The sequence below is a fragment of the Chiloscyllium plagiosum genome, unplaced genomic scaffold (genome assembly GCF_037043375.1).
Source record: "Chiloscyllium plagiosum isolate Xiang-an unplaced genomic scaffold, Cpla_swu_hap1 HiC_scaffold_6, whole genome shotgun sequence".
Lineage (NCBI taxonomy): Eukaryota > Metazoa > Chordata > Chondrichthyes > Orectolobiformes > Hemiscylliidae > Chiloscyllium > Chiloscyllium plagiosum.
Window position 1 is genome coordinate 13,377,749 of NW_028270144.1, and position 54,406 is coordinate 13,432,154.

Sequence of the window (54,406 nt, forward strand, 5' to 3'; positions counted from 1 at the left end):
ATCCTAAGAACTCCTTTTGTGCCTAGTGTCACATTTTGCAGTATATGCTTCAGTGAATAACACTGGGACACTTTATCCATCTGCCATGTTGCAACTTTAACAAAGACACTATATAAAACATGACTTTTGTTTCTTCTTTTCCCAAAGAATTGTGAGCCACTGGAATATGTTACTGGCTGATGTAGTGGATAGAGTGGTGCTGGAAAAGCATAGCAGGTCAGGCAGCATCCGAGGAGCAAGAAAATTAACGTTTCGGGCAAAAGCCCTTCATCAGGAATAGAGGCAGGGTGCCTGCAGAGTGGAGAGATAAATGAGAGGGGGGTGGGGGTGGGGAGAAAGTAGCAGAGAGTATGATAGGTGAGTGGGGGTGAACTGGACCAGTTTGTGTCTGGGACATATTCTGTGAACTTATTTGATATCATAGAGTCATAGAGATGTACGGCATGGAAACAGACTCTTCGGTCCAACCCATCCATGCTGACCAGATATCCCAACACAGATGTTTTTCCAGATTTTTCTTCTTTCGTAATTAGATTAGATTAGATTACTTACAGTGTGGAAACAGGCTCTTTGGCCCAACAAGTCCACACTGACCCTCCGAAGAGCAACCTACCCAGGCCCATTTGCCCTTCATTTTACCCTTTCACCTAACACTACGGGCAATTTAGCATGGCCAATTCACCTAACCTGCACATCTTTGGTCTGTGGGAGGAAACCAGAGCTCCTGCAATAAACCCACGCAGACACGGGGAGAATGTGCAAACTCCACACAGACAACTGCCTGAGGCGGGAATTGAACCCGGGTCTCTGGCGCTGTGAGGCAGCAGTGCTAACCACTGTGTCACCATGCCACCCCATGCTCCTGTATTTTTCACATCTCCTGGGAGATTACATAGCTGTAAAAGGAAAGATTGGGGTGCAAAATTTCTCTTTCAAATCAGTGAAATCAGACGTTTGCCACAGCATTTAAATGACATAATAGGTGTCAGAAAAAATAACCTTGTTAAGTTGTTGAGTCAACAACTCACAAGCCAGGGACACAACCTTGTTGAGTATGGACATGATGCATTTTAATCCCTTGTATTCCTCACCTTCTCTGTAAGCTTTAACACATCCAATCATCCACCTGTTCCAAAGCCTCTCCAACTGTTGCCAGACCATCTCAAAAAGGTGATTTCTTCCATTGTGCACTGTTACCTCTGGAGTCTGTGATGGATTTACAGTTGGTCTCTTCCTCATCTCCATTGGTTGCATTCACTTTCCATACACACATTTGTAGACAATACTTAGCTCTCTCTTTCCAACACATTTCTCAATCTCACCACTGGAACAATGCTGTCAGACTTGTGACAGTGTCCAATTAAAATCTGGGAACACCTCATTTCGTACTATATCCCTGAAAATAATTTGAATTCAGTGCTATTGAAGTGGGCACAATGAAAAACATTTACATATCATGTGGTGGAAGAGCATTTTGGTGATAGTGACCACAACTGCCTCACATTCTACATAGCTATGGAGAAGGAGAGGATTAGACAAAATGGGAGGATATTTAATTGGGGAAGAGGAAACTATGACGCAATTAGACATGAGTTAGGAAGCATGGATTGGGAGCAATTGTTCCATGGTAAAGGCACTATAGACATGTGGAGACTGTTTAAGGAACAGTTGTTGCAAGTGATGAATAAATATGTCCCTCTGAGACAGGCAAGAAGTGGTAAGATAAAGGAACCTTGGATGATGAGAGCGGTGGAGCTTCTCGTCAAAAGGAAAAAGGTAGCTTACATAAGGTGGAGGAAGGTAGGGTCAAGCTCAGCTCCAGAGGATTACAGGCAGGCGAAGAAGGAGCTCAAAAATGGTCTGAGGAGAGCCAGGAGGGGGCACGAGAAAGGCTTGACAGAACGGATTAGGGAGAACACAAAGGCATTTTACACTTATGTGAGGAATAAGAGAATGGTCAAAGAAAGAGTAGGGCCGATCAGGGATAGCATAGGGAACTTGTGTATAGAGTCTGAGGAGGTAGGGGAAGCCCTAAATGAGTGTTTTGCTTCTATTTTTACAAAAAAAACAAACTTTGTAGTGAATGAAACCTTTGAAGAGCAGGTGTGCATGCTGGAATGGATAGAGATAGAGGAAGCTGATGTGCTGAAAATTTTGTCAAATATTAAGATTGACAAGTTGCCAGGCCCGGACCAGATTTGTCCTCGGCTGCTTTGGGAAATGAGAAATGCGATTGCTTCGCCACTTGCGAAGATCTTTGCATCCTCACTCTCCACTGGAGTCGTACCTGAGGACTAGAGAGAGGAAAATGTAATTCCTCTCTTCAAGAAAGGAAATAGGGAAATCCCCGGCAATTACAGACCAGTAAGTCTCACGTCTGTCGTCTGCAAGGTGTTAGAAAGGATTCTGAGGGATAGGATTTATGACCATCTGGAAGAGCATGGCTTGACTAAATGCAGTGAACACGGCTTTGTGAGGGGCAGGTCATGCCTCACAAACCTTATCGAGTTCTTTGAGGATGTGACTAGAAAAGTTGATGAGGGTCGAGTTGTAGATGTAGTGTATATGGACTTCAGCAAGGCATTTGATAAGGTTCCCCATGGTGGGCTCATTCAGAAGGTCAGGAGGAATGGGATACAGGGGAACTTAGCTGTCTGGATACAGAATTGGCTGGCCAACAGAAGACAATGAGTGGTAGTAGAAGGAAAATGTTCTGCCTGGAAGTCTGTGGTGAGTGGTGTTCCACACGGCTCTGTCCTTGGGCCTCTACTGTTTATAGTTTTTATTAATGACTTGGATGAGGGGATTGAAGGATGGGTCAGCAGTTTGCAGATGACACAAAGGTTGGAGGTGTCGTTGACAGTATAGAGAGCTGTTGTAGGCTGCAGCGGGACATTGACAGGATGCAGAGATGGGCTGAGTTGACAGATGGAGTTCAACTTGGATAAATGCAAGGTGATGCATTTTGGAAGGTCGAATTTGAAAGTTGAGTACAGGATTAAGGATAGGATTCTTGGCAGTGTGGAGGAACAGAGGGATCTTGGTGTGCAGGTACATAGATCCCTTAAAATGGCCACCCAAGTGGACAGGGTTGTTAAGAAAGCATATGGTGTTTTGGCTTTCATTAACAGGGGGATTGAGTTTAAGAGTCATGAGATCTTGTTGCAGCTCTATAAAACTTTGGTTAGACCGCACTTGGAATACTGCGTCCAGTTCTAGTCGTCCTATTATAGGAAAGATGTGGATGCTTTGGAGAGGGTTCAGAGGAGGTTTACCAGGATGCTGCCTGGACTGGAGGGCTTATCTTATGAAGAGAGGTTGACTGAGCTCGGACTTTTTTCATTGGAGAAAAGGAGGAGGAGAGGGGACTTAATTGAGGTATACAAGATAATGAGGCATAGATAGAGTCGATAGCCAGAGACTATTTCCCAGGGCAGAAATGACTAACACGAGGGGTCATAGTTTTAAGCTGGTTGGAGGAAGGTATAGAGGGGATGTCAGAGTTGAGAGAGCTTGGAATGCGTTGCCAGCAGCAGTTGTGGAAGCAAGGTCATTGGGACATTTAAGAGTCTACTGGACATGCATATGGTCACAGAAATTTGAGGGTGCATACATGAGGATCAGTGGTCGGCATAACATCGTGGGCTGAAGGGCCTGTTCTGTGCTGTACTGTTCTATGTTCTAATCAAATGTAAACTTCATTTATGACAAAATTCAAAAATTAACAACAATAGAACACTTTAGAAAGGAAGAATTATCTTGCTACCTATCGTTTTGAGAACATTATCTAGTACTGTACACAGTGACTGACAGAGGTTATGTTCAGAAATTCCTCCATGTGAGGTCTAACAATGGATGGCTATGGCACCGTCTCGGTGGAAACTCACTCTTTTATACCTTTCCTCAGCACTGGGCTCCTTTGTTGGGGATTGAGGATTTCTCACCAGTGAAATCACTTCCTGCTCCTGTTCTTTCATTCATAGCAAGTGTCAAATTTGGCAGGTCCCTTCTCGCAGCCTATTACCTCAAGTCCTTGTTCTTTTTATTTTGACATGTTATTGCTTAAACTTTTGTGGAATAGGCCAATCATCTATCATGGGGAACTTTGCAGCTCTGAAACCTCCCAACTGCGTACCACATTTAACACCAGCGTTGTGTTTTTTTTCTCTCCCTTTTCACCTAGATGTTCTCACACTGCTCTGTAAAGGCATGTTTGCATTCTGGTTTTTATCTCTTCTCTTAGGGCAGAAAGTTAGTTTCAAATTTTTGCATATCCCACACATTGAAAATGACTCTTTGTTGCAGACTTCTTTGATTTGAAAGTTACACAATAACAGTGAAAGGCAGATTCTGCGAAATAGCACTCCCTCACTCCTTTAGTTAATTGCTAATTGTTAGAAATAAATTTAATAAAATTTAGATGAGACCACCAAAACTGGAAACAAGACAATTTATTCTACGATCTTGCAAGAAAGGGCATCAAATGCAGAAGCAAATGAGCAAATTAGAACTCAGGTTAGTGTACAGTTATACGCTTTGAGCTGAGTGAGGTCATCTCTCCAGACTCCTAATTACCCAATCTCTCTTACTGTACCATACCACTGCCCAGCTGCGCTCCACCCTTATTACTGCCCCCTTCCCCAGGTTAGCAACCTTCCTCTCTGTAAGTGCTGACACACACATTATTTTCATCAAGATCTGGTTTAACATTTTGTATCAATTCTGCTGGTACATTCCATCCTCGGATATTTCATTAACTTGTATCATTTGTATAGCCCAAGCATTTCAGCTTTTTGCTGAAAACATAATTTTTTAAAGAACTTACTTGCTATAATAATTACACACCAAAGTTAGTATTTAATTAACCACAATTATACACTGAAAAGTAGAGATACTCTTCCCTTAATACCTGCAGAATTAATAGTTCTCTTGCTGTACCCCTTTTCTGTATGCTTTTTCTATATCTGCAAAAACAACACTTTTACCCCATTTCTAACTCTAATGAACTTCTTCATAAACCAACTCTGATTCAGCTGATGAATCACTGCTGATGCTGCAGACCAAAATACTTCTTAAACTCATCAGGTTTTATTTTATTTAAATTCCTCCTGGTTTAATTCCCTTGCCTGGTAAACTTTGCCAACTCTGCCAGCTTAACTTCAACATCAGGAGACCAATTTATTAACCTCATTATCCTTGATTCATCAGTGTTCTGTCACTTTCAATGGATGGTTTAATTAGTTTCCTTAGTAACCTCTTCCAAAAGGCCTCCATTTACTTCCTTCAGTCACAGTGCCTGTAAAAAAAGATAATTAGAGGCAGAAGAAACAATAATTGTCACTCCAACCATGTTAACTTTAAATAAATTCTTTATATATCTAAGTACACGCCTTTGAATATATCACTTCTGCTCCACTTTACTCTAGCATGTTACTGTTCTTTCCATCTTCTTTAACCATCTGAGAATTCCAAATTTTCATTATTTTAAAAGATCAGCATTATGTCAGTCCTCTGTTCGCTTTTCTGAAAGTAGGCTTGACCCTTTCTTTGTTATTTAATCTCCCCCTAATAGTGATTGAAACTGTACACCATATCGGTCTCACCATGGATCTGTAGTGTTAGCCTAATTTGTTCTGACTTACAACCTAATACCTTACATATGTACCCCACAACTCCACTGGATTATTACCAATTGTGTCAAGCTGACCAGGTGTTTTGAGTATGGTTAATCATTGCTTCCAAAATTTGGTCTCCTATTCATTCTCTGCCAACAAATGTCCTTTCATGTTCTACATATTTTTACTCTTACTCATTCCTATGCACATTAGCTTAGCTTTATTCATATCAAAATCCATCTGCTGTGTTGCATCCCATCTAAATCGGCACAACATCGTGGGCTGAAGGGCCTGTTCTGTGCTGTATTGTTCTATGTTCTATGTTAAATCATTGAATGATATCGACAGGAAGCCATTTTTGATTAGCGGTGCTTGTGCCAACTCTTTGATGGTTATCCAATGAATCCCAATTCCTTGTACTTTCCATTTATTTGGTTGTGTTTCCCCTTCAAATATTTAATCAATTTTTTTTATGTTACTATTAAATATACTTTCCTGAAATGTAATGAAAATTACAGATATACTTACAGATCAATTACAAAACTGCTACCTTTAGTCCTCACCTCAAATACTTATTTACTTTGATAACTTAGTTGTTAGTTCAGTCTCACCTCTGAATCACAAGGTTTCTTGCTGAAGTTCCAGTCCAGGCCTGAGATATAAAAATCAAAGCTGAAACTTGACTGCAGTATTGAGGAAGCACTGCAATGCAAGGGGTGTCACCTTTCAATGAAATGTTAAAACCACAGGGCATCCGCCTGCAGAGATGACTATAAAAGTTCTATGGCACACTAGCTGCCTGAGGAAGGAGCAGGGGCTCTGAAAGCTTGCAATTTCAAATAACTAGAATATGGTGTTGTGTGATTTTTGACCATTTTGAAGAACAACAGAGTAATTCTAGCAGAAAGACCTGCCATAAGCTTACAATCTTGCTCAGGGATTGCTGCCAGGGGACTATTGAGAGGCAAATATGACACCTTAGTTCAGAACAGAGAGATTTGAATTAATTACAGAGAGTCAGTACCGATTACTAGAAGCCAGGTTGTGTTCGGCTTATTTAATGGAGATTTTTGATAAAGTCACAGAACATTCAAGAAAAGAATGTAGTGGTTGTTGTTCATATGCTCTTAAGGAAGCATTAGACAAAGTAAAACAGAATAATGTTGGTTTACGAATTCAGATTCGTGGAAGAAAATGGATAATGTCAGGATGGTTAGACAATTAACTTAACGATGAATCATGGAGTCCAATGGGATGTTGTCAGAGCTTAAGGGTGAGGTGACCTTTGTGTATTGGGGAAAAGCCTTTATCTTTATTTTCTATCAAAACAAAAACTGAAATTTCTGGAGAAACTCCGCAGGTCTGGCAACATCTGTGGAAAGAAAAACGGTGTTAACATTTCGAGTCCAATGATCCTTCATCAGAACTGAAAGCAGCTAGAAAACGGTGATTTTGCATTGATAACAGGACTGGGGTGGAGGATTGAGACAGATAGGTGGAGATGATGCCCAATGAAAGGGGAAAAAAGGCCTATTTCTCTCTCTCTCTCTCTCTCTCTCTGGGCACCATGTCCTTCTATCATCTCACTCGTTCCCTCTCCCCCGCCACCAAACCCTGTCATTAACTTTCAGTTCTGAAGAGTCACTGGACCCAAAATGTCAACATTACTTTTCTCTCCACAGATGCTGCCAGATCTGCTGAGTTTCTCCAATGATTGTTTTAGTTAGTTTCAGATCCACAGCATCTGCAATTGTTTGTTTTATTTTTATTTTATTTGTGAAGCCAAGATAATTGTAGCAATGTGTTTTTAAATTTCTCTGAAGAGCTCATGTAATCTAGATAGCCATGAAGCTCAATCAAATAGTCAATAGTGAGCTAATAAGATGGAATTGCAGCTGGTATCAGAACCTGCATTTCAGAGTATGGAATTCACATGAGGGGAAGCAAACATGACTATCAAAAAATAGATGTCTCTTTGTAAGTAAAAGGAAACAACTTCAGAGTATTTTGGTGAAACAACCTGAGAGCAATGTAAGTATTTGGATCAAGTGTGAAGTGATCACCCCTTCCCGACCACCACACTTAATTTTATTCATTCAGGAATGCAGGCTTCACCGACTTGGCCAGTATTTATTGTCCATCCTTATTTATCATTGAGAAAGGAAAGATCTGCCTTTCTGAAGTGCTACAGGTCATTTGTTGCAGGTACATGTAAAACGCTGTTAGGGAGATATTCCAGGACTTTGACTCCAAGACAATTAAGAATGGGGATATATTTTCAGGTTAGGAGGCTTGGAGGAGAATGAGCAAGTGGTAGGTGTTCCCATGTCGCTGCTGCCCTTGTCCTTCTAGATGGTATTGGTCTTGGGTTTTGAAATAGAGAGACACTGAGTTGTGTTTGTATCTGTGAAGAATGGACAGTTTTGGAACTCAAACATAGCGAATAAATAGACATTTGGTTGCTAAGAGACCCCACATACGAAGAGGCCGGGAAACTGAGACTTAAAAGCAGGAAGTGAGGCTAGTAATCTAATAACAAGCTCTCACATTCCTGAGAGAACAAACTGTCAGACAATGATTTAGAGCATGAAACAACTATAGTTGTGGTTCTGTTCGCCGAGCTGGAAATTTTTGTTGCAAACGTTTCGTCCCCTGTCTAGGTGACATCCTCAGTGCTTGGGAGCCTCCTGTGAAGCGCTTCTGTGGTGTTTCCTCCGGCATTTATAGTGGCCTGTCCTTGCCGCTTCCGGTTGTCAGTTTCAGCTGTCCGCTGTAGTGGCCGGTATATTGGGTCCAGGTCGATGTGTTTGTTGATGAAGTTTGTGGATGAGTGCCATGCTTCTAGGAATTCCCTGGCTGTTCTTTGTTTGTCTTGCCCTATAATGGTAGTGTTGTCCCAGTCGAATTCATGTTGCTTGTCGTCTGTGTGTGTGGCTACTAAGGATTGTAGTTGGCTCCTAGAAGTGAACTAACAAAGTCAACCTGGGGATAAACAAGATATATCAATGCTAACCAATTAATAGTAATGTAATCATGAAATACTGCAGATGCTGGAAATCTGAAATAAAATATTCACAATAATATTATTGACCTGAAACATTAATTCTGTCTTTCCATGAATGTTTCCTGACCGGTTATTTCTAGCAGGCTTATTTACATGTTTACCCACAAGAGTTTCTAACCATGCTGTCGAGGTGACTGAAATGCCCATTTGACTCAAGGTTCCCCATGGGAGACTGATTAGCAAGGTTAGATCTCATGGAATACAGGGAGAACTAGCCATTTGGATACAGAACTGGCTCAAAGGTAGAAGACAGAGGGTGGTGTGGAGAGTTGTTTTTCAGACTGAGGCCTGTGACCAGTGGAGTGCCACAAGGATCGGTGCCGGGCCCTCTACGTTTTGTCATTTACATAAATGATTTGGATGCGAGCATAACAGGTACAGTTAGTAAGTTTGCAGATGACACCAAAATTGGAGGGGTAGTGGACAGCGAAGAGGGTACCTCAGATTACAACAGGATCTGGACCAGATGGGCCAATGGACTGAGAAGTGAGAGTTGGAGTTTAATTTAGATAAATGTGAGGTGCTGCATTTTGGGAAAGCAAATCTTAGCAGGACTTATACACTTAATGGTAAGGTCCTAAGGAGTGTTGATGAACAAAGAGACCTTGAAGTGCAGGTTCATAGCTCCTTGAAAGTGGAGTTGCAGTTAGATAGGATAGTGAAGAAGGTGTTTGGTATGCTTTCCTTTATTGGTCAGAGTCTTGAGTACAGGAGTTTGGAGGTAATGTTGCAGCTGTACAGGACATTGGTTAGGCCACTGTTGGAATATTGCATGTAATTCTGGTCTCCTTCCTATTGGAAAGATGTTGTGAAACTTGAAAAGCTTCAGAAAAGATTTACAAGGATGTTGCCAGGATTGGAGGATTTGAGCTACAGAGAGAGGCTGAACAGGCTGGGGCTGTTTTCCCTGGAGCGTCGGAGGCTGAGGTTTATAGAGGTTTACAATATTATGAGGGGCATGGATAGGATAAATAGACAAAGTCTTTTCCCTAGGGTCAGGGAGTCCAGAACTAGAAGGCATAGGTTTAGGGTGAGAGGGAAAATATCCAAAAGAGACCTAAGGGGCAACATTTTCACGCAGAGGGTGGTACGTGTATGGAATGAGCTGCCAGAGGATGTGGAGGAGGCTGGTACAATTGCAACATTTAAGAGGCATTTGGATAGGTAAATGAATAAGAAGGGTTTGGAGGGATATGGGCTGGGTGCTGGCAGGTGGGACTAGATTGGGTTGGGATATCTGGTCGGCATGGACCGAAGGGTCTGTTTCCGTGCTGTACATCTCTATGACTCTATGTACAGAGATACAGCGAAAAGCTCTGTCTTGTGAGCAGTACTGGCAGATCACATAGTTAAGTAGCATAGATAGTACATAATAGGTAAACAGCAGCAAAAACAAAAACACAGGTAGGGGCGAATGTTAACAGTTTGAGATTCCATTCAGTATTCTAACAACAGGACGGTAGAAACTGTTGCAAAACCGACTGGTGCATGTGTTCAGGCTTCTGTACCTTCTCCCCAATGGTAGAGGTTGTAGAAAAGCATTGCCAGGGTGGAATGGATCTTTACAAATGCTGGCGGCCTTTCCTTGACAGCGGGACTGGTAGATTGAGTCTACAGATGGGAGGTTGGCCTTTGTGATTATCCGGGCTGAGTTCACCACTCTCTGTTACCGTCTCTGATCTTGAATGGTACATTTGCCATACCAGGTAGTGATACATCCAGACAGAATGCTCTCGATGGCGCACCTATAAAGGTTGGCAAGGGTAGTCGCCATCATGCCAAATTTCCTCAGCTGCCTTTGTAACCTGTGTGTCCACATGAAAAATCCAAGAAAGCTTGTTGTGGATGACCACTCCCAGGAGCTTGACACTCTCCACTTGTCCCACCTCGATGCTGTTAATGCGTAGGGGACATGAGTAACATCCCGCCAATAGTCAATAATGTGTTCCTTGGTTTTGCTGGCATTGAGGGCACCATTTTTCCAGGTCTTGCACCTCCCATCTATAGTCTGTTTTGTCACCATCCGAGATTCGACCGACTATGGTGGTGTCATCAGCGAACTTGTAAATGGCATTAATCAGGTATTTGGCGATGTAGTCACTGTTGCCTGCTACAGCCACTGTCATTTGGTTTCTTATAGCAGCACTAATTTATCTGAATAACTGCAAATATTAAGTGGCAATAATATTACTCTTCCTCTGATCCAACCATCAACCTTTAGTTCACCAGGAGTTCCTTGTGAATACTTTCCATCCTTCAGCATTTTCAATCTTTTTTAAAACTGTTGTTCCACTATAAATCTGTTGATGGAGCGCACCAACCATCCCCCTCACCCTACCGCCGTGGCTTTTCCCTGTTCCATCAGCTCATCTAACTCTGACAGGAGCGATTTATTTTGCCTAGTTGTACTGTCCTGCCTTTCTGATTAGCATAGCTGTTCCATTAGTGGATCTTGAGGGGTTTGACCTCTCTATGTAGAATTCTAGCCTCTCATCTAACATTTTTCCATCCCATTAGTGCAGTTCTGCCTGCTAACCCAGTGCCTATTGTCCTGAGTTCTGCTTCAGATTCTTTGGATTTTGTCCACCTCTGTTGTGGTTCTGTTCGCCGAGCTGGGAATTTGTGTTGCAGACATTTCGTCCCCTGTCTAGGTGACATCCTCAGTGCTTGGGAGCCTCCTGTGAAGCGCTTCTGTGACCTTTCCTCCGGCATTTGTAGTGGTTGGAATCTGTCGCTTCCGGTTGTCAGTTCCAGCTGTCCACTGCAGTGGTCGGTATATCGGGTGCAGGTCGATGTGCTTATTGATTGAATCTGTGGATGAGTGACATGCCTCTAGGAATTCCCTGGCTGTTCTCTGTTTGGCTTGTCCTATAATAGTAGTGTTGTCCCAGTCGAATTCATGTTGCTTGTCATCTGCGTGTGTGGCTAATAAGGATAGCTGGTCGTGTCATTTCGTGGCTAGTTGGTGTTCATGGATGCGGATCGTTATCTGTCTTCCTGTTTGTCCTATGTAGTGTTGATCGGGGCGGCACGGTGGCACAGTGGTTAGCACTGCTGCCTCACAGCGTCAGAGACCCAGGTTCAATTCCCACCTCAGGCGACTCTGTGTGGAGTTTGCACATTCTCCCTGTGTCTGCGTGGGTTTCCTCCGGGTGCTCCGGTTTCCTCCCACAGTCCAAAAATGTGCAGGTTAGGTGAATTGGCCATGCTAAATTGCCCGTAGTGTTAGGTGAAGGGGTAAATGTAGGAGAATGGGTCTGGGTGGGTTACGCTTCGGCGGGTCGGTGTGGATTTGTTGGGCCGAAGGGCCTGTTTCCACACTGTAAGTAATCTAAATTGATAGAACCCTCCAAGATCGTTTGTACCATGAATGCATGGCGATCGAGCTTTGACCCAGATTAAAGCTTCTCTCCAACTATCTATTCTCCTGGAATGCTCTATTATTTGTCAAGTATCCCTACAACAACCTGGAATTTTATCATGATTCCTTCAGTCACTGGGACATCATCTTGGAATTCCCTCCATAACAACACTGCACTCATACCTGCATCACATAGAGCCATAGAGAAGTTCAGTACAGAAGCAGACCCTTTCGTCCAACTTGTCCATGCTGCCCAGATATCCCAACCTAATCTAGTCCCATTTGCCAGCACTTGGCCTATATCCCTTTAAACCCTTCCTATCCATATACCCATCCAAATGCCTTTTAAATGCTGCAGTTGTACCAGCCTCCACCTCCTCTGGCAGCTCATTCCACACAGCACCAACCTCTGCGTGAAAAGGTTGGCCTTTAGGTCCCTTTTATATCTTTCCTGTCTCACCCTAAACCTATGCCCTCTAGTTTTGCACTCCACCACCCCAGGGAAAAGACTTTGTCTATTTAACCTATCCATGGCCCTCATGATGCATGGGACAAGGGCATCAATGGCTGGACTAGCATTTATTACCCATCCCTAATTATCCAGAGGGCAGTTAATAGTCAACCACATTGCTGTGGGTCTGGAGTCACATGTAGGTCAGACTAGGTAAGGATGGCAGTTTCCTTCCCTAAAGGACATTAGTGAACCAGGTGGGTTTTTCCAAAATCAACAATGGTTTCATGGTCATCATTAGATTCTGAATTCTAGAGTTTTTTTTTCAATTAAATTCAAATTCGACCATTTCCCGTTGTGCAATTTCAACCTAAGTTCCCAGAACATTACCTGAGTCTTTTGATTAACAGTCAAAAAGTGTGGCACTGGGAAAGCACAGCCTGCCATGCAGCATCCAAGGAGCAGACAGTCAACATTTTGAGCATGGCGGGGGGGGAGCTCTGCTGACAGATAAGACAGATAAGGGGCTGGAGTAAAGCTAGGAATGTGATAGGCAGATGAAGGGGAGGGGGTGATAGTGATAGGTCAGAGCGCAGAGTAGAGCATATAAGTGGAAGGAAGGAAGGTGGATGGGTAGAACAGTTCAAGAGGTCAGTGCCAAGTTGGAGTGTTGGATCTGGGAGGGGAGGGGAGGGGAGGGGAGGGGGGAGGAGGAGGAGGAGACATGAGGAAACTGGTGAAATTGTCATTGATTCCATGTGGTTGCAGGGTCCCAAGCTGGAAGGTGAGGTGTTCTTCCTCCAGTCATCGGGTGGCTAGGATTTGGCGATGGAGGAGGCCCAGAACTTGCATGTCCTTGGTGGAGTGGGATGAAGAGTTGAGGTGATCGGCACAAAGCGGTAGGGACACACACTAACAACTGCACCTGCTCCTCAGATGGTGCCTGACTAGCTGTGCTTTTCCAGGCACTTTTTGAATCTAATCTCCAATTTCTACAGTCCGCACCTTCTCTTCTTTGGATTAACCGTTCAGTGTGAATATTACTGGGCCATCACCTTCCCATTTCAGCTGTTCAAAAGACAGCTCACTACTAAAACTTTCTCAAAGGCAAAGTTAAAAATCACACAACACCAGGTTATAGTCCAACAGGTTTAATTGGAAGCAAACTAGCTTTTGGAGCAACGATGGTAATAAATACTAGCCTAGCCAGTTACACACACATCCAGTGAATGAATTAATTCAAGTTCCCCAGTAAGCAAGCCCACTGTTATTACATTCTCTCAATTTGACTTAAGTCAGCCTGTTTCAGCCAACTTTGACTGAAAATATTCAGGTTCAGATCAGCTCTCACCAGCTGAGATATCAGTTCAAAGTTGGCACCTTACCACAAAAACAGAATTTAAACCAGACATTATGATGCAAGGCAGACAGTCTATTAAAAGTGGCATTAACCAAAGAAGCTTTAGCAAAATTTATGCAGTACAAGGAATGTGTGGCTATGGTTTCAAGTGAATAGTATATTATTTGTCAAAATCAGATATCAGTGTATCTATCCTACAGTCATTCAGTGAGTTATTGCAATTCTTTCACTTATAATACATATATTTTATATATACAGTTGTCAGTAAGTTAGCATTAATTGTTAACAGAATCAAAACATAAAATGCTGGAGAAACTCATCAGTTGCGACAACATGAGGTTAATGTTCGAGTCCGACATGACTCTGCTTCAGAACTTTGAGAGTTTCTCCACCATGTTCTCTTTTTACCTCCGATGCAGCGTTGGCAGTGCAGACGTAATTTTCGAAATTGAAACGTTCAATCTGTTCCCCTCTTTGACGCGATTTATTTATCATTAAGTGGACCCAAGTACAGTGAAAACCTTTTGTGTGCGAGCACTGCGGACTGATCATAGTAAGCAGACAGACATGCAGACCACCAGCCCGGCCTCCCGCTAAATGAAGGATGGGCTGAACTCACAGACCAAGTCCGACAAGTGACCACGACAGCCCTCCCTCTCTCTCCCTGTGCCTGTGCTCATGCGTCTCTCTGGGGGGCTGCTCCACCTTCCCCCATGATGGCCCCAGCGCCTTGAGCCCGTCTCCATGGAGACCGCCGCCTGCGCCAAGTGGGCCTGCCGGTCACGTGCCGCTAGGGTCAAAGGTCGATCGCCTGTTGCTGCTGTAAAAACCCAAGCCGTGGTTTTGTACAAAGTAAAAGTAAACTGAGGTACGTTCTGTCTCATTAATCCTCCAGAGACAGAAACAGACTTAATATTTCCAGTCCAGTGACAAGAAACATTAACTTTATTTCTCTCTTGGCTGAGTCTTTCCAACACTTTCTGTCTGAGTTTCTGATTTCCAGCATGCGCAGTTCTTTCTTTATTTTTGTTTATTTTGATTGCACTGCCCCGCCCCTCACTTTAATATTCGGAATAGCCCCCGCCCCCTCATTCATATTCGCTAGATTTCCCCGCCCATTCATTAACATACAAGGGAACGCCACCGTTATGAATATTCACAATACCCCGCCCTCCCGGTGACGTTTCCCCGCCACGTGGCCTCTCCCGCTTGACCATACACAACTGGCCCCTCCCCGATAATGAAAACCAACGTCCCCGCCCCCTGTGTACGAAACCCGATGGGCCGCCTCCTGCGTGACGCGTGTTTACGTCCTCATGTGGATGAAAATCGGAGGCCCCGCCCTCGTGAGTCCGATTCACAAGTGGCTCCACTTTCTTCATGACGATGCCCAGAGGTCACGCCCTCTCGATTATGACCAGCCGTTCCGTGGCGATACGCAAGTGGCCCCGCCCACTAGCTCATGAATATTCAGTGCCTCCCCCTCGCTTCACTCGGTGTCATGGCGGCAGCTACCCCGTGGCGGTTGCTCACTGTGGGAAGAGGCGCCTTATGGCGGCCCATAGCCTGGTCTCCTGTTGTGGGTGAGTTGATGACGGTTCCTGTGGTCGGGCTCCCGGAGCTAATCCGGCTGTGGGAGGGAACAGGATTGGTTTGAGGCCTGAGCATGTGGTAGTTGGGGGGGGGGGGGGAAGAGAAAGGTGTGTCCATCCAGTGAGTGTGGTTCCTGGGGAGGGAAGGGCCCCTCGGTTCGCGTTGGGAATGGGGAGCATCTGCTGACCTGAGCCCACCCGCTTTCCTCACGCTGTACAGCCTGGTTGTCGTTGGGCAAATCACTGTAAACAGAAGGTAGACCCAACCCCCCTTCCCCTTATTAGGGAAAGTTCTGTGCTCAGGGTGGAAGTGAGGACTGTAGATCAGAGTCGAGAGTGTGGTGCTGGAAAAGCACAGCAGGTCAGGCAGCATCCGAGGAGCAGGAGAACCGACCTTTTTTAGGTAAAAGCCCTTCACCAGGACTGAGGCTGGGAGTCAAAGGGGTAGACAGATGAATGATAGGGGGTGGGGAAGTTAGCTGAGAGCGTGATGGGTAGATGGAGATGGGAGTAATGGTGAAAGGTCAGAGAGGAGGGTGGAGTGGATAGGTGGGAAGGAAGATGGACAGGTGGGGCAGGTTCATGAGGACTGTGCTGAGCTGGAAGGTTGGAACTGTGATGAGATTGGGGGAGGGGAAGAGGGGAAATGAGGAAACTGGTGAAGTCCACATTGCAAACACATTGGATCAGAGTCCCAAGGCAGCAGATGAGGTGTTCTTCCTCCAGGTGGTTAGGATGTGGTGATGGAGGTGGCCCAGGACATGCATGTTCTTGGTGGAGTTGGAAGGGGAGTTGAAGTGTTTAGCATGGGGTGGTGGGGTTGGTTAGTGCTGAGCACAGTCAGGCCCATATTAGTCACTGGAGTGCCATGAGGGGCTGACATCCTGTCTGTATCTTTCCATATTTTAGCCAAGTGTCAATATCAATGTTTCATGAAAAGATGCACTCTGTGAGCCCTGCTGCCTTTTTCACAAAGTCTTGTGTAGCTCCCCTTGTTCATTATGCAACTAGACTCTATGCTAACTTCTGGTTGAATCTGGTGCTTATTGTGATGGTAGTGCCACCTCTGTCAGCACCTTCTACTGCTCACACTGTGCACCATTTTAACACTGGATGCCAGGATCTAGCTTTGGAAGTCTGTTGTGACATGATTTTTTTCGAAGTAAATGGCCAAGCATCGGATGTTGGCACCTTGCTTTGTGGACATCTGGTAGAGAAGGATGACTGTCCTCTTTCCTCAGGTGTTGTACCATATAAGCATAGTGGGAACAGCAGTCTGGGTCAGAATGGCCTAGAGCAATGCTGCAAGGTTGGTAGTCACTCTGCTCTGCAAGAGAAAGTGACAAAAAAAACTGCAGATGCTGGAATCCAAGGTAGATAAGCAGGAGACTGGAAGAACACAGCAAGCCAGGCAGCATCAGGAGGTGAGGAGGTCAATGTTTCAGGTGTAACCCTTTTTCAGGACCTGAAATGTTGACTTCTCCACTTCCTGATGCTGCCTAGCTTGCTGTGTTCTTCCAGCCTCTTGCTTATCTGAAATAGTAAGTGACGCCATCTTCTCTCTGCTACCTTAGATTTATTTTAAGTCAGCTACTGCACACCTCCCACAAAGGCTAATGGTCTATTTGTCACTATTATAGGCAGCATCTTACTTCAGTGGCTCCTGACCACATCACCCTCCTAAACTATGAAGACTTCCTGACCTATTTGCTCATTTGAAATACTGTACCACCTTTTCTGCAACTGCAACCATCAGTAACAGCTCTTTTTTTGTGTATCCTGTCCTGGATATCTCATTTAAGACCTAATTCCTTATAATAGGGTCAGGTGGTTGAGTGACTGACATTCATCTCCTTACCCCGCATAAGCAGAATAGAATTGAGTCAGTGGAAGAGAGTCAAGACTGCCAGCATACCTGGCACAGATCTCTAATATGTGGTAATATTGATTGCAGGTGAAATGGACCTTAATCGCATGAACCCTTTTCTACCCATGAATTTACCTGGGTCATAAAATGTTAAAAGTTTCAGTTTAAAGGGCCTTCACAGGGAAAAGAGATGAAATGATGAGATTTTGCACAAACTGGATTGGTGATATCCTTGATTAGTTTTTGTGAGATGAGGTCTGGGAGATGCCATGCAGATTCTCAATTAAAGCTTGGAATGAGCCAGTCACACAAATGTTAAACATCAATCATTGGGATCGGATTGTGTGCCCTACTACAGGTTCTGCTTCAAATGATATCTGTTCTCCTCTGGGATCTTAGGACATCGAATGTGTTGATACACTGTGCTTATGTCATTTGGAGGAAATAACAGCTTAGCTGTACGTTCTTGGCCTTTTGAACCACCTCTACATCCTAAGGAGTACTTCTGTTGCTTTTTCACGCATCCACTGGGAGGTATTAAGGTTGCACTCCTGAGTGAGTTTCAAGCTCCGGCAAAAAGTTAAGACTTTTTTTTTTGCTTTTAAGTCTTGTTAAAGCTGTGCAGTGGGGCACACTGAGATGGGAATAATGATTTGTATGATTTTGATTAATGGCATCAATAACTGAACTGACAGAGCAGATAAGCAGGTTAACACCACCAGAGCTATCATGGTGGCTGGGGAACCAACAGAATCAAAGTCTGGAGGGTTAGAGAAAGCATTATGAAGAACTAACAGTAGTGCTTTTTCTTTTTGTGTGGTGAGGGCGATCCGAATAAAATCAGGGAGAGGATTGATATTAAATAAGGAGATAAGGAAGAATTCAGATGGTGCTTTGTCAGTGATTAAAGATCCATAGGACCCCTGGAAGATAACCTTGGCAAGTTTTGGTTATGCTCGGAGAGTGAAGGATGGGATTAAGAAGAACAGGAGAGTGGTGAACTGAGGACAGCTGCCTTGTAGAATTGAGGTGTACGTTTTAATCAGTTGAAGAGTGGATGAAGAACATTTTGGGAAAGAAGTTGGCATTGGAAAACAAACTGATTTTGAATAATACATGATGGAAGAAAAAGGATAAGCTGCAAAAGTGGGGTGAGGGGACAGGTGGTGAGGTATAGTGATAACATAAAGTAGTGAAGGTTTTTTAACAAAACCAGATTTGTGGGCATCAATTTTTAACCTTGGATGTGGCTCAGCTTTCTTATCAAGGTTGACGGGGTTGTTATGTCACATAGCCAAGGTCACTGCTTTTACCTCACTTTCCAAATGTTTCCATGAACAAAAATATCAATGAAAGATGTTAGTCTAGCCAGGTCCAAAGACATCAGCCATGGAAATTTCATTTAACTTAGATGAACCTCCCAAAAATGGGGTTTCTTGTAAGTTAGCCAATTCCCCATGGTTAATGGTGAAAGACTTGTGTGGAATCTACAAAATTCCAAACCTGGGCAGTACAAAAATATTCGCAGCTTCAGCTAGTATTTGTATTCATCTGGATTGTGGCTTGGTACAGTAGTGAAGAATGATACTCTTAACAGTTTTCTCCCTCCCTCAAAGGATCTGTTTCTGTGCTGTATGATTCTGTGGCTCCCTTATCTGTCCAAGTAATGTAGGCAACTTCATATATTATGTTCTTCTTGGACATTTGGGGAGTGGAGGATGGTGCGCGGTGCACATCAGCAGTGTTGAGGGTGTTTTGGAGATGTGTGGGGAATATCAATGATGATTCATTTGAGGTGAGTGGAATTTTTGATTCTCCCTCAAGATGTTTCTAGTGCTGTAAAATTGACCATAATTTACATACTTGAGTAAACTGTGAAATATGAATGGATTCTGGATCAGTGGTGCTGGAAGAGCACAGCAATTCAGGCAGCATTCGACGAGCAGCAAAATCTACGTTTCGGCAAGGGCTGTCATTTCTAATATGACTTATTCATTAAAACACTTATCCAACAGAATTTTAATTCATGTAGATGATAGATTGCCATTCTCTCAACATTTTAATGTATTCTTCTGCTTTATCTGAATTTCCACTGAAAATGGTGATGTAATTGCACATGTTTATTATTGTTTATACTTCATAAGCCTTGTTGCTTTGCTTCAAGCATTTCTGTGCTGTAATGAGCAAGATCGGCTGATGGAAAGTTTTGTTAACCAGCCAATTTTCATTAACTGCCAACCAGGTAATTGTGCAAATACTCAAGGTTGCCCTGTTACTTATAACATGTAGTTGTCAAGTCCAGAGTTCTAAGGCTATGAAGGATATTTTTTTTCCCTGACTTCTTCCCTTGGAATCTGCAGCTTTGATTCATGTCTGTTTTAAAAAATTCTCAAGGTCAGGTTCGTAGGAGAGTAGTCTGACACAGAACAAACGACCAAGAGACGAGTCTGCTAGAATATGAGCATTTTATTCCCCGCAGCGTCGCCACAACCAGGTCTCATACTTACAACGGGTCTGGCTTATACTCACTCTACATATTACCGGAACTGGGAGCCGTCAGTTCTCGTAGAGCGGTTGCCAACAACCCACGCTCGGCGGTTAAACGTAACCCCGGAGCAGACTCCCGGGTCTGGCTTATACTCACTCTACATGTTACCGGAACTGGGAGCCGTCAGTTCTCGTAGAGCGGTTGCCAACAACCCACGCTCGGCGGTTAAACGTAACCCCGGAGCAGACTCTCCGAACTGGAGACTTTTCCAGCTGATATACTCTTTTCCAGATATAAACATTCATGTGAACAGCAGAGCAAGGCTAAAAAACACATTCCATTCTGGTTACATAGAGATAAGAAGATTCACACGGGGAGGTGTGTAATAAGATTCACACGGGACTAAGCAACACCTCCATTCCGGTTAGATTCACACATGTATTGGGACAGAATTTTAACCCTTTCACCACATTCCACTGCTTGGCCCAATACATGTGTTACATTATGATTCACACATGTGTTGGGACATAATTTTACACCACAATGTCTCACTGAGCAGCTAAGAACATAATTTAGTCTGACCTTTCAGTGCAATAATGAAGTCTGTATTGTCACAGTTTCTGGTTTCAGATGGGACATAATACCAAGCTTCCATCTTTTGGCAGTTATTGATTCAACACTGACCCATTACCATTACTGGGAAAAGTGAGAGTAGCATTGTCATGATCTTTACCTATAGCAAGTCTTACAGCCATGGCAATAGATCACTTCCTCGCATGGTCCTCTCGTTGCCTTGCGGTTCCCTTACTCTTGTACTTCATTATGTCTATTCAATTTAACCCGTCGTCCCAAACCTGATCTCTTCCCCGTGCTTTACTTTAAAGCCTTCTGTATTCGCTCCCTCCCTTCAGTCTGATTGGCTCAGCAGCCTACCCGCTTGCTTCCTTCTTGCTAGATGCTGAAGGTAATGCCAAATTCAATGGCACTTTGGAGTAGAGGAAATTTACATGTTAGAACCCACTAAATGTTTGTTGGAACTTTCCTGATTCTATATTATGCACTGTCCATTGTCAGCTGACTGTTCCTTCTTTTACACACAGGCTTAGATTTTACAACAGTTAGTCACCTGTTGGAAGGGAGAACGTATGTAGTAGGAGTTGGAGATGAGCAGTCTAAGAACAATGTGAAAAAGTGAAAGAAAGACAGGGAGAAGTGAAATTTAGATGCAAACAAAACTCAGTAAAAAGGAGACGTTGGACAACATAAAGGGAAAAATGTATTTCTAATGTCATTTGCTATCAGGTAACAAATGTGCAAAATTCTCCATTGATGGGGAAGGACGTTTTGTAAGAGTTATCAAACATATGAAATTCCCTAAAGCCCTCTTCAAATAGCTCTGAGTGCATCGGAGAGACCCCCCAGGTGACCCTCCCCTCCTGACTGTCCACCCTAGCTAAATACCTACCAGAGCTGGAGTGAGTTCACCCTCAACATTTTTCTACCTGTTAGTGGGGACCCCGAACTTCCAGTTGAATTCAACCCTATGTTGCTTATCAATGCATTTGAGCAGACTTTTATTTAACCACTGCAAAGATTGACTGCCAATGTTGATCCATGTTTTGGTGTTCTAGGCTGCTGTAAGAAATCAACCAAATACCTAGCTCGTCCAGGTCAACCTAAATTAGCATATAAGAGACTAAAAGGTAGAAGCCCGGGAGTCATATTCCTGCCTGGATTTGCCTCTACTATGAAGGCACAGAAAGGAGTGGAACTTGAGGAATTCTGCAGATCACTTGGGCATTCATTTATAAGGTCTGTATAGAAAACGTTATAATTGAATCACATATTGTAGGTTGTTTTTCTGAAGTGATATTTTGTTATATTAAATGTATTCTACTTAAATGAATGTTTGACCAATCTCCATTTACTGTTCAGGTATGATATAGTTTCCCCACAAGGATTCATCTTTTCACTGTTGCGATGATTTAAATTAGAACTAATGTCTCATGTGAAATAAAGTCAATGTTGTACAATATAGTTGTGATTTCATTTGTAATTTATTTTCTCAACTCAACTGTGTTCCAGGACAGTGGAAAGGCAGCAAGCTGTGAGTTGTTCCATTTTTCATTTCTGAACAATTGAGATTTTCTTTTCCAATCCCGGTCCAAAAAAATCATTTGATGGTTATTGAAATTAAATATATACAAGACAATTTCCTGCATATGTCTAAAATATAGTAATTTGTATTTTCTTTTGTTCAGGATAGTGAGTGATTTTAGTAATGGAAATGCTGTTGAATGTGAAAGGGTGATGGTCATTATCTGACTGGTGTAATTATTTTATTTGTCACTTACCAGCCTAAACTTGAATATTGTACCAGGTCATGCTTGTGTATCTGAGGATTTGCACGTTCTGTGAATCTTGGAAATTGGGTAATCATCAGCAACCATTCTGCTTCTAATTTAATGATGGAGTGAATGTTGTTGCTCAAGCAACTGAAGATGATTAGGCCTAAGACACCACCCTGAGGACTTCCTGAGCAATCTCCTGGGAATGAAGTGATTAATTTCCAACAACCCAGCCATCTTCCTATGTCTTGGATATTCTCCAACCATCTGAGAGCTTTTTTTTGTGATTCTCATTAACTTTGGCTGTTTAATGCTGCCTTGACGTGTTTCTCGCTTTCTCACTCACTCCCAGTCCGTATGGAGCAGGCCAAATCAGGAGGAGAGTAACCCAAGTAGAACCCAGGCTGAACGTCAGGAAACAGGCTTTTGATGTTAAATAAGACCATAAGGCACAGGAGCAGAAATTAGGCCATTCAGCCCATCGAGACTGTACTGCCATTCGATCATGGCTGATAGGTTTTTCACCCCAATTTTCCCACTTTCTCCTCGTAATGTTTAATCCCCTTGGCAGTCAAGAATTTCCCTATCTCTTTTAAATATACTCAGTGACCTGGCATCCAGGTCCTTCTGTAGCAATGAATTCCACTCTCTAGCTAAAGATGTTTCTCCGTATTTTCAATCTAAAGGTCTTAACTTTATTCTAAAGCTGTACCTCTAAGGGTCCTTGACTCTCCTGCAAATGGAAACATTTTCCCAATGTCCACTCTGTCCAATTTTTTTAGTATTTTAAGTGTTAGTCAGATTTTCCCCCCCCCCCTCCCTCATCCTTCTAAACTCCATTGACTATAGTCCCAGATTCTTCAAACGTTCCTCATATGTTAAGCATTTCACTTCTGGGATCATTCTCGTGAACATCTTCTGGACGCATTCCAGGGCTAATACATCCTTCCTGATGTATTTGGCCCAAAATTGCTCACAATACTTCTAAAAGTAGTCTGACCAGTGCCTTATAAAACCTCAAATATATGTTGTGGTTCTGTTCGCCGAGCTGGAAGTTTTTGTTGCAAACGTTTCGTCCCCTGGCTAGGCGACATCATCAGTGCTTGGGAGCCTCCTGCGAAGCGCTTCTTTGATGTTTCTTCCGGTGTTTATAGTGGTCTGTCCCTGCCGCTTCCGGTTGTCAGTTTCAGCTGTCCGCTGTAGTGGTTGGTATATTGGGTCCAGGTCGATGTGTTTGTTGATGGAGTTTGTGGATGAATGCCATGCCTCTAGGAATTCCCTGGCTGTTCTCTGTCTGGCTTGCCCTATGATAGAAGTGTTGTCCCAGTCGAATTCATGTTGCTTGTTGTCTGCGTGTGTGGCTACTAAGGATAGCTGGTCGAGTCGTTTCGTGGCTAGTTGATGTTCATGTATGCGGAACGTTAGCTGTCTTCCTGTTTGTCCTATATAGTGTTTTGTGCGGTCCTTGCATGGTATTTTGTACACTACATTAGTTTTGCTCATGTTGGGTATCGGGTCCTTCGTTCTGGTGAGTTGTTGTCTGAGTGTGGCTGTTGGTTTGTGTGCCGTTATGAGTCCTAGGGGTCGCAGTAGTCTGGCTGTCAGTTCCGAGATGCTCCTGATGTATGGTAGTGTGGCTAGTCCTTTTGGTTGTGGTATGTCCTCGTTCTGTGGTCTTTCTCTTAGGCATCTGTTGATGAAGTTGCGCGGGTATCCGTTTTTGGCGAATACCTTGTATAGGTGTTCGTCGTCTTCTTTTTGCAGTTCTGGTGTACTGCAGTGTGTTGTGGCCCTTTTGAATAGTGTCCTGATGCAGCTTCGTTTGTGTGTGTTGGGGTGGTTACTTTCATAGTTTAGGACTTGGTCTGTGTGTGTGGCTTTCCTGTATACCCTTGTCGTGAATTCTCCGTTCGGTGTTCTCTGTACCATTACGTCTAGGAATGGGAGTTGGCTATCCTTTTCTTCTTCTCTCGTGAATCGGATTCCTGTGAGTGTGGCGTTGATGATCCGGTGTGTTTTTTCTATTTCCGTGTTTTTAATGATTACAAACGTGTCATCGACATATCTGACCCAGAGTTTGGGTTGAATTTGTGGTAGGACTGTTTGTTCTAACCTTTGCATAACTGCCTCTGCTATGAGTCCCGAGATTGGTGATCCCATGGGTGTTCCGTTGATTCACGAGAGAAGAAGAAAAGGATAGCCAACTCCGATACCCAGCATGAGCAAAACTAATGTAGTGTACAAAATACCATGCAAGGATGCACAAAACACTATATAGGATAAACAGGAAGACAGCTAACGTTCCGCATACATGAACATCAACTAGCCACGAAACGACACGACCAGCTATCCTTAGCCACACACGCAGACAACAAGCAACATGAATTCGACTGGGACAACACTTCTATCATAGGGCAAGCCAGACAGAGAACAGCCAGGGAATTCCTAGAGGCATAGCATTCATCCACAAACTCCATCAACAAACACATCGACCTGGACCCAATATACCAACCACTACAGCGGACAGCTGAAACTGACAACCGGAAGCGGCAGGGACAGACCACTATAAACACCGGAAGAAACATCAAAGAAGCGCTTCGCAGGAGGCTCCCAAGCACTGATGATGTCGCCTAGCCAGGGGACGAAACGTTTGCAACAAAAACTTCCAGCTCGGCGAACAGAACCACAACAACGAGCACCCGAGCTACAAATCTTCGCACAAACTTTGAACCTCAAATATATTCCTGCATTTATATTCTCGTCCTATTGAGATAAATGACAACATTGTATTTGCCTTCCTGACTATGGACTCAACCTGCAAATTTACTTTAAGAGAAACCTGGACTAGGACGCCAAAGTCCCTTTGCTCTTAAGACTTCAGAATTTTCTCCTCATTTAGAAAATAGTCCATGCCTCTTCTTCCTACCAAAGTCTGTGATCTTACACTTTGCCACATTGTATTTCATCTGCCACTTCTTTGCGCACTGTCCTAACCTGTTTAAATCCTTCTGCAGCCTTCCCTGCCTCCTCAGTGCAACCTGCCCACCACCTATCTTTGTCATCAGCAAACTTTGCTAGAGTGCTCTCCGTTCCTTCATAGAGATTGTTAATGTATGAAGTAAAAGGTTGTGGTCCCAACACTGACCCTTATGGAACACCACTAGTCACTGGCTTCCATCTTGAAGGATCATTTTATCCCCACTCTCTGCCCTCTCCCAGACAGCCAGTCTTCTATCCATGCTGTACCTTGCCTCTAACACCATGGGCACTTATTTTACTCAGCAGCCTTATCAAAAGCCTTCTGGAAATTCAGGGAGATAACATCCATTGGCTTTGCTTGATCTAACCTGCTCATTATCTCCGCAAAGAATTCTAACAGATTTGTCAGGCATTACCTCCCCATGATGAAACCATGTGGACTTGGTCCTATTTTAGTATACACTTCCAAGTATTCTGAAATTTCATCTTCACAATGGACTCCAGAATCTTACGAATGACTGAGGCCATGTTAATATGCCTATAATTTCCTGTATTTTGCCTTACTCCCTAAAACGGGGGTTACATTAGCGATTTTCCAGTTCTGAGAACCTCCCTAACTCTAGTGACACCTGAAAGATCTCTACTAAAGCCTCCACTATCTTTTTAGCTATCTCCTTCAGAACTGTCGGATGTAGCCAATCTGGTCTGGGTGATCTATCCATATGCTGAAAATGTGTTGCTGGAACAGTGCAGCAGGTCAGGCAGCATCCAGGGAACAGGAGAATCGACGTTTCGGGCATAAGCCCTTCTTCAGGAATGCCCAAAATGTCGATTCTCCTGTTCCGTGGATGCTGCCTGACCTGCTGCACTGTTCCAGCAACAGATTTTCAGCTCTGATCTCCAGCATCTGCAGACCTCACTTTCTCCTGATTATATCCATATGTACAGCATGGAAACAGACCCTTCAAGTCCAACTTGTCCATGCCAACCAGATATCCCAACCTAATCTAGTCCCACCTGCCAGCACTGGCCTATATCCCTCCAAACCCTTCCTATTCATATACCCATCCAGATGCCTTTTAAATGCTGCAATTGGACAAGCCTCCGCCACTTCCTCTGGCAGCTCATTCCACACATGCACCACCCTCTGCATGAAAAAGTTGCCCCTTAGGTCTCTTTTATAATCTTCCCCTCTCACCCTAAATGTATGCCCCCTAGTTCTGGACTCTTCCACCCCAGGGAAAAGACCTGGTCTATTTACCCTATCCATGCCCCTCATTATTTTATAAACCTCCTACAAGGTCACCCCTCAGCCTCCAAAGCTCCAGGAAAACAGGCCTAGCCTATTCAGCCTCTCCCTGTAGCGCAAGCCCTCCAACCCTGGCGATATCCCTGTAAATCTTGTCTGAACCTTTTCAAGTTTCACAATATCTTTCCGATAGGAAGGAGACCAGAATTGCACGCAATATTCCAACAGTGGCCTAACAAATGTCCTGTACAGCTGCAACATGACCTCCCAACTCAATACTCTGAGAGAGAGAGAGAGAGAGAGAGAGAGAGAGAATGCCAAATGCTTCCTTCACTATCCTATCTACCTGTGACTACTTTCAAGGAGCTATGAACCTGCTCTCCAAGTTCTCTGAGCAACACTCCCTAGGACCTTACCATTAAGTGTATAAGTCCTGCTAAGATTTGCTTTCCCAAAATGCAGCAGTTCGCATTTATCTCCATCTGCCACTCCTCAGCCCATTGAGTCATCTGATCAAGATCCCCTTGTAATCCGAGGTAACCTTTTTCACTGTCCACTGTACCTCCCAATTTTGGTGTCATCTGCAAACTTACTAACTATACCTTTTTAAGCTCACATCCAAATCATTTATATAAATGGCGAAAAGTACTGGACCCAGCATTGATCCTTGTGGCATTCCACTGGGCACAGCACTCCATTCTAAAAAACAATCTTCCACCACCACCCTCTGTCTTTTACCTTTGAACCAGTTCAAATGCCTGACTGAAGTCCATATAGATTACACCTGTCGCTCTGCCCTCATCAATCCTCTTTGTTGCTTCAAAAAAACTCAATCTTTGTGAGGCATGATTTTCCACGCACAAAGCCATGTTGACTATCCCAAACAGTCATAGAGATGTACAGCATGGAAACAGACCCTTCGGTCCAACCCGTCCATGCCGACCAGCTATCCCAACCGAATCGAGTCCCACCTGCCAGCACCTGGCCCATATCCCTCCAAACCCTTCCTATTCATATACCCATCCAAATGCCTCTTAAATGTTGCAATTGTACCAGCCTCCACCGCATCCTCTGGCAGCTCATTCCATACAGAACAAAGCTTGGCATTTAGTTATCTGCCATCATTAACTAGTGCATTCTCATAGCAATGACTCTACCAGAGTCCTCTTGCCAACTCTCTCAGTAAAAATCTGGCTTCCCCTTCACTTTGGTATTTCTTGTGCATTGTCATGATGAGGGCAAGATGAAATGCTTTGACAGAATGTTTTTTTTGCAGCAATCATTTGAGTGGACAATAGAAATATTGATACGATAGCCACGTAATCAAACCTGGCATGTGTTGCTGAGGATTATATCTGTAATAAATGCTGTTGGTTGTGAAACCTATCAGATTGATTGATTGCCTCTAACTGTCACTCCAACCGATCCAATGAGGAATTTACATGAGCAAGAGGGTGTGATGGACGGCAGTTATAGGAAGGGAGAAATGTTGCAGATTGTCACAGAGATGGGTTAACTCCAGGAAAAATAAGAGGTAAGCAGGTAGTGCAGGAGTTTTCTGTGGCTATCCCCATTTCAAACAAGTATGCAGTGTTGGAAAATGTAGGGGGTGATGCATTCTCAGGGGAACGTAGCACGAGCAGCCAACTTTCTGGTATTGAGACTGGCTCTAATGCAACAAGGGGTACATCAAGGTTCCAAGAGGTGAACTGTGTTGGGGGACTGTCTAGTCCGAGGCACAGACAGACATTTCTGTGGCCAGCAGCGAGAAATAAGAATGGTGTTGCCTCCCTGGTGTCCGGATCAAGCATGTCTCAGAGGGTGCAGAATGTTCTCCAAAGGGGAGTGGGACCAACAGGAGGTTGTTGAACACTTTGGTTCCAATGACATAGGAAGGGAAAAGGATGAGATTCTGAAGGGAGAATACAGAAAGTTAGGCAGGAATTTAAATAGGAGATCCTCAAGAGTAGTAATATCTGGATTACTCCTGGTGCTGCGAGCTAGTGAGGACAGGAATAGGAGGATAGAGCAGATGAATGCATGCCTGAGGAGCTGGTGTCTGGGAGAAGGATTCACATTTTTGGATCATTGGAATCTCTCTTTTGGGGAGAAGTGACCTGTACAAGAAGGACAGATTGCACTTGAATTGGAAGGGGGCTATGTAGGGGCAGGGAGATTTGCTAGAGCTGCTCGGGAGGATTTAAAGTAGTAAGGTGGGGGTGGTGGGACCCAAGGGGATAGTGAGGAAAGAGGTTAATCTGAGACTGATACAGTTGAGAAAAGAAACTAGTCAAACAGTCAGGGCAGAGGGACAATGTAGAGAACAAGGTAGGACTGATAAATTAAACTGCATTTGTTTCAATGCAAGAGGCCTAACAGGGAAGGCAAATGAAGTCAGGGCATGATTAGGAACATGGGACTGGAACATTATAGCAATTTCAGAAATGTGGCTCTGGGATGGGTAGGACTGGCAGCTTAATGTTCCAGGATACAAATACTACAGGCAGGACAGGAGGGAAGGCAAGGTGGGGGGAGGGGAGAGGAGAGAGAGAGAGAGAGAGAGACAGACGTTTTTGAGGTACAGCATTGCAGATGTACCGAGGGAAGGATATTCCCGGAAATATGTCCAGAGAAGCTATTTGGGGGAACTGAGAAATAAAAAAGGGATGATCACCTTATTGGATTTGTATTATAGACCCTCAAACTGTCAGAGGGAAATTGAGAAACAAATTTGTAAGGAGATCTCCGCTATATGTAAGAATAATAGGTGGTTATGGTAGGAGATTTTAACTTTCCAAACATAGGAGAAAGTGAGGACTGTAGCTGCTGGAGATCAGAGCTGAAAAATGTGTTGCTGGAAAAGCGCAGCAGGTCAGGCAGCATCCAGGGACGTTTTGGGCATAAGCCCTTCTTTAGGAATGAGAAGTGTGCCAAGCAGGCTAAGATAAAGGGTAGGGAGGAGGGACTTGGGTGAGGGGTGTTGGGAATGGGATAGGTGGAAGGAGGTTAAGGTGAGGGTGATAGGCCGGAGAGGGGGTGGGGGCGGAGAGGTCAGGAAGAAGATTGCAGGTCAAGAAGGCAGTGCTGAGTCTGAGGGTTGGGACTGAGATAAGGTGGGGGGGAGGGGAAATGAGGAAACTGGAGAAATCTGCATTCTTCCCTTGTGGTTGGAGGGCTCCTAGGCGGAAGATGAGGCACTCTTCCTCCAGGCGTCGTGTTGCCATGGTCTGGCAATGGAGGAGGCCAAGGACCTGCATGTCCTTGGCGGAGTGGGGTGGGGGGAGTTAGTGTTCAGCCACGGGGCGGTTGAGTTGGTTGGTCCGGGTGTCCTAGAGGTGTCCTCTGAAACGTTCCGCAAGTAGGCGGCCTGTCTCCCCAATGTAGAGGAGGCCACATCGGGTGCAGCGGATGCAGTAAATGATGTGTGTGGAGATGCAGGTGAATTTGTGACGGGTATGGAAGGATCCCTTGGGGCCTTGGGGGGAGGTGTGGGCGCAAGTTTTGCATTTGTTGCAGTTGCAGGGGAAGGTGCCGGGAGTGGAGGTTGGGTTGGTGGGGGGTGTGGACCTGACGAGGGAGCCTGTTTCCAAACAGACCCCACCACCAAGGATATGTTTCCCGCCCTCCCCTATCAGCGTTCTGGAAAGACCATCCCTCTGCGACTCCCTCATCAGGTCCACACCCCCCACCAACCAACCTCCACTCCTGGCTTATGCCCAAAACATCGATTCTCCTGCTCTTTGGATGCTGCCTGACTTTCCAAACATAGACTGGGACTGCCATAATATTAAGGGTTTAGATGGAGAGGAATTAAGTATGTCCAAGGAAATTTTCTGATTCAGTATGTGGCTGTACCTATTAGAGAAGGTGCAAGACTTGACCTACTTTTGGGAAATAAGACAGGGCAGGTGACTGAGGTGTCAGTAGGGTCAGCGACCATAATTTGATTAATTTTAAAATTGTGCTGGAAAAGAATAGACTAGATCTAAAAGTTGAAGTTCTAAATTGGAGGAAGGCTAATTTTGATGGTGTTAGGCAACAACAATCAAAAGCTGGTTTGGAGGCAGATGTTCACAGGTAAAGGGGCAGCTGGAAAATGTGAAGCCTTCAGAAATGAGATCCCAAGAATCCAGAAAAAGTATATTCCTGTTCGGGTAAAAGGAAAGGCTGGTAGGTGTAGGGGATGCTGGATGACTAAAGAAATTGAGGGTTTGGTTAAGAAAAAGAAGGAAGCATATGTCAGGTATAGACAGGATAGATCGAGTGAATCCTGAGAAGAGCATGAAGGCAGTAGGAGTATACTTAAGAGGGAAATCAGAAGGATAGAAAGGGGACATGAGCTAGCTTTGGCAACTAGGGTTAAGGAGAATCCAAGGGTTTTTGCAAATACATTGAGGACAAAAAGGTAGCCAATGAGTGTAGCCGCAAGAGATGGGGTAGATGCTAAATGAGTATTTTGCATCAGTGTTTACTGTGGAAAAGGACATGAAAGGGAAGTAGATGGTGACTTCTTGAAAAATGTCCATGTTACAGGGCAGGAAGTGCTGGATATCTTGAAGCACATAAAAGTTGTTATATCCCCAGGACCTGATCACGTGTACCCTGGAACTCTGTGGGTAGCTTGGAAGTGATTGCTGGGCCTCTTACTGAGATATTTGTATCATCGATCGTCACATGTGAGGTGCCAGAAGACTGGAGGTTGGCTAACATGGTGCCACTGTTTAGGAAAGGTGGTAAGGACAAGCAAGGGAACTATAGACCAGTGAGCCTGGCGTCAGTGGTGGCCAAGTTGTTGGAGGGAATCCTGAGGGACAGGATGTACATGTATTTGGAAAGGCAAGGACTGATTCGGGATAATCCACTAATTCGGCTTTGTGCATGGGAAATCATGTCTCTCAAACTTGATTGAGTTTTTTTGCAGCAGTAACAAAGAGGATTGATGAGGGCAGAGCAGTGGACATGATCTAATATGGCGATCGACAAGGTTCCTCATGGGAGACTGGTTAGCAAAGTTAGATCTCGTGGAATACTGGGAGAACTAGCCATTTGGATACAGAACTGCATCAAAGGTAGAAGACAGAGGGTGGTGGTGGAGGGTTGTTTCATAGACTGGAGTCCTATGACCAGTGTGTCACAAGGACCAGCGCTGAGTCCACAGCGTTTCATCGTTTATATAAATGATTTGGATGTGAGCTTAAGCAGTATGGTTAGTAAGTTTGCAATACTACCAAAATTGGAGGTGTAGTGGACAGTGAAGAAGGTTATCTCTGATTAAAACGGGACCTTGTTCAGATGGGCCACTGGGCTGAAAAATGGCAGATGGAGTTTAATTTAGATCAATGCGAGGTGCTGCATTTTGGAAAAGCAAATCTTAGCAGGACTTATATACTTAATCGTAAGGTCCTAGGGAGTGTTGCTGAACAAAGACCTTGGAGTGCAGGTTCATAGCTCCTTGAAAGTAGAGTCGCAGGTCAATAGGATAGTGAAGGTGGTGTTTGATATGGGCTGGCTGCTGGCAGGTGGGACTGGATTGGGTCGGAATATCTGGTCAGCATGGATGAGTCGGACCGAAGGGTCTGTACATCTGTGACTCTGAGTTAGTAATTTGTACTATTTTAAACTCTGTGAAAAGCGAGTCAGTCTGCGACCACTGAAGAACAATAATTAACTCCTAGCAGTCCTAAATAGACAGTCTGTTCAAGCAGTGAATAGAAGGGCTCGTTTGTTTTCAACTACAATATTATGTCCTTTCTCAGTATATGCTCGATGACAACTTTGCATGAAAATGTGGAAACTTCTAACTTTGAAGAAACAGTGGAAATCCTTCAGGCTAACAGTATTTTTATCTTGTAAGATGTGTAATTTGATTCTTGTTATTCAGTTAATAAACTCAGTTCAAGTATCATCTCTGGAACTCTTGTTTGTGTGTCTCTCTTTTGATTTAACTTTATTAATGCCAATTCTTAAAGTCACAGTACTCAAAAACAACTTTTTCTATAAGTAAATCTTGTTGTAGACAGCCCAGAGATGAGGCAAAAGGAGAAGAATTCTGTTTTTTGCAGGTCACATTGGATTTGGTGTACCTTCTGTGGACGGGATATAGTCAGAGATGTACGGCATGGAAACAGACCCTTCGGTCCAACCCGTCCATGCCGACCAGAAATCCCAACCCAATCTAGTCCCACCTGCCAGCACCCGGCCCATATCCCTCCAAACCCTTCCTATTCATATACCCATCCAAATGCCTCTTAAATGTTGCAATTGTACCAGCCTCCTCCACATCCTCTGGCAGCTCATTCCATACACGTACCACACTCTCTGTGGAAAAGGTTGCCCCTTATTTTATATCTTTTATATCTTTCCCCTCTCACCCTAAACCTATGCCCTCTGGTTCTGGGCTCCCTGACCCCAGGGAAAAGACTTTGTCTATTTATCCTATCCATGCTCCTCATAATTTTGTAAACCTCTATAAGGTCACCCCTCAGCCTCCAACGCACCAGGGAAAACAGCCTCTCCCTTTAGCTCAAATCCTCCAACCCTGGCAACATCCTTATAAATCTTTTCTGGACCATTTCTAGTTTTTCACAACATCTTTCCGATCGGAAGGAGACCAGAATTGCACGCAGTATTCCAACAGTGGCCTGACCAGTGACCTGTACAGCCGCAACATGGCCTCCCAACTCCTATACTCAGTACATTGACCAATAAAGGAAAGCATACCAAACACAGCTGAGCAATTTTCTAGTGTCTGATAGATACTAAAAGAGAAGATAGTATAGGCAATAAGCGGGACTGAAATGGAAAACAGATAGTATCAGCAATGGGGAGGATAATAAACAGTGTAGGTGTTTTGTAATCACAATTGATGCCCCAGCAATTAGAAGATGCACTAACTACTAGAAGATGTGAACATCTGGCTAATAGGCTAATATAATCATGTGGATTAGTTCAAAAATGATTGGTTAGTAGAGTCATATACATTAGTTTGAACATGTTTGGATGATATGGTCATGTGTAGTAACTTGGAATATGACCTATGCAAATATGATTGGGTGGAGATAGGAATGAGTAAATGTGTAACCTTTTGGGAATTATTACCTGTAAGAGTAGTCAATGGAAGCTTGTCTGTAACAAATAGTATAAAATCCTAGTTTTGGCATTAAAATTTGAATAGCAAGCCATTTTTGGATATATGCATCTTCCATGCATACTTGAATAAATGCTTTAATAAGGAAGCCGAAATCTCATCTGGTCGAAAGAAACAAAGTGTTAAACTCGCCCTTTCAGGGCCAGTATTGTCGTTTATATTGGAACAGTTTACAAAGGAGAGCATAAAGATCTGAAGCATACAACCACACTACCATTGCCAGAATATTGTCAAGGCCAGTAGTCTTCAGAAATAATAAAGCTGAAGGACTGGTTACTGTTGATGGGCTGAATGTGACCATATGCATGTTGGGAACATTAGTGATCTGAGATTCAGTGCTATGTGGCCAAGGTGTTGAGTTTCTAGACTTGTTATGTACAGTACTGGTGTTAAATTTCTTTAAGGGTAGTCAGAATTTACAGATACCTGTAGGAGTCCAATCTAGTACACAATGGCTAGAATCTTATTAGGCTTAAATAAAAGCTGAAAAAGAATGGGTGCAGTCAATATTGACTGCAATGTCAGCAAGCTAACAAGGGTAGGAGTAGATTAATTATGTTGGGACGAAGAAAATGGAAAATAGGATTGTACACAAATCATGAGAGCTGTTTAAACAGGATATGATTAGGAAATGAAGTTTACCTCCGTACAACTAACAGATACATAAATGCTATGATTAACATATTCTTGCATACTATACACATGGAAGTAAAATCTGATAAGTGCATATACACCCCTACATGTAACAGTTTAAGAGCATTGACAAAAGTACTTAAACGTGGCCAAAATTAAGATTTATTGTCCAATTCATAGAAATATGGTAGTGATCTAGCTAATAGAATAATACAAATCAATTAATGAGTGATTTTTTTTTTTAAAAAAAGCCTTCTCCTCTCTGTCATTTAAAGAGCAAAATACTGAGACTGCTGGAAATCCAAAAAGCAGAAAATTCTGGATGTACCTAACAGAATTGGCACTGTTTGTGGAGAGAGGAAGAGAGTTGCCATCTCAGTCTGTGACCTTTCACCACAATGTCTGATGAATGATTACAGGCCTGAAACGTTATTTCTGTTTCTGTCTCCACAGTGCTGCCAGATCTGAATATTTCCAGCACTTTCTGTTTTATTCCTATCCTCTCTTAGCCTGTTGTCCAGCAGCTATCGGGTCTGAAATCTGCATAGTGAATTTTGTTTCTGGTTCATTGGCTTCTAACAAGAAAATGTGACACTTATCCCCTCCTTTTGTGGGGCCCTGTTCAAACATTGATATAACAGGTAGGACTTATTTGACTTTATCTTGGTGAAACATTTTGCATTAATGTAAACTTTGAGTTCTGGCCTTTTTAAGAATGAAGCTGCTGTTACAGTTTAGAAATCAATAGTTTATTTTGGGGGAGTGAAGCAATTTATGAATCTTTTTTGATTTTTGAGTTTGGCTTATCAGCTATGTGGTGGTAATTTTGGCATCTCTCTGGATATAACTTTCCATAAATTTGTCTTTAAAACTGATTTAAACTCTAAGTTTATCTTGTGTTTCACAACATTTTGGTTTTGCCACTACAAGGTTTGATTATTCGGGATGTGGAGCTTCTGGAGGAACATTCAGTGAGAGTACAATAGGACAGTGGAAGAAGGATGTTTTGGCTGTGCTTGATGAACTCTCAGAAGGACCACAAGTAAGATTTTAAGGCCAAACTATTGGGAACTATTACCTTCCAGTAAATTCAATGGTACATGGTGAGAATTACCACTGGCTGTAACTGTTAAAGGCAAGTGTTCATATTCCCAGCTGCAGTCTAATTGGGTATGTAGAAAAAAATAAGGGTTAACTTTTTTTTGAGATGATAACTAGCTAAAGTGAAAAAAAGTTGTCAGGAAAAATTGGCTGTTTGACAAATTGTTGTCATCACTCTGGTTCATAGATGTAGCATTTCTGTACCATAAGTTGGGCATATGTTCAATTTTGGAAGTAGATCATTTGTAACTTGATGTCAAATTCAATCCCACACCAAACTGCATTTTTGACCTATGTTTCTGTCCATAACACCTTTTTCACCTTGTTATATCTGCTTCTGAAACTCTAAAATAATCAATTCAGAGATGATAAAAGGATTAATGCCTCTGTAGCCTACCTCCTAGTTTGTTAATGTTCAGTTAATCTAAAGTTTTCTTTGTTTTGAAGAAAGTTTTTTTTTCAATGATATAGCACTTCACGCAACCACCGGATGCCTCAAAGCACTTAACAACCAGTGAAGTACATCTGAGCTGTAGTCATTCTGTTATAATCTCAGGCAACACAAGGGCCAAATGTGTACAGTAAACTCCCACAAACAAGAGTGTGATTCTGTCCAGATAATCTATTTTTTGTGATATTGATTGAAGAATTATTGGGCAGGACATAAGGGATAGCTCCAGATAAGTTTTGATGAATGTTCATCGACCTGAAATATCGGTCAGTACTGGACTGGTCAGTTTGATAATTTCTTCCAAGCTCTGACATAGGTCTTGTCTGAGGTGAGAATGCTACAAACTGAGATATGAATACATTGCATCCTAGGCAAAGTTCCATTTTAGTGTTCACCTGTGTCGTAACTGACATCTATTGGCTCATGTCTTAAATTTAAAGTTCTCATCATTGATTTTGATTTAAAACACAATGTCTTTCATTTTCCAAATTATTGTGCATCCCTTAACACCCCTGGTACTTTCTGCATTTCTCAATTTACTGTAAAAGTAGTCACAATCTCATCACAAAACAATGAAATTTTCATTTGCAATTGCATGTGGATTGTGCTTTTGATAGTGCATATCCCTCTTTCATCGTACACTGTGTTTGTAATTATTACTACTTGTCCTCTTAATCTGTACATTAATATTAATCTAGTTCTTTTATTGACAGTAAAATCTAATGTAGGAGAAAGAAGAATTTGGAAAAAAATTATTAAAAGATTTGGTTCTATATTGATTGTCCAAATTCCAGCTCATGTTCTAGCCATATTTCAAGGCAGAGACCATCATTTTTCAATCCAGAAAAAGGAATAGGTGGAAGGTAGTGGTATTGTGCATGCTGTGTGGAATCACCCTTTTATTATTATCTTCCGTTGCCCTTTTTGGACTTTTGTATGAAGATTTTAGAAGCAATTTTCTTTGTTTTCAGATTATAGTTTTCCATGGATGAGATTGAGAGTACAGTATTTTGTGAATATCCATTGTTTGCGTTATTTGGCAAAAATGTTATTATAAATCTGAGAACAGAGGTTCACTAATTACAACGTCGAGTAGGACTACACTAGGAAATTAATGATGTGTTTTCACTGAAAAATTCCCACCATTGACAGGTGATGATTGCTTTGTACTAGCATTAAATACGTATCATTTAACCTGGGCATTGAGGCATACACTGCTAAAGTGAAGTGGAGTAAGATGCTTTTTTCTTGGGCGTCTAAGCTGTTTTGTTCAAGTATCGCATCAGGTTCTGATTCCAGAATCAGGCTACAATGCTAATTGCAATGCTCGTGATGTGCTGATTGACTTCTAGCTTGTCCTGTTCTGTGATTCTGTCGGTACAAACCAAAACCATATTCACTTCAAATAAAGTAAGTCCACCATTTGTGTTCATCTCATTGATGCAAGATGGCACACTAAAGCTAACTTTAGGAAATCAGGACGGGAGGAGACTTGGAGATGATGGTGTCAAAACATTGTTGCTCTTCTCCTTCCATTAGTTGAGTTCAGTTGAGAAGTTGGGATGTGCTGTCCTGCCAATGACAGTGCAGGGCATCTTAAAAATTAAGTGTTTTGGATTCGGAGCATAATTATGATTGATGGAATGGATATTGAATTAACTGGTAGTAACAGCAATCAAGCAATATCTTATCCTGTTTTACTCTATTCCTTTTCTAACATGTAACAATCCATATGAAAACAGTGCTTTAGAAATGCCAACAGAAATAAAGCTGCAATAAAGTAGTGCAGTCGTAGAACATTGCGGCGCAGTATAGGCCCTTCGGCTCTCAATATTACACCTGTAAAGTTGGCAAGTCAACTACTGTTGTCGGCAGTGCATTCCATGTCCCTACTACGGTGTAAAGAAACTACCTCTGACATCTGTCCTATATCTGTCACCCCTCAATTTAAAGCTTTGTCCCTCACGCTAGCCATCACCATCTGAGGAAAAAGGCTCTTGCTGTTCACCCAATCTAACCTTCTGATTATCTTTTGTCTCCATTAAGTCACCTCTCAACTTTCTTCTCTCTAACGAAAACAGCCATAAGTCCCTCAGCCTTTCCTCATAAGACCTTTCCTCCATACCAGGGAACATTCTTGTAAATGTCCTCTGAGTCCTTTCCAAAGCTTTCACATCCTCCTTATAATGCACTGACCAGAACTTTATGCAATACTCCAAATGTGGCCGCACCAGAGTATTGTACAGCTGCAGCATGATCTCATGGTTCCAAATCTCAATCCCGCTATCAATAAAAGTTAACATACTGTATGCCACCTTTAACAACCCGATCAACCTGGGTGAAAACTTTCAAGGATCTCTATGTACCTGTACACAGATCACTCTGCTCACCTACAATACCAAGAATCTTGCCATTAGCCCAGTACTCTGTATTCCTGTTACTCCTTCCAAAGTGAATCACCTCACACTCGTCCGCATTAAACTCATTTACCACATCTTAGCCCAGCTCTGTAGCTTATCTGTGTCTCTCTGTAACCTGCAACATCCTTTGTCACTATCCGCAACTCTACTGACCTTAATGTCATCTGCAAATTTACTTACCCATCCTTCTACACCCTCATCCAGGTGATTTTTAAAAGTGACAAACAACAATGGACCCAAAACAGATTCTTGCGGTACCCCATTAGTAACTGAAATCCAGGATGAATATTTCCCATCGACCACTACTCTCTGTCGTCTTTCAGCTCGCCAATTTCTGATCCAACCTGCTAAATCACCCTCAATCCCATGCCTCTATTTTGTGCAATAGCCCACTGTGGGAACCTTATCAAATGCTTTACTAAAAGCCATATACACCACATCACTGGCTTTACCCTCATCCATGTGTTTGGTCAGCTTCTCAAAGAACTCCATAAGGTTTGTGAGGCATGATCTACCCTTCATAAAGCTGTGTTGACCATCCAGAATCAACTTATTTCTTTCTAGAGATTATAAATCCTATCTCTTATAACCCTTTCCAACAGTTTACCCACAACCAAAATAAGGCTCACAGGTCTATAATTTCCAGGGTTGTCTCTACTCCCCTTGAATAAGGGAGCAACATTTGCTCTCCTTCAGTCTTCCGGCACTATTCCTGTAGACAATAATGACATAAAGATCAAAGGCTCGGCAATCTCCACCCTAACCAGGGAATCTTGGGATAAATTCCATCCGGCGCAGGGGACTTAGTCATATTTGGTCTATAATAATTTAAATTTCGTAATTTAAATCTAATACATTGTTTGTTTGACAACACTGAATTTTATCGCACAGTGATACAGGAATCTATGTAGTCGCAGACTGACAGAATTGCCCAGGCAACTGAAGTTTCTAACGCGCAATTTCCCCTAGAACTCTGAGACCATCCATTTAAATCTGAGAATTTGGAGTATTCCACTAGAGTGAAGTAAATAGTTACCCTGGGAAAGTTAGTCAGTAAGTACCTAGTCAAGCTCCTGTGTAACTATTTTAACCTCATTCTTAAATCCCACCACCCTCCCAACCGCTGCTGTCGCCAAGTAAAATACCTTGACTTCCCCAGCTCCCCGTAGAACCTCTGTCCACTAAACTCAACATTGTCCTGGGAGTCTCCGCCCTTCTGTAATGTTACTTGTGTCCTCTACAATGAAAACATAGAAAATATACATTCAGCTCATCTGTCATTTCTTTACATTCCATTATTAATTCGCCAGGCTTGATCTATGGAGGATCAACCCTCACTTTACTTCCTCTTTTCTTTTTCAAATAGACGCAACTCTTGCCTTTTTAAAAAATAATCTTTCTAGCTAGCTCCCTCTTGCATTCTAATTTCTCTATCTTTTTATTGATCTAGAAGTCCGTCTTTGTTTTGTGTATTCTGTCCAATTATCTGTCCTTCCACTTGTTCTGTGGGATTATATACACTTTCTTTCAGTTTGATTATGTCTTAACTTCTTAAGTTACTACAGATGGTGTGTCCTTCCCTTATGTTCCAATGAAAAGGAAATTGGATATTTTCTGAGTATGCTGAAGTATCTCTGCCAACCTTTCCGTACCCTAATATCCCGGTTCACTTTAGCCAGTCCTTTATTTTTGTTTAAAACCCCAGTTTGAGAAAGCCACTTAGGTACTAAATGTGTTCAGATAGAGAGCCTTTAGTTTTGTCTTTGTTTTGATTTTAATAATCGCTCGCCTTATTCTTAGGTTTGAGCACCCTGTCCTTTACTATCATGTTCTGATCACTATTTCCCTTATTACTACCTTGCTCTGTTGCCTTATATCCTCTGTAATTTATGGAATTTTCCCTTCACCCCTACTATTTAGTCTGTTGCCCTAGTTATGCAACTCACCAATGCATTGATTTCGGTATGGTTCAGATGAAAACTGTACCTACAGTACCGATGCCACTTTATCCTGTGCTGATGCAAGTGCCACATGAAGCAACCCATTTTTCCTACACCAATCCAATTTTATTTATCCATGACAATTTGCATAAAGAATAAATTAATGCAACCAATAGGATATAGAGACCTTACCTGAGAGTGTGGTGGAGGGAGATTCAATCATGGCATTCAATAGGAAACTGTATGGCTATTTGAAAAGAAACAATGTGTAGGATTATGTAGAGAAGACAAGAAAAGGTACTAATGGAGGTGTTTATATGGAGAGCCGGCATGAGCATGATGATTTGAATATTCTCCTCCTAGATTGTAACAGTTCAGTGCATTCTCCTCGTGGCTCGGATAATAATGCTGAGACTGTTACTCTTGAAATTCAGCATTTTAATTTGCCACCAGCTATTCATACCTCCCAATAGAAAATCTTTCAAATTCTGCATATGCTGTTGTCCCTGGGAGACCACAACCACTGTATCCTCATCCCTTTCACTGCATGTTCCTCTCCAGCCCTCCTCGGGTGACCTGAACCTGACACCAGGCAGATTTCACAACTCAATACAAGATTTCACAGCTGCCAGTTGAGACCATTATGCATATTCCCCAACATTATGTCCCCTAACAACCTTACATTCTGATAACTCTTTTTTTTTTTACTTGAATGGCTTCCTGCACCATGGTGCCATGCTCAGTTTGATCATCCCTGAAGCCCCTGCTTTCGTCCATAGAGGCTTCAAGAACCTTGAACCTGTTAGAAAATTGCAAAGTCTGAGGCTCCTCAACTCGCACCTTCATTGATCGCCTAACTTATCTCACTCGCAGTCACTTGCTCCTTTCCCTGACTATAAACCAAGTCAGAAGACCCTATTCTAAAGGATGCAATTACCTCCTGGAATAAAACTTACACACTCTAGGATATGTCACGGAATCTGAAACACAGCATCCAGTTCACTGACTCTGAACTGAATTTCATGAAACCACAATGAATAATGTAAATGAATAAAACACACCGCATTTGTCCTGGATCTCTCTCTCATCCAAATGTGCTCACGTCCTACAGTTACAGCACATCACCAACCCTGCTATTATTCTTATGTGGCAATGTTTGTTAATTTATTGCTTAGACTTCATTAAGTTACAATTAATAACCTATTACAGCCAATAAATTTTACAACCCCTAGAAACTTTACCAATTGGCCAGGGACCCAGGTTTGATTCCATCCTCAGGTGACTGTGCAAACTCCACATAGACACATTCTCCCTGTGGACTGTGGGAGGAAACCAGAGCAACTCACACAGACAAAGATGTGCAGATTAGGTAGATTGACTATGCTGAATTGCTCATAGTGTGCAGGCTAGGGGGAATAGCCATGGGAAATGTAGGGTTACAGGGATAGGGAGGGGTTTGGGTCTGGGTGTGATGTTTTTCAGGGGGTTCATCTGGACTTGATGTTGTAGGGATTCTATGAAAACCTACAATTACTAATAAACTACCTCTGTTTTGAAAGATAAATGAGCAAAATACTTTCCCACTAATCCTTCACCAGTTTCTCTAGTCTCGACTGTTTTAACGAATTCTCTCCACTGTACCTGGACTCTGTCATTCTCATATTGTTTTAATATCTGCTGCTTTCCTACTATTTAACGAATCCTCTGCACTTCTGTTGTTCACTGGTCACAGGACATTCTCATACGTTTGTTCTATTTACTGTCTCTTCATTGATGTTCCATTTGTGTTCTTCTAATTTACTTGGACTATTCCAGATATTAGGAAACTTTTGGAAAATCACAAATACATCCATTACTTCAGCAGTCATGTCTTTTCAAGCCATCAGATCCTGGAGATTAGAATTTATTTGCTTTTGGTCCATGTTCAGCTGTAACTTCACAGATTCCTTCTGCAAACTGAGCAATCATGAGTGACCAACTACTGCAGCCATGGAAGGAAATAAAAGCTGACACTATTTTCAAATCATTCAAGAAATGTGGAATTTTGAATGCATTGGATGGTACAGAGGACTGTTATCCATGGGATGACAGATGAAAAAGAAGAAGCAGATGATATGCTACTTCTAACTATGGACAGCAAAGATGAATAGGATCCCTGTGACGATATCATTCGTCCTGATGATTAAGAAGCTTTATTCGGTGCTAAAGATATTGAACAGTGTGATTTTGCAGGATTTTAATGGATATTTGACATCTTTGATTTAAGATGTACCATATAACACGGCTCTTTATTTGTTTAGAGATCAATTGTGCTTCTGCTAATGATATGGTATTTTGGATTATAGCATGAATCTCAGCCCCTCAAAAGTATAAAGTTCATCAAAGAAGCAAAGGACAACAACAGACTCCTCTTCGTAAATGTCACAGTAGAACGAAAAGCCAATGGAGAGCTGCAGTCCAGCGTCTATAGGAAAGCCACATGAGCTGACCAGATACTCAACTACAGGAGCCGCCCACAAACGGAGCTGCATCAGGGCGTTATTTATACAAGCTACAACACTTGAGAGGCCTGGCATTCAAACCAGAGCTCTCATTAACAAACATTTGATTTGGACCCCATTTACCAACCTCTCAGAAAAAGAACCGGAAGTGATATCACCCACCGCACACGTAGCAAGTGGGTCAGAACAGCACTTCATCGGAGGCTCACTGATGATGTTACCTAGCGTGGTGATGAAACATCTGAGAACAAATCTATTAGCTCAGCAAGCAAACTTACAATCTGAGCTACAAACTTTTCTAAAACTGCAACCATATAACTAATTTAAAGCCATGTTATAGGTCTACTTTTTTAATATGTATAAATAAAGCTTACTAATTCATTTTTTGTTTCTATGGTTCTTTATCTGGTAATTACAGAAATTTGTTTTTATTTCTTTATTTGTTTAGAGATCAGTTGGACCTCCGCTAATGATATGGTATTTTTGGACTATAGCATGAATTTCAGCCCCTCAAAAGTAGTATCCATGTACTAGTTGACCCCAGAATTTAATCTTAAATAGCTTAAAAATTTTGATTTTTACCTGAGTATATATTGTTCAATTTTTCTACAATGTTTCACTGACGTGCAGGGTTCCTGTAACCTTCTGAGCAATTTCCTCCCATGTTATGTGCTGCATCATTTGCACATCTGTGGCCTCCTTTCCTGTGATTACAGGGCATACTTCCACATTTGTACTACTTCCAGTAGGGCCTTCCATGTCTAGGAACCTGTGAGCACCAATTCAGACCTTGAGCCGTTCTGAAACCTGCCGTTGTCTGTAAGCTAATGCCCTTCAGAGGAAATGTGAATATCCCATTGCTCCACAGAAATTGTTCCTAATTGTTAGTGCTAACTATGCAGTTGTCAAATTTAGCGCCTCCAGGCAAGTCTACAATGTAGAAATTGCTAATTTAGCTTCTAAATTGTAAGCAAAAATCAAATTATTAAACAATGTGTATTAATATGGTACCCCCCTTAAGTGCCTCTTTTCTTTCATTTCCCAAAATAGCCCTGTTAATCTCTCTTTGATAATTAGGCAGTTGCGGGGGAAATATGAATGCATCTCATTCATCTTGAATAGTGAGTACATTTTTGTTTTTTTTCGTATCTATAGGTTCTGGTGGGTTCCAGTATGGGTGGATGGCTTATGCTCCTAGCTGCAATAGCTCGCCCTGATAAAATAGCTGCACTTGTTGGCATAGCTACAGGAGCTGATTATTTGGTAAATGCTTTCAAACAGCTTCCTTTGGAGGTAAGTGCAGTGCATCTTTAACTTGAGCTGTAATTATTTTTGCTTTTATATGATCATTTGAAATCCATAAACTCTTTAATATGTTATAAGCTTAACAATTCATCTTTGTCCTTTCTCCTCCTCTACACCATTGTACCTCATCCAACTGAACTAATCGCTTTTGAAAATGGTAAAGTCAGAATAATCATACCTTTCTACTAAAACAGCCATTTATACAAAGTGAAAAATAATTGCTAATGGGACTAAACACACAAAGGACCTGTTCAACTGTTTTCACCAACTCTTATATTCCACTTCCTTTTCAATCAATGCTAATGTTTCATTTGCCTTTCAAATTATTCACTGTATCTGCCCAATAATGTTTTGAGTCATCTACCAGCTACCAGATTGTATCCTTCTGTCAAATCAGAGATCTGGAGCAAAGTTATGTGCAATCTCACCAATGTAGTGGAAATGTTGCCACCAGTGACCGGATTGAAAACGAGAGAAAAGGTTTAAAGTAGTTAGTAAAAGAATGTTTTGACTCAGACAGACTAATTTAGTCTAAGATACACATTTAGCCAAACTAAAGCAGCCTTTCTGCCTCTGCATTTGCTATACGGTAAAATTAAACCTTTGAAGACCTCCAAATAGTGATGCCTGTGGTTCCAAACAAGACTTTCGAATAGCCAATCCTAAACTTTGTAAATAATTAACTTTCAGACATTGGTTCATATTTTAAATGCAAGATTTAACTACTATTAAACGCACTAAACTTTAGCAGGGGGCTGAATAATGTATGTGCTTTCAACTCAAAACACTTTCAGTTCCATTCACACAAACATACACAGTTGAGCATTAAATAAAAGAACAAAACTGACCAAATTACTTAAATGTCTTTCACGATGTGCTGTTTCACAGGCATAGATATGGACTCTTGGTTGCTTAGGATTACCTTTGTTCATTCAGACAAAGACAGCAGTATTTCTAAAGTCGCTTTCTGTTGTTTGGGTTTCAGGAAGCCAGTGTAGCTGTTTAGGCAGGGAGCTCTCAGATCTTCATGCTGCCTCATCAGCAATCCAAAAGTCACCCCTCAGAAAATGTAATTGAAAAAAACAACTTTAATTCTGATTCCATCCTGAGATTGATCAACTCTTTCCAACACCTCAATTACATTCAGTAACTACCATGTGCTTGAACATGGGGTCTCTTCCAGACTTGCTGGAACCAATTCCTATTATGACTTCATAATAGCCTACAACTGCTATCTATTTATCAGTGCTTTTCCTGGGTCGGTGTGTCGTGTGGAAACCTTTTTAATCAGGTATCAACCAGCAATTAGCTTCCACACCAGGCCTCTCAAACAAATCTTGTTTGTTTATTCTTGTCCTTTTACCATAAGTTGTCCTGAAGTCTACAAATCATTTCCAACTCAATTTTTAATAACTAGAATAAAGGTAATCAAAACTCTTGAGGGGCTATAATGAAAATCATGAGGAAAGTGTTCTCACACAAGTGGTTAGGGTCTGGGATGCACTGCCTGAACATATATTGGATACATGTTCATTTCAAACATTCAAAAGAGAATTAGACAGTTATTAGAAAAGGAAGAACATGCAGGGTTACATGGAGTAGACAGGAGAATGGCACTAAATGAGATGCTAATTTGGAGCGCCACTGCAGACACACTGGGCCAGATGGTTGTCTCAATTAGTGACAATTTAGTGATTCTGTGAGCTCCAAGTTCTGAAATAATTTTTAAATAAAATGCTTCTCTTCTGCCAAAGTGGACGGAATCACTTCCCACATTATATACCATCTGCTAACGTTGCTAATCTATCCATATCCCTTTTGTCTACTAACTTTCTTAGCTATCTCCGTGTCACCAGCAAATTTAGCTCCCATGTATATACATAGAAACCAATAATTTAGTCTTACTTTCAGAGTTGATTGACCAGAGTTGATTAAACAAACAAGAAGTTTTTTGAAAACTTAATTTTATTTATTTTGACTGTCGTATGGATTTAAAAAGTGACAATGTTACATAAGGGAAGCTGAATTATCAAAGTTGTGGAGCATATGAAAGCATATATATGTAAAGCTGAATGAAGTTTGTTCTGTTGCCTAACTGGTTAATCTCAAACACAAGCTCTGAAATACAAGCACAGCGTACCAGCTGATTTAATATATGCTTTTGTAGATAGTCTCAACACAACATACAACTGAAATGAACAGACTAAAAAAGACCTTTTTTAAAAGGTTTCTTTGGAATGAATTGATGTTTCTTTTCTCTGGGCAGTTTAAGTTGTGATTAGCACTCATTGTTATAAAATATAGCTTGTCTTTTTGAAAAATCACATTAAAAGGCATTCATTTAACTAACATTTTCAGTACAAAGTGTATCATAAAGCACAAGGATCAAGAGTACATTCCGATATCCCTGCTATATAGTGCAGTCCAAAGTAGTGAAATGCAATATAGAATTGTTAAAATCCAAACAAGGATCAATATCTGATACAGAAATGAAAAATATTGTAAATACTCAGCAGGTCAGGTAGCATCTATGGAGAGAGAAAGAGTTACTGATTTAAGTCAATGACCTCCCACTACTACTGATCAGCAATAATGTACAGAAGGGAATGAAGCTCAGAAAAATGGTTAAAATTAATTCATTAAGTATGAAGGTGACTTTGGAATATATAGTATCATCTGAGAGAGAGAAAATGAGCCTTGAATAATTGTAACGAATTATTAATTGGACATGGAACACAAGAAATTGGCAGTGTCCCTTATCCATAAGCTTTAGCCTAGAAAACTAGCAGAAGCTAATTAACAAAACATGGCTGTTTATGTCCATTAGATATTATGCTTTGGATTCTCTTTGACGATAAATGCCATTGAAGAGACTAATACATAGAGACATATATCGAATACGTGTAGTACTGGCATCATTAGTTAATTCTAGTGAACAAATAGTGATGTTTTCTTGTCCTGCAGCTGTTTAAGTATGGATGGTTATACATAAACTGGACAGTGAAGTGATGTAAACAATTATCAATTAATGCTAATCATGACTAATGACAATGTATTGTGATAACCTGGTGTGATATTTTCCAGTATTATCTAAACTACTTGTTGTTTCTCATAGACGCAGAAAGAAATAGAAACAAAAGGAGAATGGTATTTGCCAAACCTTCAAAAGTATTCAGAATTTCACAAAATTCCTTACACCTTTATTAAAGATGCTGAAAACCACTGTGTGTTGCACAGTAACATTCCAATAACCTGTCCTGTGAAGCTTATACATGGTATGAAGGATGATCATATTCCTTGGCAGATCTCGCTGAATGTGGCACAAATTATTCTTTCTTCAGATGTTGATCTTATTCTGCGCAAAAATGGTCAGCATCGAATGAATGATAAAGACGATATCAAATTGATAGTAAACATAATTGATGATGTAATAGACAAACTTAGAACATTGTCGTAAATGGGTAGGGTTAGAGATTGGTGCCACAAATGTGAATAGTTAGCCGTACTCTAAACAAATGGAAGCCATTTTCATTGCCACTTCCTGTGATGTCAAAATTCTATGCAAAATGTTTTTAAACTGCTCCCTGCAGATGTTTTGAACTATGTACCTTTTTTTTTGAGCCAAGAAATCTGTTCTCAGCAGCAGAAAATTATGCCAACATTTTGGTAAATGTCCAATCTGAGGTGATGTCTGATTGCATGCACTTTGAGCAGTGAACATTACTTGTAAAATCTAATTCCTAAAGATGTATAGCTAAACCTGTTACTTTTTCATGCTAAGGCTTGGTGGACAATGACTTTAATTTTCCAGTGGTCATTTAAATGGAAATTTATGCCTTACATGATTAATGGGATATGTCTCAAAATGTTGCATTTGTACATAGATAATGTGAGGTATGCTGCCAGTTTCGATCAAAATAATCCAATACTGTTGCCAGACACATTTGCCAACTACAATTCAGTATTATTTTTCTGTTCCTGTGTACATATTCTGCACTACTTTGATAATGTAATGTAAAGTGACTGATTTCTATAATAGCTAAACTGAAAATCTCAAACTTTTCATTGTATAATAGTTGTGTTTTCTACCTGGTTTTTCAGGGAACATCCCTGAAAAAATAAATTGCTAAAGTTGATACTTTTATAACCAGTTTTATAAAATAACATACTTGATAATTCATAAATCATTGGAAATTTATCCCTACTGTCATGTTACCTGGAATGTTGGTATCTCATCAAGAATGGTGTACAGGGGACATATTGAGAGCAAATATTTCATCCTAAACATTTATAATGAATTCTCTATAATTTTGCTTTTTATGAAAACTAGTGTTACATCTAATGTTGCTGCATAACATATCACCTGCCTTCTGAGACTTTGATATAAAACTGCATCTAAGTATTTGGTAAATAGATGACTTTAAGATATATGATAAAAGAAGAATCGATGAAAGCGTCTGCATTGTAAACTGGAAGGTCAGCCCTGTATGAAAGTAATTTTTTTTTCTATTTTCCAATGACTTCTTAATTTGTAACTTTATAGACCATAATCCGTCAGATTAGTTCCATTTGTTGATTATAATAGTTTAGATTTAGCATGTTTATTATTATTAACCTCCCTGGAAATTGCAGCTTTTTGCTGCTTGTTTCAAATGATCAAGCTGCTAGTTTTTTTTTCTTTTGCCAGTTTTCCTATAGCAGATTTGAATTTCAGTTGGCTCATAAATGAACTATGCCATTATGTGGTCAGCCCAGACAAGGTAGACTGGAGGGGGTCGAGAGTGTGATGCTGAAAAAGCACAGCAGGCCAGGCAGCATCAGAGGAGCAAGAGAATCGATGTTTCAGGCATAAGTCCTTCATCAGGGATTTCCCAATGAAGGGCTTATGCCCAAAACGTCGATTCTCCTGCTCATTGGATACCGCCTGACCTGTGCTTTTCCAGCGCCGCACTCTCGACTCTGATATCCATCATCTGCTGTCCTCACTTTCTCCTCCCATGGTGGATTGAAGGGCCTGTTTTTGTGCTTTTTGGAGTTTTTTTTTTGCCTTTTCTGTGTGACCAATGTGAGATCAGAAGTGTGATTTATTTTGAAATGTTTTAAACCAGGCCAACATTTGAATTAACTACAGAGGAAAAAGTCAACGGTTGCACTTTTAGTTGTGCAGTGAACAGCAACAGAAAACAAAGCTAAAGTAGTTTCAAAGGATGTAACAGTGACATCGGAATTTCATTTCACAATAATGGAAACAACAATGCAATTAAGTACTTGAAATGTTAATTCAGTTGCATTTGATTCCTATTCTCCATTGTGTAAAACAAGAACATGTTTGAGTAATTTTTAATATTGACTGCTTTCTACTTGAAATGTTACTTTAATTGAATGTGGATAGTCTAGTATTTTGTGCATTGAGTCAAATATTCAATGGCTTTTATCTCTTTTCATGAACAGTATCAAGATTATAGGAATGTAGCTATCATTAAGACCATGTGAGCTGAGTAAATGGATAATGCCCTTGTATTCTATAGATGGATCTGAACCAGTCCAACAAAATGTGTAGCATGCCTCACTCCCTGGCAGTGCTTTAACTGAACATTAGAATAGGTACAAAGGTGGAAGCTGGAGCTTTCCAGCAAGCCTTATACTCTTGTGACTATATTATAGAGAACAGAAGCTGAAACGTCCTGAGTGTGGCATGCAGAGTCATCTTGATGTACCATTCAGACCATTAAAGTTTATTTTGTTGGAGTTTGCTTTAATGGGCTGAGTTTAGAAGGCTGCCTGGCATCAAGGACCCCTATCAAAATAAATGTTGGCGGGACTAGAAGGAAAAAATGCTTCACAAGTTGTTGTCATACCCAGCACAAAAGGATGATGGCTACCATAACCATTGGTTCTAACCCTGCATCATCATCAACTGATATATCAGAGTGTAATTCCAACATGTGCTTTTGTTAAAAAGTAAATGGATGCGGGCAAATAAGATATAAATTAAGTTGCTGCATAAAGAGAGAGAGAGAGACACCCAAGGTATTCACCAGATGAGGTGTCACCTAAGCTTCGAGGGGATGGGACATCAAGGGGGAAATGCACTACAAGCTGCAATGTTTTTTCCTAGGATTTATCTCCGATAGTGTACTTGGGTGAAAAGTAGTCTGAATGAGAGACCTGTTTTGTGCCTCTTTAAATATATTTGAAAACGGGTTAAAATCCAGTTCAAACCCACAGTAAAGTGATTGATGCTTAACTGTCCTCTTATAGGTAATGCTGACCTAACCTGTAACACCCAAATCCCATGACCAATTTTTTTAAAAAATGTGTGCTAGGGATGAATTGGGGTATTTGTACATCCTTGTGGCTAAGTACCCATGATTATGAGTCTGGATTTAAGCATGAGTTTACTTTAAAGATCACAGTCAAAAAAACCACTTGGAAGTCCCCCCTGTGTTGCAGTTAAAGAACTTCTTACACTAAGTGCTGCCAATTTGCCATTGCCAAAAAAAAACAAGGCAAAGGAATTTCAACCAACATGTAAATTCAAAAATCTCAAAATCTGCTGCCTCTACTCTTCACAAATCATCCTAATATCATTGATTCCAATTTTGCTACGGTTTCTGTCAAATGCAGCCTTGATATCAAGAACTGTTACTCTCATCTTGCTTCTGGGATTCAGCTCTGTTGTCCGTGTGTGAACCAAGGCTTCACTGAGGTTAGGAGCTGAGTAGCCAATGTAGATACCAAACTAAGCATCATTGAGAAGGTTATGGTTAAGTATATGTCATCAAGGAAATCTCCTTTCTGCTATTTAGCACGTTTTCAACTGCAATGACAATATAAGCGTGTATCAGAACTCCAAAATAACATTGTTTGTATAGAAGCAAATTTGCATGCTTTTTGAGGTTGCAATCAGCTTGTTGTGCATGCTACTCATGGATGCTTATCTCACAAACTAAAATTTAGTACAAAATAGTGTCTGGCACACTTCACATCAGAAGTATGCATGCTTACCGAGACCATCATTTTGGATTGCAATAAAAGTGCAATATTCATTATAAACCAGGCCAGACCCTCAAGACATTTTAAGAAGGTAGCTCAGATCCTAACTTTTTTCAGTTTTTAAGGGGTAAAGTGGATATTCCAGGAGTGATGCTGCTGGCCTGACCACTCACTTTGAAACAAAGCTATTTATATACTAACAAAAGAAGACCAAATTTAGAATAACATAATTATTTGAAAACCTAACTGACATGAAAGCGCAACTTAACAAAGAGCTGTTTCAAATACTTACAACATTCTCATAAACACCCCCTTGGCAAAAAAAAAGTTAAATTCAAACACCAGTTCTTAGAGAAGAGATGTCAGGGAGGGAGAGGATCAACATTGAGCTGTTTCCTTGAGCAGCAGCCTCGAAAGCTAAACACTGAATAGGGAGAACTGACCACTCCCCTTTCATTGTACAAGTGTTTTAAAAGAAAGACTTCAAAGCATTCTCAAGTAGATCAACCCAGACATATTGGAACCTCTGACTTTATGACCCCCTCTGAAAAAAGGACAACATCGCCTTGTTAAAGGAGCATCATCGACACAATACTGAACATAAATTCTAGCTTCCTGTGTTTACAAATCACAAAAGAAAACTTGAGCAGACAGCATACATGAATAAGTATGCATGACGAGCACCCAAGGATGCACTTTAGTGAATAAAAGCAACTGGAGAAGAAACAGATGCCTAATTTAAGAGTCAGTAAATGAAGGCTTTTTGTCTCTGTCCTTTTTCATGACTAGAGGAGGAATTCTTGCACAATGCCAGCTGGTGAACACCAGAGTTTAATTTATATGGGCAAGTGACAACTTTGCAATTTTTTTTGTGTTTCTGAGCAAGTTTTTTTTTCCAATGAGCATACGTTATGAATTCATGCAGAAATCATCCTTCGAGGGAACTGGTGACGTTATAATGACAGTTCATCGGTTTAAGGGGTTTTTCAGTGAACTCAATTCTCAGCAAACTTGCTGCCATCACCCATATCATCAGTTGACTGAAATGCTCATGATGAGTCAGCAATTATTCAAAATGTCACAAATGACTGTGCCAATTGAGAGCCCATGTACGTTTTGCGCAGTGAGCTGACATTTAAAATGTTCTGGCAATAGGCCATCAAGCTGAAATATCCCTCCACAGGTACTGTCAGATCTGAGTATTTTTAGCATATACTCTTATTAAAATATCCTCCTTGTTATGTATAGGTGGATAATAGAGACCAGGCAATTCAGCATTACGCTTGTGTCTCAAACCTTAATACTTGTGCACAAACTAAATCAAATGTGCAGTAAAGGAAATAAAAACAGATATTTACTTATCATCCCACAAACAACATTTGGTGTTTCATTGTCTACATTTCGTAAAAGTAGATTAGATTACAGTGTGGAAACAGGCCCTTCGGCCCAACAAGTCCACACTGACCCGCCAAAGCGAAACCCACCCATACCCCTACATTTACCCCTTACCTAACACTACAGGCAATTTAGTATGGCCAATTCACCTGACCCTGCACATCTTTGGACTGTGGGAGGAAACCGGAGCACCCGGAGGAAACCCACGCAGACACGGGGAGAATGTGCAAACTCCACACAGTCAGTCGCCTGAAGCGGGAATTGAACCCGGGTCTCTGGTGCTGTGAGGCAGCAGTGCTAACCACTGTGCCTGGATGTCAAAGATACCATGGCATTATTTTGAAGAAAGTAGCCTCTTATCATATTCAAAGTCAAAATACAAAGAACTGTAAGAGAGCATCGAACTGCCAATAGGTCAAGCACCATTTGCACCATCATAGATTATATAAATAAAATAATTGTCTATCACAAGGCAAAAACGGGGTGTGCAACAATCTACAATGATTTGGGAAAGTCCATTTTTTAAAAAAAAATCATGAGATGAGGGCATTGCTGGCCAGGCCAGCATCTATTGCCCATCCTTAATTGCCCAGGGGGTAGTTCAGAGTCAACTATATTGCTGTATGTCTGGAGTCACATGTAGGCCAGACTAGGTAATGATAGCAGTTTCTTTCTCTAAAGGTCATTAGTGAAGCAGAAGTTGCTGGGAAAACTCAGCAGGCCTGGCAGCATCTGGAGAGAAAGCAGAATTTACCTTTCAGGTCCAGTCACCCTTCAGAAGGATTTTCAGCATCGGCAGTTATTTCACTTTTTGTTTAGTGAACCAGTTGAGTTTTTCCAATAATCAGCAATGGAATCATGGTCATCATTAGACTCTTAATTCTAGATTTTTATTGATTTCAAATTTCACCACCTGTTGTGACAGGATTCAAACCTGGGTCCCCACATTTCCTGGGCCGCTGGATTAATGGTCCAATGATAGAACCACTAAGTGTTATCTCCCACTTTATTCTCATAGTTTCTTATCTAAGTGGAATGAGCTGTTTTTCACTTCTATATATTGCATTGCTACTGGGTCTGACTGGGCAGAAGGGGAACGTGAACTCAGCACTCATAATGACACACTTTGTCTCTGTTGGGGAGGTGAAGATGCCACAAACAAGATGGCAGCTACTCAAGATTCAGGCTGAGCAAAATAAGGTTTTCAATGTCATGTTTGACTGGAGGACTGGTATTACAAAAGAAGCCAGAAGATACCTGGGACAGGCTGAAAGGGCAAATCCTTGACTTTATACCTCTCAAGAAACTTCAGAGGTCACACATATCTTCTGCATTAAATGGTTTGGGAGTATGTTCTTTCATACTTGTGTCAACATTCTGAATTTATTAATCTCCAATAAATGAGTTCATTTTGGGGACGCAGAGTGTCATGTGCAAGCTGAAATAAGTAACCCTATCCAGAATATAATGGTACAAAATAGTTCCTGTGGTGCAGTCGCTGTGTCCCTATCTCTGAGCCAGGAGACTTGAGTTAAAATCTCACCTGCTGCAGGCATGCATAATAACATGTCTGAGCAGGTTGATTAGAAAATAAAAAGATGCAAAGTGGACTAACTGACCTCATCCAGAATATCATGGTGCAAACTGATGTAACTTATTCTATTAATGGAGGGAGGGCTAAGGGAAGGTCACCTTTTTAAACAAATGGAGAAAACAACAGGAACAGATGACCCTCAATAAGAATTGATTTATATTGTTTCAATTCATTCCTAAGTCAGCTATGTGGTTACCTTGTGATTGGTGGATCATTAACTGCAGAGACATTTCATAGGAACATGAGAAGACCACTGACCCTCTCTATTGTCTTCCATCATTCAATTAAATGTTTTGTATATTAACCTCATTGATCCACTTATTATCCCTCATTGCTCTTCTGTCAATCTCATTTGTCTCTATTGACATTTTTTAACTAATTGTTATAGAATTTCACTCTTCTGTAAGAAATAGCATCACTAAAGAATCTGGTTCTAATTTTAAGATGACCCAACCTTGTTTTGGTCTCCCACACTAAAAAGAAATAATTTATCTCTATCTCCTCTTTAAGCTCCTGACCCAGAGGTAGGGACTACCTTCCATTAGTCTT

The 54,406-nt window shown here is 41.6% G+C and overlaps 1 protein-coding gene across 3 annotated transcripts; it reads left to right on the plus strand.

Annotated features, from left to right (window-relative positions):
• The first annotated feature begins 15,225 nt into the window (after positions 1-15,225).
• Positions 15,226-48,008, plus strand: LOC122550451 (palmitoyl-protein thioesterase ABHD10, mitochondrial-like). 3 transcript variants are annotated; one of them, XM_043691193.2, is made up of 5 exons: positions 15,226-15,434; positions 21,430-21,610; positions 35,085-35,196; positions 43,723-43,860; positions 46,988-48,008. In XM_043691193.2, the coding sequence occupies exons 1-5, from the start codon at positions 15,314-15,316 to the stop codon at positions 47,327-47,329; spliced, it is 894 nt and encodes a 297-aa protein (XP_043547128.1). In that variant the 5' UTR covers positions 15,226-15,313; the 3' UTR covers positions 47,330-48,008. The 3 variants fall into 3 exon arrangements, with proteins under 3 accessions (XP_043547128.1, XP_087844004.1, XP_087844005.1); XM_087987878.1 differs by lacking the exon at positions 15,226-15,434 and adding an exon at positions 17,576-17,889; XM_087987879.1 differs by lacking the exon at positions 15,226-15,434 and adding an exon at positions 17,579-17,865.
• Positions 48,009-54,406: the final 6,398 nt, after the last annotated feature.

Bases quoted from the DNA above. Each gene is read 5' to 3' on its own strand.
- LOC122550451 (XM_087987878.1), top strand. From the start codon at position 17,739: ATGTCATTTGGAGGAAATAACAGCTTAGCTGTACGTTCTTGGCCTTTT. The intron at 17,890-21,429 runs GTTAAGACTTTT...TTGGTGTTCTAG, and splicing joins GTTTCAAGCTCCGGCAAAAA to GCTGCTGTAAGAAATCAACC. The intron at 35,197-43,722 runs GTAAGATTTTAA...TCGTATCTATAG, and splicing joins AACTCTCAGAAGGACCACAA to GTTCTGGTGGGTTCCAGTAT.